Genomic DNA, 72,089 nt, shown 5'->3' on the forward strand with positions numbered 1-72,089 from the left:
TTAATCCTAACCCTAACCCCTAACCCTCACCCTCATCCAAACACTAGCCCCTAATCCTAACCCAAACCCTAAACCCAAACCTTAAACCGAATCTTAACCAAAACCCTCACCCTAATCCCTAACCTTCACACTAACACTTAACCCTAAACCTAACCCTGTCACTTACCCCTAACCCTAACACTAACCCCAAACCCTAACCCTAACCCCTAACCTTAAAACAAACCCTAAACCCTAACACCAAACCTCAAACCCTAACCCTAACAGTTAACCCTAAGAATAACTGTTAAACCTTGCCCTAACACTAACACTAAACCTAAACTCTCACTCTAACCCTAATTCTAACCCTAACACCAAACCTAAACCTAACCCTATCCCCTAACCCTACCACTTACCCCTAATCCTAACCCTAACCCTAACACTAGCCCTAACCATAAACCCTAACCCTAAACCCTAACCCTAACCCTAATGCTAACCCTTACCCCTATCCCTAATGCCTAACCCTAATTCTAACCACAGACCCTTAAGGTTACTCTAACCGTAACACCTAATCCTAACTCTAACCTTAACCCATAAACCTAACCCTAATCCTAGCCCTACCTGTAACCATAGCTCTAACCCTAGCCCTAGACCTAGACCTAACAATAGCCCTAGACCTAGCTCTAGACCTAACCATAGCCCTTGCCCTAGTTCTAGTCCTAGCCCTAACCCTAGCCCTTGCCCTAACACTAACATTAACAAAAAACCTAACCCCATCCCTAACAAACCTAATCCCTAATACCAACCTTAACATTAACCCTAACCATTACCCTAACCCTAAAAGCCCTAACCCCTAACAGTAACCCTAATGCTAACCCTAACCCTAACCCTAACACCTAAACCTAAACCTAATCCTAATACTAACCCTAACCCTATACAGAAAACTAGCCCTAATCCCTAACATTAATCCCTAATTCTAACCCTAACAGTAATCCTAGCTCTTACCCAAACCGTAAACCTAACCCTAAACTCTAACCCTAACCAGAAACCCTAACACTAACCCAAACCATAAACATAACCACTAACCCTAACCCTTACCTTAACTCTAACCCCTAAACCTAACCCTAACCCTAAACTCTATGCCTAACTCTAACACTAACCCTAATGCCTAACCCTAAACCTAACCCCAGCTCTAACCCTAACCCTAGCTCTAACCCTAACCCCTAACCCTAAACCCAACCGTAACCGTAAGCCTAATCCTAACGCCAAACCCTACCCATAACCCTAACCCAAACCCTAACAACTCTAAGCACTAACGTCTATCCCTAACCATAACCTGAACACTATCCCCTAACCCTAACCCTAGACCTAACACCTATCTCTAACCCTATTTCTAATACTAACACTAACCCTAAGCCTAATGCTTACGATTAACATTAACCCTAACTCATAACTCTAAACCTAACCCAAACACTAACCCCTAACCCTAAACCTAACCCTATCCCCTACCCCGAAACATAAAACTAAACAGCAAACCCTAATACTAAACCAAGCCCTATCCCTAACCCCAAATCCGAAACCACTGATCCTAAACCTAAAAGTTAACCCTAAGACTAGCTGTTAAACCTTACCCTAACCCTTAACTGTAAATGCTACCCTAACCATTAACCCTAAACCTAACACTTAACACTACCCCTAACTCTAACGATAACCCTAAACTTAACCCTAACACCTAACACTAAACCTAAACCTAACCCTATCCCTAACCACAAACCTAACCAGAACACTACCCCAAACCCAAACTTCTAACCCTAACACTAACCCTAAGCCCCTAACACTAACCCTAACCCTAATCCCTAACCTTAACCTTAGCCATAAAACTAACACAGCCCTAACACTAACCATAACCCTAACCCTAAACTAACCCTATCATAACTCTAAACCTTAACCCTAACCATACCCTAAGCCTAAGCCTAAGCCTAAGCCAAACCCTAACACTAACCCTAACCGTAACCTTAAACCTAAACCCTAACACTAACCCTAACCTTAACCCTAACCCTAACACTAAATCCTAACACTAAACCTAACACTACCCCTAACCCTAAACCCTAACTGTAACCCTGACCCTAAAAGTAACCCTTAACTCTAAACCTAACCATCTTACAATAACCCTAACAGTAAAGCCTAACCATAAACCTAACACTAACCCTAACCCTAACCTTAACCCTAACACTAACACTAGCCCCTAACACTAACCTGAACCCTAAACCTAACCTTTAAACATAATCTTTTTTTTTTTTTTTTTTTTTTTTTTTTGAGACAGAGTCTCACTTTGTTGCCCGGGCTAGAGTGAGTGCCGTGGCGTCAGCCTAGCTCACAGCAACCTCAAACTCCTGGGCTCAAGCGATCCTACTGCCTCAGCCTCCCGAGTAGCTGGGACTACAGGCATGAGCCACCATGCCCGGCTAATTTTTTTGTATATATATTTTTAGTTGGCCAGATAATTTCTTTCTATTTTTAGTAGAGACGGGGTCTCACTCTTGCTCAGGCTGGTCTCGAACTCCTGACCTCGAGCGATCCACCCGCCTCGGCCTCCCAGAGCTAGGATTACAGGCGTGAGCCACCGCGCCCGGCTAAACATAATCTTAACCATAAACCTAACCCCTAACCCTAACACTAACCCCTAACCCTAAACCTAACCCTATCCCTTACCCCTAAACCTAACACTAACCGCTAACCCTAAACCTAAACCTAACACCTATCCCTAACTCTACTTCTAACATTAACTCTAAACCTAAACCTAACCCTTACCCTTAAATTAACCCTAACCCATAACCCTAACCCTAACACTAACCCCTAACCTTAAACCTAATCCAATCCCTTACCACTAAACCTAAAACTAAACCCCTAACCCTAACGGTAACCCCAACCATAACCCCTAACCCCTAACCTTAACACTATCCCTAACCGAGAACCCCAATACACTAACCCTAACCTTAACAGTTAACCCGAAGACTAACCATTAAACATTACCTTATCGCTAAACCCTAAATACTACCATTACTATTACACCTAAACCTAACATTTAACACTAACCCTAAACCTGACACTAAACCGAACCCTACCACCTAACACTAACCTTAAACCTAACCCTATCTCTAACTATAACATTAACAAGAACACTAATCCTAAACCAAACTCCAACCTTAACCCACTAACACTAACCCTAACCCTAATCCCTGTCGCTAATCCTAAATCTAACACAACTCTAACACTAACACTAACCTAAAGCTATCATAACCGTAAATGCTAACCCTAACAGTAACCCTACCCCTAAACCCTAAAACCAACCATAATCCTAACCCTAACCTTAACCCAAAACGTCAGCCTAAGCCTAAACCTAACACTAACCCTAACCATAACACTAACCCTAAACCCTAACCATAATGCTAACCCTAACACAAAACCCTAAACCTGAACCTAACCTAACCCTAATGCTAAACACTAACCGTAAGCCTACTTTAAAAGTAACCCTTAACTTTAAACCTACCCCCTTAACACTAACCCTAACCCTCACCTCTAACCCTAACCCTAACACAACCCTAACCCTAAAAATCACCTTAGCAATAACCACTAACCCCAACCCTAAACCCTAACCGTAACCCTAATCCGTAACCCTAACCCTAAGCCTAAACCCTAACCCTAATTCTAAACCCAAACCCTAAACTTAAACCAAACCATAACCCTAACCCTAACCCCTAACGGCTAACCCTAACCCTAACACGAATCTCTAAAACCTAACCCTAAATCTAACACTAACTCCTAACCCTAAACCTTACCATAACCTCTAACCCTAACCCTAACACCTATAACTAATCCTTACTGTAACCCTAACCACTAACTCTAACCCTAACGCCTAACCTTAACCCTAGCCCTAATCCCTAACCCTAAACCTAAAACAAGACCTAACATTAACCCTCACACTAACCCTAGTCCTAGCCCAAACCCTAATTCTAACCCTAGCCCTAAACCTAGCCCTACCCCTAACGCTAACATTATCCCTAAACCTAACAATAAGCCTAGTAACCCTAACCCCTAATACTAACAATGACACTAACCGTAACCATTATTCTAACCCTAAAAGCCCTTACCTATAAAAGTAACTGTAACCCTAACCCTAACGCTAACCCTAACCTTAACCCTAACCCTAACCCCTAACCCTAATCCTAATTCTAACCTTAACCCTAAACATAAACCTAGCCCTTACCCTAACCATAACATTTTCCCTAACTCTAACCATAACCCCTAACCCTAACCCTTACCCTAAACCTTACCCCTAACCCTAACACTAACCCCTAACACTAACCATAAACCTAACCCTACCCATAACACTAAACCTAGCCCCAAACACTAACCCTAACCCAAACCCCTAAACCTAACCCTAACATTAACCACTCACCCTAACCCTCACCCTAGCCCATAACACTACCCCTAAACGTAACCCCTAACCCTAATTCTAACCCTAATCATAACCCTAAACCTAACCCCAAACGTTAAAGCTAACACTAACCATAACTTCAAACTCTTACTGGAACCCTAAAACTAACCCTTAAGCCTAATCTTAACCATAACCCTAACACTAACCAATTACCCTAACACTACCCATAACCCTAAAACTAACCCTATCCCTTACCCTTAAACCTAACAGTAAACCCATAACCCAGACAGTAACCCCAAACACTAACCCCAAATCCCTAACCTTAACACAAACCCTATCTACTAACCCCAAACTTCTAACCCTAACCCTAACAGTTAACCCAAAGACTAAACGTTAAACCTTACCCTAACCCATACTCTAAATCTAACCACTAACCCTACCCCTAATTCTAAACCTAACCCTAAACTTAAACCTAACCCTAACCCCTAACCCGCTAACCCTAACTCTAAACCCTAATTCTAACCCTAAACCTAATGCTAACCCTAACCATAAACCCTAACTCTAACCCTAACCCTTAAACCTAAACCTATCCCTTAACCTTAACCCTAACCCCAAACCCTAACACTTACGCTAACCGTGTCCCCTAAACCTAACTCTAACACTATCCCCTAACTGTAATCCTAACCCTAACACGTAACCCTAAACTTAAACCAAGTCCTAACTCTACCCCTATTTCTAACCCTAGCCCTAGCACTAGCCTTAACCCAAGATGTGACCCTAGCCCTAGCAGTAGCCCAGCCTTAATCATAGCCCTAGCCCTAGCCCTGACACTAACACTAACCCTAAACTTAACCCTAGCCCTAGCTCTAGCTCTAAACCTAGCCCTAGCCCAAACCTAGCACTATCCATAACCCTAAACCTAGCCTTAACAATGCTAACCTCTTACGCTAACCCTAACCTCAACCCTAACCAAAACCCTAACCCTAACAGCTCTAACCACTAACCCTAATGCTAAACCGTCACCCTCAACATAACCCTAACCCCAAACCTTAAAAATAACCCTAACCTAACCGCTAGCACTAACCCTAAAACTAACCTGAAAACTTACCCCTAACCCCAACCCCTAACACTCACCCTAATTCTAACCCTAAACCTAAATATTTACCTAATGCTAACCCCTAACCCTAATCCTAACCCTAAATCTAATGCTAACCCTAATCGTAACCCGAACTGTAACCCTAACCCTAATCCCTAACCCTAAACCTAAACCTAAGCCTAAACCACAGCCCTAACCCTAACCCTAACTCTAACCCCTAACCCTAACACTAAACCTAAATGTAACGCTAACCCTAAGCCTAACCCTAAGCCTAACCCTAACCCTAACCCCTAACCGCTAACCATTACCCCTAACCCTAACCCTAACTCTAACCCTAACCCCTAACCCTAACCATAACCCTAACACTAACACCTATCCTTAACACTTACCGTAAACCTAACGACTAACAATAACACTAAGCCCTAACCCAAACCCTAGCCCTAACCACTAACTGTAACCCTAGACCTAACTCTAACCCTCACACTAACCCTAGCCCTAGCCCCAACCCAAACCCTGACCCTAGCCCTAACCCTATCCCTAGCCCTAAACCTAACCCTAGCCCTTGCCCTAGCCATAGACCTAGCCCTAAGAGAGCACTAGCCCTAACCCTAACATTATGCCTAAACTTAACCTTAACCCTAATAACTCTAACCCCTAATACTAACCCTAACACTAACCCTAACAATTACCCTAACCATAAAAGCTCTAACCTGTAACCCTAATCCTGACCCTACCCTAATCATAAACCCTAACCCTAAACATAAACCTAAACGCTAACCCTAATCCTAATTCCTACCCTAACGCTAAACATAAACCTAGCCCTAATCCCTAACCCTAAACCTAACCGTAACATTAACTCTAGCCCTAACCCTAATCCTAACACTAACCTCTAACCGTAACCCTAACCCCTAACACTAATCCTAACCCTAAACATAACCCCTAAACCTAACACTTACCCTAAACCTAACCCCTAGTGATAACCCCAGCACTAGGCCCTAACACTTACCCGAACCCTAGACCTCACACTTAAACTTAATCTTCACCATAACCCTAACACTAACCCCTAAACCTAACAGTAACCCTTAACCCTAAACCTAACCCTATCCTTTACCACTAAACCTAACACTAAACCCCTAACTCTAACACTAACCTTAAACACTAACCACAAATCCCTAACATTAACACACCCTAACCCCTAACCCCAAACTTCTAACCCTAAAAAAATAGTTAACCCTAAGACTAACCATTAAACCTTACTCTAACCCTAAGTCTTAACCTAACCACTAATCCTAACCCTAATTCTAACCCTAACCCTAAACCTAAACCTAAGCCTAAACCCTAACCGTAACCATAAACCCTAATCCTACCCCCAACCCTAACGCTAACCCTAATCAGAAACCCTAACACTAACCATAACCGCTAACCCTAACCCTAACCTTAACACCTAAACCTAACAAATAACCCTAACCCTAAACTTAACCCTAACCTTAATCTTTACCCCAATACCTAACCCTTACCCTGTGTCCCCTAATACTAAACTTAACCCTATGCCCTAACCCTAACCCTAACGCTAACCACTAATCCTAACCTAACCCAATCCCTAACTAAAAATCTATCTCTAACGCTGGCCATAGCCTTATCCCTAGTCCTAGCCCTAGACCTCACACTAGGCCTAGCTCTAGACCTAGCCCTGACACTAACACTCACCCAAAACCTAACCCTAGCCCTAACCCTAACCTTAGCCCTAGCCCAGAAACTTGCCCTATCACTAACCCTAGCCTACCCTAACACTAACACTATCCCTATCCCTGACCCTAACACTAACAACACTAAGCCGTTACACTAACCTTAACCCTAACGATAAACACAACCCTAACCCTAACAGCTCTAACCCCTAACCCTAACCAAAAACACTAACACTAACGCTAAACCTAACCCTAACCGATAAGCCTAACCCTAACGCTAACACAAACCTAAACCTAATTCCTAACCCTAACAATAATCCTAACACTAACCCCTATCCCTAACCATAATTCTAAAACTAACCCTAAATATAAACCTAACCCTAAACTCTAACCCTAAACATAACTCCTAATCCTAACCCTAAACCAAATCCTAAGCCTAAACCTAAATCCTAACTATATCACTAACCTGAACCCTTATGCCTAACCCCAACCCTAACCCTAATTCTAATCCCTAACCATAACCCAAAAGCCCTAAATGTAACCCTAACGTCTAACCCTAAACCTAACACTAACCTTAACACCTAACCCTAACCCTAATCCTAACCTGTAACCCTAAACATAACACTAACCATGAACCTAAACCTAACCTCAAATCCTAACCCTAACCCTTACCCAAAACCTAACAACCCTAACCCCTAACCCCTAACTCTAATACTAACCCAAACACTAACCCCTAACCCTAACCCTAAACCTAACACCTACCCCTAACCCTACTTCTAACCCTAACCCTAAACTTAAAACTAACCCTTACCCTTAACCTTAACCCTAACCCATAACCGTAACCCTAACACTAACACCTAACCCTAAACCTAATCCATTCCCTTACCCATAAACCTAAAAATAAATCCCTAAGCCAAACACTAACCCCAAACCCTAACCCCTAACCCTTAATCCTAACACTATACCTAAGCCCAAACAACAAACCGCTAACCTTAACCCTAACAGTTAAACCTAAGACTAACCATTAAACATTACCCTAGCGCTAAACCCTAAACGCTACCCTGACCATTAACCCTAAACCTAACACTTAACACCAACACTAACCCTAACATTAAACTAAACCATAACACTTAACACTAACCCTAAACCTAACCCTATCCCTAACCATAACCCTAACAAGAACACTAACCCTAACCCTAACTCTAACCCTAACCCTAAGCTTAACCCACTAACCTAACCCTAACACTAACCATAACCCTAAACCTAACACTAACCCTAACTGTAACACTAACCCTAACCCTAAACGAATCCTATCATAACCCTAAACACTAACCCAAACCCTAACCCTAATCCCATACTGCAACCCTAACCCTAAACCTAACCCTAAGAAGAAGACTAAGCCTGTCCCTAACACTAACCCTAACTGTAACCCTAACCCTAAACCCTAAGACTAACCCTAAACTTAACCCTAACCCTAACACTAAACCCTAAACATAAAAATAACCTAACCCTAAAGCTAAACACTAACTGTAACCTTTATCTTAAAAGTAACCCTTAACTCTAAACCTAACCTCCAACACTAACCCTAACGCTCACCACTAACCCTAACACTAACCCTAACCCTAACACAACCTGAAACCTAATAATAACCCTAAACCTAATGCCTAACACTAACCCTAATCCTAAACCCTAACCCTAACCGTAACCCTAACCCTAAACCCTAACCATAAACCTAATCCCTAACACTAACACTAAACCCTAACCCTCAGCATAACCCTAACTCTAAACCCTAACCTTAAACCTAACCATAACACTAACTCTAACCCCTAAGCCTAACGCTAACCCGCACCCTAACCCTAACTCTAAACGCTAACCCTAATCCTAAAGCTAAACGTAACGCTAACCCTAACTCCTATCCCTAACCCTAATCACTAAACCTAACTCTAACCCAAACCCTTATCCCTAAACCTTACTGTAACCCTAACCACTAACACTAACCCTAACCCTAACACTTGACCTTACACTTACCCTCACACTAACCCTAGCCCTAGCCCAAACCCTAACCCTAACCCTAGCCCTAACCCTAACATTATCCCTAAACCTAACCCTAACAACCCTAACCCATAATACCAACAATGACACTAACCCTAAACATTACCCTAACCCTAAACATTACCCTAACCCCTACCCCTAAACCTAACCCTAACCCCTAACCCTAATCCTAACCCCTAACCTTAACCCTAACCCTAACCCGAAGCCCTAATCCTAATTCTAACCTTAACCCTAAACATAAAGCTAGACCTAAACCCTAACCCTAACACTAACCCTAACTCTAAACCTAACCAATAACACTACACCTAACCCTAACCATAATCACTAACCATAATCCTTACCCTAACCCTAACCCCTAACGCTAACACTAACCCCTAACACTAACACAAAACGTAACCCTAACCACTAACACTAACCCCCACCCTAACACTAACCCCTAAGCCTAACTCTAACACTAACCCCTATCCCTAACCCTAACGCTAAGCCTAACGCCAAACCCTAACCCAAACACCAGCCCTAACCCTAAAACTATCTCTAAACCTAACCCCTAACGCTAATGCTAACCCTAACCGTAACACTAAAACTAAACCCCAAATACTAACCTTAACGCAAGCCCTAACTGGAACCCTAAACCTAATGCTTAACTTTAATCTTATCCATAACACTAACACTAACCCATAACCCTAACACTAAACCCTAAACATAAACCTAATCCTAAACCCCTAACCCTAACACTATCCCCAAACACTAACCCCAAGCTGCTAAACTCAACACAAACCCTATCCCCTAACCGCAAACCTATAATTTAAACCCGCAGATAACCCTAAGACTAACCATTAAACCTTACCCTAACCCAAACCATAAACCTAACCACTAACCCTAATCCTAAATTTAATCCTAACCCTAAACCTATAACTAAACATTAACCCTAACCCTAACTTCTAATCCTAAACCTAACCATAACGGTAACGCAAAAATAAAACCTAACGCTAACCCTAACCGCTAAACCTAACCCTAACCCTAATCTCTAACCCCTAACCCTAAACCTAAGCCCTAACTCTAAACTTAACCCTAACCCTAACACCAAAAGCTAACCCTTACGCTAACAGTGTCTCCAACCCTACACTAACCCTATGTCTTAACACTAACCCTAACCCTAAACCTAACCCTAATGCTATCCCCTAAGCATAAACCTAACACTAACCATAAACCCAAATCGGATTCCAAACCCTAACCCTAACCCTAACCTGAACCCTAAAAACCCTAACGCCTAATCCCTAACCCTAACCCGAACACTAACCCCTAACCCTAAACCTAAAACAAACACCTATCCCTAACCCTACTTCTAACCCTAACCCTAAACATAAACCTAACACTTACACTTAAATTTAACCCTAACTCATAACCCTAACCATAACCCTAACACTAACACTTACCCCTAACCCTAATCCTAACCTTATCCCTTAACCCTAAACCTAAAACTAAATGCCTAACCCTAACAGTAACCCCAAACCCTAACCCATAACCCCTAACCTTAACACTATCCCTAACCCTGGACCCCAAATGGCTAACCTTGGCCCTAACAGTTAACCCTAAGACTAACCGTTAAACATTACCCTAACACTACACCCTAAACGTTACTCTGACCATTTACCCTAAACCTAACAATTAACATTAACTGTAACCCTAACAGTAAACAGAACCCTAACCCCTAACCCTAACCCTAACCCTAAAACATAACCATAACCCTAATCCCTAACCCTACCCTAACCTTAAACCTTAACCCTAAACCTAACTCTAAACCAAAACCCTAACCTTACTCCTAACCGTAATGCTAACCATAATCCCTAAGCCTAACGCTAACCCTAAGCCCTAATGGCTAACCCTAACCCTAAACATAACACTAAACCCTAACCCCTAACACTAACCCTAACAATACCAGAACACTAAACCCTAACCCTAAACCTAACCCTAACCTTAAACCGTAACCGTAACCTCTAACCCTAACCCTAACAGCTATCCCTAACCCTTACCGTAAGCCTAACCACTAACTCTAATGCTAACATATAACCCTAACCCTAGCCCTAAACCCTAACGCTAACCCTAACCCTAGACCTAACACTAACCCTCACACTAACCCAAGCCCTAACCCAAAACCTAACCCTAACCCTAGCCCTAGCCCTAACCCTAACCATAGCCCTTGCCCTAGCCCTAGCCCTAACCTTAGCCCTACCCCTACCGTAACATTATCCCTAAACCTAACCCTAACCTTAACATCCCTGAGCCTTAATACTAGCCATGACACTAACCCTAACCTTTACCTTATCCCTAAAAGCCCTAATCTATAACCCTAACCCTACCCTTAACCCAACACTAACCCTAACCCAACACTAACCCTAACCCTAACCCTACCGCCTAACACTAACTCTAACCCTAATCCCTAACCTTAATCCGAATTCTAACCCTCACCCTAAACATAAACCTAGCCCTAACCCCTAACCCTAATCCTGACCACTAACCCTAACCCTAACCCCAATCCTAACCCAACCCCTAACGCTAAACCTAACCATAAAACCTAACCCTAACCATAACCGCTAACCCAAACCCTAACCCTAACACCTAACCCTAACCCTAACCTTAACCCTAACCCTAACATTAACCCTTACCCCAAAATCTAACCCTTACCCTGTGTCCCCTAACATTAACGTTAACCCTATACCCTAAACCTAACCCTAACGCTAACCCCTAATCCTAACCCTAACTTAAGCCCTAACTCTAAATCTAGCTCTAATTCTAGCCATAGCAATAGCCCTAGCGCTAGCCCTACACCTCACCCTAGGCCTAGCCCTAGCCCTATCCCTAACCATAGCCCTAGCCCTAGCTCTGACACTAACTCTAAGCCTAAACCTAACGCTAGCCTATCTCTAACCCTAGCCCTAACTCAAAACCTAACACTATCCCTAACCTTATCCCCAACCCTAAAATCCCTAACCTCTTATACTAACGCTAGCCCTAACCATAACCATAACCCTAACGCTAACAGCCCTAACTGCCAACCCAAATGCTAACCCCTAACTCTAACCTTAAGCCCAAACTCTAAAATTAACGCTAACCTTAGCCACTAACCCTAACCCTAACGCTAACACTAAACCTTACCCCTAAACCTAACCCTAACCCTAACCCCTAACCCTAACCCTTATTCTAACACTAACCCTAAACTTAAAACTAATGCTAACCACTAACCCTAACCCTAACCCCTAATACTATCCCTAACCTTAATGTTAACACAAACCATAACCCTAACCCTAACAATAAACCCTAAACTTAACCCTAACCCAAACCCGAACCCTAAACCTAACCCTTAACCATAATCTTAACCATAAACCTAACCCTAACTCCTAACACTAACACTAACACCTAACCCTAAAACTAACACTATCCCTTAACGCTAAACCTAATACTAAACCCCTAACCCTAACACTAACCCCAAACACTAACCCCTAACCCCTAACATTAACAGTAACACTAACCCCTAACCCCAAACCTCAAATCCTAACCCTAAAGGTAAACCCTAAGACTAACTGATAAACCTAACCCTAACCCTAACCCTAGGCCTAACCCCTAACCCTAACCTTAATTCTAAACCAAAACCGATAACTAAACCTAACCCTATCCCCTAACACTAACCCTAACCCCTATCCCTAACACTATACCTAACGCTCACCCTACCCATAAAACTTAACCCTAACCCTCATCCCTAACCCTAACTCTAACCCTAAGCCCAAACCCTAACCCTAACTCTAACTCACCCTAATCCATACCCTAGCCCTAACTCTACGCCTAGCTCTAACCTAGCCCTGCCCCTAACCCTACCCTAGACCTCACCCTAGCCCTAGCCCTAGGCCTTGCCCTAACCATAGTCCTAGCCCTAGCACTGGCAATAACCCTAACCCTAAACTTAACCCTAACCCTAGCCCTAGCCCTAGCCCTTGCCCTATGACTGACCCTAGCCCTACCCTAACACTAACACTATCCCTAACTCTGACCCTAACACTAACAACACTAAGCCCTTACACTAACCTTAACCCTAACCATAAACATAACCCTAACCCTAACAGCCATAAACCCTAACCCTAACAAAAAACCCTAACACTAATGCTAAACCTAACCCTAACCGATAAGCCTAACTCTAACGCTAACACAAACCCTAAACCTAATTCCTAACCCTAACCATAACTTTAACCCTAACCCCTATCCCTAACCATAACTCTAACACTAACCCTAACCCTAAACCTAACCCTAACCCCTAACCCTAAACATAACTCCTAATCCTAACCCTAACGCTAAGCCCAAACATAAATGCTAACCATATCGCTAACCCGAACCCTAATGCCTAACCCTCACCCTAACACTAACTCTAACCCCTAACCCTAACCCTAACTCCCTAAGTGTAACCCTAACGCCTAACCCTAATGCTAACACTAACCTTAACACCTAACCCTATCCCTAACCCTAATCCTAACCTCTAACCCTAAACCTAACACTAACTGTAAACATAAACGTAACCCCAAACCCTAACCCGAAACCTAACAACCCTAACCGCTAACCCTAACCCTAAGCCTAACCCGAACACTAACCCCTAACCCTAACCCTAAACCTAACACCTATCCCTAACCCTACCTCTAACCTTAACCCTAAACCTAAACCTAACCCTTACCCTTAATCTTAACCCTAACCCATAACCCTATCCATAACGCTAACCCTAACCCTAATGCCTAATCCTAAACCTAAACTTATCCTTTACGCCTAAACCCAAAACTAAATCCCAAACCCTAACACTAACCCCAAACCCTAACCCCTAACCTTAACACTATCCGTAACCCTGAACAACAAAGCACTAACCCTAACCCTAACAGTTAACCCTAAGAGTAACATTAAACATTACCCTAACGCTAAACCCTAAAGGCTACCCTGACCATTAACCCTAAACCTAACCCTTAACACCAACCCTAACCCTAACACTAAACCGAACACTAACACCTGACACTAACCCTAAACCTAACCCGATCCCTAAACATAACCCTAACAAGAACACTAAAAATAACCCTAACTCCAACCCTAACCCTAACCTTAACCCACTAACACTAACCCTAAACCTAATCCCTAACCCTAACCCTTAACCTAATACAACACTAACACTAACCCTAACCCTAACCTTAACCTAACCCTAGCATAACCCTAAAACCTAACCCTAACCCTAATGCTAACCCCTAAACCCAACCCTAAGCCTAACCCTAACACTAAGCAGAAGCTTAAGCCTATCCTTAACACCAACCCTAACCGTAATCCTAACCCTAAACCCTAACACTAACCCTAAACTTAACCCTAAACCTAACACTAAAACTTAAACATAAAATTAACCTAACCCTAACTCTAAACACTAACCATAACCATAACCCTAAAAATAACCCTTAACTATGAACCTAACCCCCTAACACTAACCCTATTGCTCACCACTAACCCTAATACTAACCTGAACCCTAACACAACTTGAAACCTTACAATAACCCTAACCCTAACGCCTAACACTAACCATAATCCTAAACCCTAACCCTAATCCTAGCCCTAACCCTAACCATAACCCTAATCCCTAAACCTAACAGTAAACCCTAACCCTCACCATAACCCTAACTCTAAACCCTAACCCTAACCCTAAATTAACCATAATGCTAACCATAACCCCTACGTCTAACCTTAACCCGCACCCTAGCCCTAACTCTAAACCCTAATCCTAACCCTAAACCTAACCATAACGCTAACCCTAACCCCTATCCCTAACCCTACCCCTAATCCTAACCCTAACCCTAACCCCTATCCCTAAACCTTGCCATAACCCTAACCACTAACTCTAACCCTAACCCCTAACCCTAACTCTAGCCCTAACCCATAACTCTAACCCTAACTCTACCTCTAACCACTAACCCAAACCCTAACCAGACCCTAACCCTAAGTTAGCCCTAACCCTAGCCCTAACCCTTAACTCTAACCCTAGACCTAACCCTAACCCTCACACTAAACCCTAAACCTAAACCTAACGCTATCCCTTACCCCTAAACCTAACATGAAACCCCTACCCTAACACTAACCTTAACACTAACCCCAAACACCTAACCATAACAAAAACCCTATCCCCTAACCCAAAAACCTCTAACTCTAACCCTAACAGTTAACCCTGTCTAACCGTTAAATATTACACTAACCCTAACCCTAACTCTAACCACTAACCCTAATCCTAATTCTGACACTAACCTTAACCCTAAAACTAACCCCAACCCCTAACCCTAACACTAAATCCAAATTCTAACCCTAACCCTAGCCACTAACCCTAACCCTAACCATAACCATGAACCTAACCCCAAAAACCTAACCCTTACCCTAACCGTGGCCCCTAACCCTAACCCAAATCCTAACCCCTAAACCTAAACCCAAGCCTAACCACTAACCCTAACCATAACTGAAGCCCTAACACTAACCCTTGCTCTAACCCTATCCCTATCCCTAGTTCTAGCCCTAGACCTCATCCTGCCCTAGCCCTAGCCATAGCATTAACCATAGCCCTAGCCCTAGCCCTGACAGTAACCCTAACCCTAAACCTATCCCTAGAGCTAGCCCTAGCCATAGCCCTAGCCCAACCCTAGCCCTAGCCCAAACACTAACACTATCCCTATCCCTATCCCTAACCCTAACCCTAACATCCCTAACCTATAAACTAACTCAAATCCTAACCATAACCATAACCCTAACCCTAACAGCCCTAACTGCTAACCTAACCCTAACCCCTAACCCTAACCGTAACTCCAAAATCTAAAACTAACCCTAAACCTAACCGCTTACCCTAACTCTACTGCTAACCCTAACCCTTACCCCTAACATTAACCCTAACTGTAACACCGAACCCTAACACTAATTCTAACCCTAACACTAAACGAAACCTAACGCTAATGCCTAACCCGAATCCTAACCCCTAATCCTAACCCTAACATTAATGCTAACCCTAACCCTAAACCATAACCCTAACCTTAATCTTAAACCTAACCCCTAACACTAACCCAAATCATATCCCTAACCCCTAACCTTAAACCTAATGCTAACACCTAACCCCTAACCCTAACCCTAACCTCTAAACTTAACTATAACACTAACCCTGGCCCTTGCCCTAAACTTAACACTAACCCTAGCCCTAACCCTTGCCCTAACCCTACCTGTAGCTGTAGCCCTAGCCCGAGCCCTAACCTTAACCTTAAACCTAACCCTGGACCTAAAACTAAACCTAACCCTAAGCCTAGCCCTAAACTTGACTGCATTCCTAACCCTAAATCTAGGCCTAGCCGTAGCCCTAGCCCTAGCCATAACCCTAACCCTATCCCTAACCCTAAACCTAACCATAGCCATAGCCCTAGCAATAATCCTAGCCCTTGCGCTAGCTGTAAACCTAAACCCAACCCAAACACTAACCCTAGCCCTAAACCTAGCCCTAACCCTAGCCCTAGCTCTAGCCCTAGCCCTAACCCTAACCCTAGCCCAAACTCTAACACTATCCCTAACCCTAATCCTAACCCTAACCCTAACAACCCTAGCTGCTAACACTAAACCTAACGCTAATCCTAACCATAACCCTAACACTAACAGCCCTAAAAACTAAATCTAACCCTAACCCTATCCCATAACCCTAACCCTAACCTCAAACCTTAACACTAACACTAACAGTAACCCTAATCCCTAACTTTAACTCTAACACTAACCCTAACCCTAACCCTTAACCCTAACACTAATCCTAAACCTAACCCCTAAACCAAACTCTAAATCTAACCCTAAACCTAAATCTATACCCTACCCATAACCCTAACCCCTAATCCTAACCGTAACCCTAAAACCTAACCCTAACCCTAAACCTAACCTATAACCTTAATCCTAACCCTAACCCATAGACCCTAAATCTAACCCTAACCCCTAACCCTAACACTAACACTAAAGCTAAGAATAACCCTAACACTATTCTTAACCCCTAATCCGTAACACTAAATCTAACCCTAACCCTAGCCCTAAACCTAGCCCTAGATGTAGCACTAACGCTAACACTAACCCTAACCCTAACCCCTAACCCTAACACTAATCCTAAACCTAACCCCTAAACATAATTCTAATTCTAACCCTAAACCTAACCTCTAACCTTAATCCTAACCCTAACCTGTAGACCCTCACCCTAACCCTAACCCCTAAACTGTAACACTAACCATAACCCTAACACTAACCCTAACCCTAAAGCTGAGACTAACCCTAACATTATCCTTAACCCCTAATCCATAATCCTAACCCTAACCCTAACTCTAGACCTAGCCCTAGCCCTAGACCTTACCCTAACTCTAATTCTAGCCCTAGCCCTAGCCCTAACCCTAGCCTTAACCCTAGCCCTAGCCCTAGCCCTAGCCCTAACCCTAACCCAAGCCCTAGACCTAGCCCTAGCCCTAACCGTATCTCGAATCCTACCTCTAACCCAAACCCTAACATTGAAACCTAACCCTAACCCTAACCATTAACCCTAATCTTAACCTTTTACCCTAACCCTAACTTCTAACCGTAACACTAACCCCTAACTGTAAACCTAACCCTAACCCTAAACACTAAATCTAACAATTAACCCCTAACCCTAAAACTAACCCGAAACTCTAACCTCTAACCCCTACCGTTTACACTAACTCTATCCCCTATCTCCAAACCCCTAACTCTAACAATTAACCCTAAGCCTAACCGTTAAACCTCACCTTAACTCTTAAACCTGACACTTAATCCTAAACTTATCCCTAACCCTTAACCCAAACTGTAACCTTAACCCTAACCCTTAACCCTAAACCCTACCCTAACCGTTAAACCGAATCCTAACCCTTAACCTTAACCCTAACCCTAAACCTTAACCCTAATACCAACCCTTAACCCTAACTCTAAATCTAATCCTTAACCCTAATACTCACCCTTAACCCTAACCACAAACCCTAACCATAATGCTTAACCATAAACCTATCCTTAACCATTAAGCCTAACCCTAACAAAAACACTTTAACCGTATACTAACCCTCAACCCTAAACCTAACCTTACCCTTAACCCTAATCCTAAACCTTAACTTAACACCTAACCCTAACCGTAAACCTTACCCCTAACTCTAACCATCAACACTCACCCTGGCCCTTAACACTCACCCTACCCCTAACACTTAAACCTAACCTTAACAATTAACCATAACTGTAACTCTAACCCTTAACCTTAATCCTAACCTTTACCCCTAACCCTAACCTAACCCCTAGTCCTAAACCTAACACTAACCTCTAGACCTAAACCTAACCGCAAACCCCTGACCCTAACCCTAACACTTAACCCTAAGTCTAACCGTTAAACCTCATCCTAAAACTTAACCCTAATCCTAACCCTAACCCTAAACATTAAAGTTAACCTCGCCCCTTCACCCTAACCCTAACCGAAACCCCTAACCCTAACCCTAATCCTAACCATGAACCCTAAACCTAACTCTAACACCTAAACCTACGAATAACCCGTAACCCTAACCCTAACGCTAACCCAAAAAATTATCCCTTACACTAAACCCTAACCCTAACCCTTAACCCTAACCCTAACCCTTAATCCTAACCCTAGTCCTAACCCTAACACTTTACCCTACCCCTAAACCAAACTCCTAACCTTAACCGTAAACCTCGCCCTTAACCCTAAATTTAACTGTAAACTTTAACCCTAACACTAAACTTTAAGCCTAACGTTAACCCTAACCCTTAAATCTAATCTTAACCCTTAACCCTAACCCTAAACCTTAACACTAACACTAAACACTAAACCTAATCCTAACCCTAACCCTATGCCCTACACTAACACTTAAACCCTAACCCTCACACTAACCCCAAACCTTAACCACTAACCCCTAACCCTAACAATAACCCTAAACCCTATCCCAAACCCCTAACGCTAACCATAAATGTTAACACTCACCCTTACACTTAACACTAACCCTAGCCCTAACACTTAAACCTAAGACTAACAGTTAACCCTAACCCTAACCCTTAAGCCTAACTCTAACACTTAACCCTAAACTTAACCCTAACCGTTAACCCTAACACTAATCCTTAACCCTAAACCTACCCCTAACCGTTAACCTTAACCCTAAACCTTAACCCTAACACTAAACCCTAATACTATCCTTTAAACCTAACCCTACCCTTTATCCTAAACCTAAACCTTAACCCTAACCACTAACCCTAACCCTAACCCTTAACACTTACCCTAACCGTTAACACTCACCCTAAACCTTAATTCTAACCCTAACCCTATCACTTAACCCTAAGCCTTAACCCTAACCCTAACACCTACCGCCTAAACCTAACACTAACCCTAACCCTTAACCTCTATACCCTAATGCAAACACTAACCCTAATCCCTAACTGCAAACCCCTAACCCTAACCATAAACCACAACTCTCACACTTCTTCTATTCTCAGAGTTAAGCAAACACAATCATTCCATGCCATGTGTGAAAGGAGCCTCTGCCACTGTGTCCTGCATGAAACCCACAGGGCCATATCCAGCATACAATAGAGGGGGTTCCTGGCGACAATCCCAGTCCCGTAACCCAACACCTTATTGCAGCCAGGACCTGTGCCCTAAACATAAACACTACGCCTAACCCATAACCCTACTCCCAAACCTAACACTGTTGCTCACCATAACACCCGAACCTTAACTCCAATAACGTAGTTTTTTCTAAACTGTAGTTTGGAAGAAGTTTGAGAGTCATATATAGGAAGGATTTCATTCATTCAGAGAAAGCAATTACAGGGAGTTTATTTGTAGGCTTGCTAAGCTTTGCTTTGGAGGAAGTTGAGAGTCATATACAGGAATGCTTACATTCACAGAAAGCACCGATGGGGGATGATTTCGAAGCTTCCTAAACTCTAGTTTGGAAAAAGGTGAAAGTCATGTATAGGAACGCTTACATTCACTTAGAGGAAGGAACTATCTGCGGGGATTTGCAGTATTGCTAAAATCTTAGATTGGAAAACTAGCGGGAGTCATATATAGGAATGTTAACATTCGCTTAATGAAAGTAACTATCAGGGGGTGGTTTCCAGCTTTGCTATACTCTAGTTTGGAAGAAGTGCGACAGGCCTATATAGGAAGGCTTACATTCACTCAGAGAAAGCAATTATGGGTGGGTGCATTGTAGACATGCTAAACTCTAGTTTCGAAAAATTTTGAGAGCCACGTATTAGGAAAGCTTACAGTCACGTAGAGAAAGCAACTACCGGGGGTGGAGTGTATGCTTGTTAAACTCTAGTTGGGAAGAAGAGTCATAGTCATACAGAGAGGCTTAAATTTATTCAGAGAAAGAAGCTGTCGGGGATTGGTTTGTAGGCTTGCTCAACTCTAGTTTGGGAGAAGTGCGAGAGTCATATATAGGAAGGTTTACATTCACTCAGAGAAAGCTACTATGGCGGTGCTTTGTAAACATGGGAAACACTAGCTTGTAAAGCGTGAGACAGTCATATATATAGGAATGCTTAAATTCACTCAGAAAAAGCAAGTATGGGAAGGGTGTTTGTAGGCATGCTAATCTCTACTTTGGAAGAAGTCCGAGAGTCACATGCACGAAGGCTTATATTCACTCAGAGAAAGCAACTATGGGGGGGTGTTATTTTAGCATGCGAAAGTCTAGTTTGGAAGGAGAACGAGAGTCATATATAGGAACACTTACATTCACGCAGAGAAAGAAACTACGGGGTGATGTTAGGTAGGCATGATAAATTCCAGTTTGGGAGGAGTTCCAGAGTCCTATGTAGGAAAGTTAACAACCACTTAGAAAAAGCAACAGTCAGGGTGTGGAATGCAGGCCTGCTAAACTCTATTTTGGTTTCAGTGTAAGAGTCATATATGGGAACGCTTACATTCACTCACAGAAAGCAACGTTGGTGTCGTCGCTTGTAGGCAGACTAAATTGTATTTGGGAAGAAGTACGATAGTGATACATAGACACGCTTACATTCACGGAGAGAAAGCATCTATGGGGTGGTGTTTCTTTTTTGTAAGAATGCTAATCTCTAGTTTGGAAGATGTTCAAGAGTAATATATAGGAAAGCCTACAGTCACTTAGACAAAGCAACTCTCAGGGGCTGATTTGTAGGCAGGCTAAACTCTACTTTGGAATAAGTGCCAGAGTCATATATGGGAACGCTTACATTCACTCAGAGAAAACAATGATGGGGGGGAGGTTTGTAGGCACAATAAACTGTAGTTTGGAAGAAGTACGAGAGTCATATATTGGAACCCTTACATTCACGCAGAGAAAGCAACTGTGGGGTGGTGTTTTCTAGGCATTCTAAACTCTAGTTTGGATGAAGTGTGGGAGTCTTATATAAGAAAGCTTAGAGTTACTTAGAGAAAAGAACTGTCTGGGTGTGGAAAGCAGGCTTGCTAAACTCTTTTTGGTTTAAGTGTGAGTCGCTTTCATTCACTTAGAGAATGTATGAACGCTTACATTCAGTTAGAGAATGCAATGATGGGGTGGTGTTATTTAGGAAAGATAGACACTTAGAGAAAGGAAGTGTCGGTGGGTGGTTTGTAGGCCTGCAAAACTCTATTTTGGTTGAAGTGGGAGTCATATGAGGGAACGCTTACATTCACTCAGAGGAAGCAACGATGGAGTGGTCGTTTGTAGGCATAATAAACTCCAGTTTGGAAGACGTACTAGTCATCTATAGGAATGCTTACATTTCTGCAGAGTATTCAACTAGGGGGTGGTGTTTCTAGGTATGTTAAAGCGTAGTTTGGAAGAAGTTCGAGAGTCTCATATAAGATAGATTACAGCAACATAGAGAAAACAACTCTCGGGGTGGTTGGCAGGCCTGCTAAACTCTTCTTTGGAGGAAGTGCGAGAGTCATATAAGGGGACGCTTACATTCACTCAGAGAAAGCAAATTTCTAGTGGTGTTTTCTAAGCATTTTAAACTCTAGTTTGGATGAAGTGTGAGAGTCATATATAAGAAAGCTTAGAGTTACTTAGAGAAACCAACTCCCGGCTTCAGGAATGCAGGCCTGCTAAACTCTATTTTGGCTTAAGTGTGAGATTCATATATGGGAACGCTTACATTCAGGTAGAGAAAGCAATGAGGGGTGGTGGTTTGTAGGCATACTGTTCTGCAGCTTGGAAGAAGTACGAGAGTCATATATGGCAACACTCACATTCACGCAAAGCAGCTATATGGTAGTGTTTCTACGCATGTTAAACTATAGTTTTGAGATATTTCCGGAGTCATATTATGGATGCTTAAAGTGACTTAGAGAAAGAAACTTTCGGAGAGTGGTTTCTAGGGCTGGTAAACTATTTTCAAAGAAATGTAAGAGTCATACATGGGAACTCTTACATTCACTCAGATGAAGCAACGTTGCAGTGGTGGTTTTTAGGCATACTGAACTGTAGTTTGGTAAAAGTAGGAGAATCATATATAGGAACCATTATATTCATGGAGAGAATTCAACTATGGGGTGGTGTTTGGTAGGCATGCTAAACTGTAGTTTGGAAGAAGTTCGAGAGTCTTATTAGGAAAGATTACAGTCACCTAGAGAAAGCAACACTCTGGAGGTGGCTTGCAGGCCTGCTTAACTCTACTTTTGATGAAGTGTGAGAGTCATATATGGGAACAGTAACGTTCACTCAGAGAAAGCAACGATGCGGTGGTCGTTTGTAGGCATACTAAATTCTAGTTTGGAAGACGTACGAGTCATATATAGGAATGCTAACATTTACGCAGAGAATTCACATACGGGGTGGTGTTTTGCTAGCATCCTAATCTGTAGTTTGAAAGACGTTCAAGAGTAATATATAGGAAAGCTTACAGTCACTTAGAGAAAGCAACTCTTGGGGTGGTTTGTAGGCCTGCTAAACTCTTCTTTGGAAGCAGGGCGAGAGTCATATATGGGAACGCTTACATTCACTCAGAGAAAGCAACGATGGGGTGGTGGTTTGTAGGTTCACTAAACTGTAGTTCAGAAGACAAACAAGTCATGTATAGGAACGCTTACATTCACGCAGAGAAAGCAATTCTGAGTGGTGTTATCTAGGATTCTAAACTCTAGTTTGTATGAAGGGTTAGAATCATATATAAGAAAGCTTAGAGTTACAGAAAGCAACACCCGGGGTGTGGAATGCAAGCCTGCTAAACTCTATTTTGGTTTAAGTGTGAAACTCACATATGGTAACGTTTACATTCACTTAGAGAAAGCAATGATGAGGTGGTGGTTTGTAGACATAATGCACTGTAGTTCAGAAGAAGTACGAGAGTCATATACAGGAACGCTGATATTCACACATAGAAAGGAACTATGCGGTAGTGTTTGTATGCATGCTAAACTATAGTTTGGAGAAATTTCGAAAGGCTGCTTACAGTGACGTAGAGAAAGAAACTGTCGGAGAGTGGGTTCTAAGCCTGCTAATCGCTATTTTCAATGAAATGTAAGAGTCATACATAGGAACGTTTACTTTCCCTCAGATACAGCAACATTGGAGTGGTGGTTTTTAAGTATACTGAACTGTAGTTTGGAAAACGTAGGAGAATCATATATAGGAACGCTTACATTCACGCAGAGAATTCAGCTGTGGGGTGGTGTTTTGTAGGATTCTAAAGTGTAGTTTGGAAGAAGTTTGAGAGTCTTATATAGGAAAGATTATAGTCACTTAGAGAAAGCATCTTTCTGGAGGTGGCTTGTAGGCCTGCTAAACTCTAATTTGGATGAAGTGTGAGTCATATATGAGACCGCTTACCTTCAATCAGAGAAAGCAATGTCGGGGTGGTGTTTTGTAGGCATATTAACTCTAAATTGGAAGACCTACGAGTCGTATATAGGAACGCTTACATTCACGCAGAGAATTCAACTATTGGGTGGTGTTTTGCAAGCGTCCTAATCTCTAGTTTGGAAGAAGTTCAAGAGTAATATATAGGAAAGCTTAAAGTCACATAGAGAAAGCAACTCTCAGGGGGTGGTTTGCAGGCCTGCTATACTCTACTTTGGAAAAAGTGCGAGAATGGTATATGGGAACCCTTACAGTCACTCAGAGAAAGCAACGATGGGGTGGCGGTTTGTAGATATAATAAACTCTCGTTTTGAAGACGTAACAGTGATATATAAGAACGCATGTCATGCAGAGAAAGCAACTTAGGGGTGATATTTTTTAAGCATGCTAATCTCCAGTTTGGAAGAAGTTCAAGAGTAATGTATAGGAAAGCTTAGAGTCACTTAGAGAAAGCAACTGTCGGGGGGTGGTTTGTAGGTTTGCTAAACTCTACTTTGGAAAAAGTGTGAGAGTCATATAGGGGAATGCTTACATTCACTCAGAGAAAGCAACGATGGGGTGGTGGTTTGTAAGCACACTAAACTGTAGTTCGGAAGAAGTACGAGAGTCACACATAGGAACGCATACATTAAGGCAGAGAAAGCAACGGTGGGCATTCTAAAGTCTAGTTTGGATGAAGTGTGAGGGCCATATATAAGAAACCTTAGAGTTACTTTGAGAAAGCAACTGTGGGGGTGTGGAATGCAGGCCCACTGAACTCTATTTTGGTTTAAGTGTGCGACTCATATATGGGAACGCTTACATTCACTTAGAGAAAGCAAGATGGGGTGGTGGTATCCCGGAAAGATAGCCACTTTGAAAAAGGAAGTGTCGGCTGTTGGTTGGTAGGCCTTGCAACACTCTATTCTGGTAGAAGTGGGCGTCATATGTAGGAACCCTTACATTCACTTAGAGAAAGCAATGATGTGGTGGTGTTTTGTAGGCTTACTGAACTGTCGTTTGGAAGAAGTACGAACGTCATATGTAGGAACGCTTACATTCACACAGAGAAAGCAGCTTGTGGTGTGTTTGCACGCAAGCTAAACTGTAGTTTGGAGAAATTTCGACAGTCATATCTAGGGAAGGTTCCAGTGACATAGAGAAAAGACCTCTCGGAGAGTGGTTTCTAGGCCTGCTAAAACTGTATTTTCAATGAAATGTAAGATTCATCTATGGGAACGCTTACATTCACTCAGATAAAGCAACGTTGGAGTGGTGGTTTTTAGGCATGCTGAACTGTAGTTTGGCAACAGTAGGGTAATCATATATAGGAACGCTTACATTCACTCAGAGAATTCAACTATGGGGTCGTGTTTTGTAGGCATGCTAAAGTATAGTTAGGAAGAAGTTCGAATATTTTATATAGGAAAGATGACTGTCACCTAAAGAAAGCATCTCTCCGGAGGTGGTTTGTAGGCCTGCTAAACTCTAATTTGCATGAAGTGTGAGAGTCATACATGGGAACGCTTAAATTCACTCTGAGAAAGCAACTATGGAGTGGTGTTCGATAGGCAGGCAAATCGCTACTTTGGAAGAAGTTCAAGAGTAATAGGTATTAAAGCTTGAGTAACTTAGATTGAGGAACTCACAGGGGGCACTTGGTAGGTCTCAGTTTTATTTTGGAAGAAGTGTGAGTGTCCTACACGGTATCTCTTACATTCATGCAGAAAAACAACTGTGTGGTGGTGTTTTATAAGCGTCCTAATCTCTAGTTTGGAAGAAGATCAAGAGTAATATATAAGAACGCTTACAGTCACTTAGAGAAAGCAACTCTCGGGGAGTGATTTGTAGGCCTGTTAAACTCTATTTTGGAAGACGTGCGAGAGTCATATATGGAAACGCTTACATTCACCTCAGAGAAAGCAACGATGGGGTGGTGGTTGGTAGGCATCCTAAACTCTAGTTTGGAAGAAGTACGAGTCGTATATACGAAGGCCTACATTCATGCAAAAAAAGCAACTTTCTCTGAGTGAATATAAGCGTTGTCATATATAACTCCTACACTTCATTGAATATAGAGATTAGCGGGCCTACAAACCACCGCCCGAGTTGCTTTCTCTAAGTGACTGTAATCTTTCCTATATATTATTCTTGAAATTATTACAAACTAGAGATTAGCATGCCTACAATACAATACCCCATAACTGCTTTCTCTGAGTGAATGTAAGGGTTCCTATATATGACACTAGTACTTCCTCCAAACAACAATCCAGTATGCCTTCAAACCACCACCTGAACGTTGCTTTCTCTGAGTGAATGTAAGCATTCCCATATATGACTCTCTCACTTCCTCCAAAGTAGAGTTTAGCAGGCCTACAAACCACCCCCCCAAGAGTTGCTTTTTCTAAGTGACTGTAAGCTTTCCTGCATATGACTCGAACTTCTTGCAAACTAGAATTTAGAATACCTAGAAAACACCACCCCACAGTTGCTTTCTCTGCGTGAATGTAAGCGTTACCATACATGACTCTCATACTTCTTCCAAAGATAGAATTCAGAAGACCTGCCAAGCTACCCCGAGAGTTGCTTTCTGTAAGTGACTCAAGCTTTCCTATATATTACTCTTGAATTTCTTCCAAACCAGGGATTTTTATGCCTACCAAACCCCACCCCATAGTTGCTTTCTCTGACTGAATGTAAGCCTTCCCTTGTATGGCTGCCACAATTCATCCGAACTATACTTTAGTATGCCTACAAACCACCACCCCGGCTTTGCTTTCTCTGAGGAGTGAATATAAGCTGTCCCATATATGACTCTCACACTTCATCCAAATTAGAGTTTAACAGGCCTACAAACCACCTCCAGAGAGTTGCTTTCTCTAGGTGACCGTAATCGTTCCTATATAAGACTCTCGAACTTCTTCCAAACTACCCTTTAGCATGCCTACAAAACACCACGCCATAGTTGAATTCTCTGCGTGAAAGTAAGCGCTCCTATATATGATTCTCCTACATTTTCCAAACTACAGTTTAGAATGCCTACAAACTACCACCCCATCGTTGCTTTGTCTGAGCGAATGTAAGCATTCCCATATATAACTCTTACACTTCATTGAAAACAGAGTTTAGCAGGCCTACAAACCACCCCGAGAGTTGTTTTCTCTGTCACTGTAGGCTTCCCTAGACACGACTCCCGAAATTCCATCAAACTGTTGTTTAACATGCGTAAAAACACTACTCCATAGTTGCTTTCATTGCTTGAATGTAGGCGTTTCTATATACGACTCGTACTTTTTCCAAACTAGAGTTTAGTATGCCTACAAGCCACGACCCCAATGTTGCTTTCTCTGAGTGAATATAATCATTCCCGTATACGACACATACACTTCATCGAAAATAGAGCTTTTCAGGCCTACAAAGCACCCGCCGACTTTTGCTTTTCCTAAGTGGCTGTCACCTTTCCTAAATAGGATTCTGGACCTCCTCCCAAGAAAGAGTTTAGCATGCCTACCTAACACCACCCCATAGTTGCTTTCTCTGCGTGAATGTAAGCGTTCCTATATATGACTCTCGTTCTCCTTCCAAACTAGACTTTAACATGCAAAAATTACTCCCCCCATAGTACTGTCTCTGAGTGAATATAAGCCTTCTTATATGTGATTCGAATTTCTTCCAAAGTAGAGATTAGCCTGCCTACAAACCTCTTGCCCATAGTTGCTTTTTCTGAGTGAATTTAAGCATTCCTATGTATGACTGACGCACGCATTACAACCTTGAGTTTCACATGGTTACAAATCACCCCCATAGTTGCTTTGTCTGAGTGAATGTAAACCTTCCTATGTATGACTCTCGCACTTCTTCCACACTAGAGTTAAGTAAGCCGACAAAGCAATCCCCGACAGCTGCTTTCTCTGAATGAATTTAAGCATTTCTGTATGACTATGGCCTTTCTTCAATAAAGTTTAGCAAGCCTACACACCACTCCCGGTAGTTGCTTTCTCTACATGACTGTAAGCTTTACTATACATGGCTCTCAAAATTTTTCGAAAGTAGAGTTTAGCATGCCTACAATGCACCCACCCATAATTGTGTTCTCTCAGTGAATGTAAGCCTTCCTATATATGACTGTCGCACTTCTTCCAAACTAGAGTATAGCAAACCTGGAAACCACCTCCTGATAGTTGCTTTCATTAAGTGAATGTTAACATTTCTATATATCACCCCCACTATTTTTCCAATCTAAGATTTTAGTAATACTGCAAATCCCCACACATACTTCCTTCCTCTAAGTGAATATAAGCGTTCCTATACATGACTTTCCCCTTTTTCCAAACTAGGGTTTAGGAAGCCTAGAAACCACTCCCCATAGGTGCTTTCTCTGAATGTAAGCATTCCTATATATGACTCTCGACTTCCTCCAAAGTAGAGCTTAGCATCCCTACAAATAAACTCCCTATAATTGCTTTCTCTGAATGAATGAAATCGTTCCTATATATGACTCTCGAACTCTTCCAACTAGAGTTTAGCAAGCCTAAAAAGCAGCCCCCATAGATGCTCCCTCTAACTCAATGCTAATGTTCCTATATAGGACTCACCCACTTCATCCAAACTAGAATAAGGCAAGGCTACAAAGCACACCCCAATAGTTGCTTCCTATAAGTAAATGTAAGCAACCCTATATATGACTACTGCAATTCTTTCAAACTGTAGTGTAGCAAGCCTACATACCCACGGACCCCACTCCATCGTACTATGGGCATGCGCCAGTCACACAGAACTCAGACGGAGCCTCATCTCATACATGGCATTGCTCCAGTGTAGGCTTCCTTAACTCTGAGAATGGAAGAAGAGTGAGAATTAGGGATATGGTTAGGGGTCGGGGTTTGGTGTAGGGTTCAGTGTTAGTATGAGGGTTAGAGGTTAGGTGTTAGGGTTGGGTTTAGGGTTAGGGTTAGTGTGAGGGTTAGGGGTTGTTAGTATTTTGTTTAGGGTTAGTGTTAGTGTTAGGGTTAGGGTTAAAAGTTATGGTTAGGGTTAGGGTTAAGGGTTAGGGTTAGGGTTAGGGGTTAGGGTTAGGGTTAGGGTTAGGGGTTGGGGAAGAGGGGTTGGGTTATTGTTAAGGTTAGGGGTTAGGGGTTAAGGGATAGTGTTTGAGGTTGGTGTTAGGGTTATCAGTTAAGTGTTAGGTTTAGGACATAGAGTTAGGGTTAGGTTTAGGGTTCAGTGTTAGTGTTAGTGGTTAGGGTTAGGATTGAGGATTAAGATTAGATTTAGGGGGTAGGGTTAAAGTTAGGTTTAAAGGTTACTGTTAGGGTTACCATTTGCAGTTAGGTTTAGGGTTAAGGGTGAGGTTTAGGATTAATATTAGGGGTTTGGTTTAGGGGTAGGGTAAAGTGTTAGGGTTAGGACTAGGTTTAGGGTTAAGGGTTAGTGTGAGGGTTAATGGTTAGTCTTAGGGTTAAGTGTTAGGTTTAGGGTTGTGGTTCGCGGTTAGAGGTTAAGGCTAGTGTGAGGGTTAGGGGTTAGGTGTTAGGATTAGGGTTAGCATTTAGGGTTCGGTTTAGGGCTAGGGGTTAGTGTTAGGGTTAGGACTAGGAGTTAGTGTTAGGGTTAGGGGTAAGGGTTAGGATTAGGATTAAGGGTTAGTGTTAGGGTTACGGTTAAGTGTTAGGGGTAGGGTTAAGTGTTAGGGTTAGGGTGAGGGTTAATGGCTAGGGTGAATGTTGATGGATAGGGTCAGGGGTAAGGTTAACGGTTAGGTTTAGGGGTTAAATTAAGGTTTAGGATTAGGCTTAAGGGTAAGGTTAGGGTTAGGGTTAAGTGTTTGTTTTACCGTTAAGTGTTTGTGTTATGGGTAGGCTTAATGGTTAGGTATAGGTTTATGGTTAAGTGTCAGGGTTAGGGTTTGTGGGTAGGGTTAAGGGTTAGGGTTAGGGTTAAGGGTTAGGTTTAGGTTTAGGGTTAAGGGTTAGTATTAGGGTTAAGGTTTAGGGTTAGATTTAAGGTTAAGGGTTAGGGTTAGGTTTAACGGTTAGGGTGGGGTTTAGGGTTAAGGGTTAGGGTTAAGTTTACAGTTAGGGTTAATGGTTAGGTTTAAGGGTTAGGGTGAGGTTTAACAGTTAGTCTTAGTGTTAATTTTTAGGATTAGGGATAGGGGTTCATTGATAAGGCATAGGGTTAGTGTTAAGGGTAGGGGTTAGGGGTTAGAGTTTTGGGTTAGTTTTAGGGTTAGGGTTTAAGTGTTAAGTTTAGGGGTTAGAGTTAGGGTTAGGTTTAGGGTTAGGGGTTAGTGTTAGGGTTAGGGGTTAGGGTTAGGGTAAAGGGTTTAGATTAGGGTTAAGGATTAGGGTTAGGTTTAAATGTTAGGGTTAGGGTTACGTTTAGAGGTAGGGTTAGAGTTAGGGTTAGGTCTAGAGCTAGGGCTAGGGCTATGGCTAGGGTTAGGGCTAGGGTTATTGTCGGGCTAGGGTTAGGACTAGGGCTAGGGTTAGGGTTAGGGCTAGGGCTAGGGCTAAGGTTTGGGCTAGGGATAGGGTTAAGACTAGGTTTAGGGTTAGGGTTAGTATTAGGCCTAGTGTTAGAGTTAGGGTTAGGTTTAGGTTTAGTGTTAGGGCTAGGACTAGTGCTAGAGCTACGGGTAGGGTTAGAGTGACGTTTAGGGCTAAGGTTGGTTTAGGATTAGGGCTAGGGCCTGTCATAGGCTTAGGGTTAGGATTAGGATTACAGGTTGGGATTAGGGTTAGGGTTAGGGGTTAGGGTTAGGGTTAGGGTTAGGGGTTAGAGTTAGGTTTAGTGTTACGTTTAGTGCTAGGACAAGCAATAGGGCCAGAGCTAGTATTAGATTTAGGGTTAGTTTTAGTGTCGGGGCTAGACCTAGGGTTATGGTCAGGTCTAGGGCTATGGCTAGGGCTAGGGTTAGGGTTAGGTTTAGGGTTTAGGGTTATGATTAGGGTTAGGGTTAGGTGTTAAGCTTAAGGTTAGGAATAGGGTTAGGTTTTATGTTTAGGATTAGCGTTAGGATTAGGGTTAGGATTAGGGGTTAGGGTTAGTGGTTATGGTTAGGTTTAGGTTTAGGGTTAGTGTTAGAATTAGGGTTAGGGTTAGCGGTTAGAGTTAGGGTTATGGTTAGGGTTACGGTTTAGAGTTAGGGTTAGGGTTAAGGTTAGGGTTAGCGGTTAGGGTTAGGTTAATGATAAAGTTAGGGTTTGGGTTTATGGTTAGGAGTAGGGCTGTAAGGCTTAGGGTCAGGGTTAGGGATAGTGTTAGGGTTAGGTGTACGGCTAGAGCTAGGGCTAGGGTTAGTTTTAGGGTTAGGGTTAATGTGCAGGCTAGGGCTAGGACTAGGGCTTGGGTTAGTTCTAGGACTTAGGTCTAGGTCTAGCTTTAGAGCTAGGGTTGAATTTAGGGCTAGGTTTAGGGTTAGGGTTAGGTTTAGGGTTAGGGGTTAGGGTTAGGGTAAGGGTAAGGTTTAGGGTTTGGTGTCAGGGTTAATGTTAAGGATAGGGGTTAGGTTTAGTGTTAGGTGTTAGGGCTAGGATTAGGATAAAGGGTTAGGATTAGGGTTAGGGTTAGATTTGGGGGTAGGGTTACAGTTAGGGTAAGGTTTAACAGTTAGTCTTAAGGTTAGCTGTTAGGGGTAGGGTGTGCTGTTTGGGTTTAGGGGGTAGGGTTAATTTTAAGGTTAGGGGTTAACGTTTGGTGTTACTGTTATAGTTAAGGGTTTAATGTTAGGTTTAGGGGTAAGGGATAGGGTTACATTTAGATTTAGGTGTTAGTGTTAGGGTTAGGTTTATGGTTAAGATTAGGGTTAAAGGTTAGGGTTAGAGTTCGAGTTAGGGTTAGGGGCTAAAATTAGTGTTAGGGTTAGGGTTAGTGGTTAGGGATAGGGTTAGGGTTAGGAATAGATTTTAGGGTTAGGGTTAAGGTTCAGGGTTTGGTTTAGGTTTAGGCTTCAGGTTAGAATCAGAGTTATGGATAGGGGTTAGGGTTAAGGTTATGGTTAGGGGTTAGGGTTAGGGTTAGAGTTAGCATTAGGGTTACGGTTAGGGGTTAGGATTTAGAGTTAGTGTTAGGGTTATTCTTAGCGTTAGAGTTAGGGTTAGTTTTAGGGGTTAGTGTTAGGGTTAAGGTTAGGGGTTAGTGGTTAGTGTTAGAGTTAGGTTTAGGGGTTAGTGTTAGTGTTAAGGTTAGGGTTAGGGGTTAGGTGTTAGGGTTAGGGTTAGGGTTAGGAGTTAGTGTTAGGGTTAAGGTTAAGGATTAGAGTTAAGGTTAGGGTTTAGGATTAGGTTTAGCGTTAGGGTTAGGATTAGGATTAGGTTTTAGGGTTTGTTTTAGGGGTTAAGATTAAATTTACATTTAGGGTTAGGGTTAGAATTAGGGTTAGGATTAGGGGTTAGGGTTAGGGTTAGGGTTAGAAGGCAGGGTTAGAGTTAGGGTTAGGGTTAGCATTTAGGTTAGGGTTTGCGGTTAGCATTGGTGTTAGGGTTTGGGATTAGGTTTATTGTTAGGGTTAGTGGTTAGGGGTGTTAGGGTTAGGGTTAGGGTTAGGTTTAGTGTTAGGGGTTAGGCTTGTTAGAGTTATGGTTAGGTTTAGGGATAGTGTTAGGTTTAGTGTTAGGGCTAGGGTTATTGCTAGAGCTAGTCCTAAGGCTAGGCTGAGGTTTAGGGTTAGGGTTAAGGTTTGGGCTAGGGCTAGGGCTATGATTAGGGCTAGGGCTAGGGCTATGGCTAGGGATAGGGTTAGGTCTAGGTCTAGGTTTGGAGATATGGTTAGTGTTAGGGATAGGGTTAGGTTTAGAGGTTAGGGTTAGGGTTAGGAGTTAGTGTTAGCGTTAGGGCTATTGTTAGTGTTAGGTTTAGCATTAGGGTTTAGGATTGTGGCTTAGGGTTAGGTTTATGTTTAGGGTTAGTGTAAGTGTTAGGATTAGTGTTAAACGTTAGGGTTAGTGTTATGGTTTAGGATTTTGGTAGGGTTTTGTTAGGGTTAGGTTTAGGGTTAGTTTAAGGGTTGTGTTAGGTTTATGGTTAGGGTTACACTTAGGGATTAGGGGTAGGTTTACTATTAGGGCGTTAGGTTTTGGGTTAGGGTTCGGGCTTAGGGTTAGGATTAGAGTTAGTGATAGGATTAGGGTTAGCAGTTAGGGTTGGATTTAGTGATAGAGTTAGGGTTTGGGGTTATGGTTAGAGGTTAGAGCTCATAGGGCTAGGGTCAGGTTGAGAGATAGTGTTAGGTTTAGGGTTAAGTATAGGGCTAGGGCTAGGGCGAGGGCTAGGGTTAGGTTTAGTGTTAGGGTTAGTGTCAGGGCTAGGGCTAGGACTAGGGATAGGGTTAGGTCTTTGTCTAGGGATAGGGCTAGCTAAGAGCTAGGGTTGAACTTAGGTCTAGGTTTAGGTTTAGAGTTAGGAGTCAGGGTTGGGATTAGGGTTATGGGTTAGGGTTAGGTTAAGTGTTAATGTTAGTGTTTAGGGTTAGGGATAGGGATAAGGTTTAGGTTTAGGGTTAGGGATTAGGTTTAGGGTTAGGGTTAGGGTTTAGTGTTAGGGTTAGGGTTAATGGTTAGTGTCAGTGTTAGGGTTAGCTTAGGACTAAAGGTTACAGTTAAGTTCATGGGATAGTGTTAGGTTTAGGTTTAGGCTGAAGTTTAGAATCAAGGTTAGGTTTAGGTGTTAGGAATAGCGTTATGGTTAGGGTAAGGTTTAATGGTTAGTCTTAGGGTTAACTGTTAGGGTTAGGATGTGAGGTTTGGGTTTAGGGGGTAGGGTTAGTGTTAGGGTTAGGGGTTAGGGTTTGGTGTTACTGTTAGGGATAGGTATTTACTGTTACTGTTAGGGTTAGGTGTTTACTGTTAGGTTAGGGGTAAGGGATAGGGTTAGGTTTAGGTTTAGGGGTTAGTGTTAGGGTTAGTGGTTAGTGGTTAGGGTAGCGTTTAACGTTAAGGTGTAGAGTAGCGTTTAATGGTTGTCTTAGCGTTAACTGTTAGGTTTAGGGTTAGTGGTTTTGGGATCATGGTTTGGGATAGTGTTAAGGTTAGGGGTTATGGGTTAGGGTTTGGAGTTAGTGTTAGGGTTGGGGGTTTAGTTTTAGGTTTAGGTTTAAAGGATAGGGTTAGATTTAGGGTTAGGGGTTAATGCTAGGGTTGAGGTTTGGGTTAGGGTTATGGGATAGGGTTAAGGTTAAGGGTTAGGTTTATGGTTAGGGTTAGAAGTAGGGTTAGACATAGGTGTTAGGTTTAGGGTTAGGGTTAAGGGTTAGTGTTTGGGTTAGTGTTAAGGTTAGGGGTTAGGAGTTAGAGTTGTTAGGGTTCGTGTTAGGTTTAGGGTTAGGTATGGGTTTAGGTTTAGGGTTAGGGTTAGGGTTAGGAGTTAGGGTTGCAGTTAGGGTTTATGGTTAGTGTTAGGGTTTAGGGTTATCGTTAGGATTAAGGTTAGACGTTAGGGTTAGGGTTAGCCATAGGGTTAGGTTTAAGGTTAGCATTAGGGTTAGGGCTAGGATTTGGTGGTAAGGTTAGGGGTTAGTGTTAGGTTTAGGTTTAGGGTTAGTGTTAGAATTAGGGTTGGGCTAGCGGTTAGAGTTAGGGTTAGTGTTAGGTTTAGCATTTCGGTTATGGTTGTCGGTTAGGGTTAGGTTTAGTGATAGAGTTAGGGTTTGGGGTTATGGTTAGGGCTTAAGGCTGTTAGGCTTAGGGTCAGAGTTAGGGATAGGGCTAGGGCTAGGGTTAGGGATAGGGCTAGGGCAAAGGCTAGGGTTAAGTTTAGGGTTAGTGTTAAGGCTAGGACAAGTGCTAGGTCTACGGCTAGGGTTAGGGTGAGGGTTAGGGCTAGGGTTTGGGTTAGGGTTAGGGCTAGGACCAGCCCTCGGGTTAGGGTTAGGTGTTGGTGTTAGGGTTAGGGATAGGCTTAGGGTTATGGGTTAGGGTTAGTGTTAGTGTTAGTGTTAGTGTTAGGAGTTAGGGTTAGCTTTAGGGTTAGGGCTAGGGTTAGGGTTAGGGTTACTGATTAGGGGTTACGGTTAGTGTTAGGATTAGTCTTTGCGTTAGGATTAGGGTTAGGGTTAAGGTATAGGGTTAGCATTAGGGTTATGGTTAGCATTAGGTGTTAGAGGTTATGCTTAGGGTTAGTGTTAAGGGTTAGGGTTAGGGATACGAATAGGTGTTAGGTTTATGTTTAGGGTTAGGGTTTAGCGTTAGGGTTATCATTAGGGTTTGGGTTACGATTAGCGGTTAGGGTTAGGGTAAGGGGTTAGGGTTAGGTTTAGTTTCAGGGTTAGGATTAGAATTAGATTTACGGTTAGGGGTTAAGTTTAGGATTAGGTTTATGGTTAGGAGTTAGGGTTATGTTTAGGGTTAGTGTTTGAGTTAGGTTTAGCAGTTAGGGTTAGGGTTTTGGGTTAGGATTACAGTTAAGGTTTGGGGTAAGGGTTAGGGTTAGCATTAGGGTTTGGGTTAGGATTAGGGGTTAGGGTTAGGGTTAGGAATTAGGGTTAGGTTTAGGGTTAGCATTCGGGTTAGTGTTAGCGCTTAGGGTTAGGGTTTTGGGTTAGGGTTAGTGTTAGGATTTCGGGTTAGGGTTAGGTTTAAGGGTCAGGGTTCTTAGGGTTAGTATTATTATTGGTTTAGGTTTAAGTTTAGTGTTAGGGTTTAGGGTTGTTATGGTTAGGATTTGGGATAGTGTTAGGGTTAGAAAAAGGGCTAGGGTTAGTGCAAGGGCTAGGACTAGGGCTAGGACTAGGGTTAGGTTTAGGGTTATGTTTAGGGTTAGGGTTAGTGTCAGGGCTAGGGCTAGGGCTATGTTTGGGGCTGGTTCTAGGGCTAGGGCTAGGATTAGGTCTAGGACTAGGGCTAGGCCTAGGGCTAGGGTTAGACCTAAGTCTAGGTATGACTTAGGGTTAGGGTTAGGGCTAGGGTTAGGGTTAGGGTTAAGGCTAGGGCTAGGGCTAGGGTTAGGGCTATGTCTACTGGTAGAGTTAGGGCTGGGTCTAGGGTTAGGCTTAGGGCTAGGTTTAGGGTTAGGGTTAGGGTTAGTGCTAGGTTTAGGGCTAGGGTTAACGTTAGGCTTAGGGTAAGTGTTAAGGTTAGGTTTAAGGGTTAGGGTTAGGGTTAGGGTTTAGGGTTAGGGTTAGTGGAAGGGTTAGGTTTAGGTTTAGGTTTAGGGGTTAGGGTTAGGGATAGGGTTAGGGGTTATGGTTATGGTTAGGGGTTAGGGTTAGGGTTAGGGGTTAAGGTTAGGGCTAGGGTTAGGGTTAGGGTTAGGGCTAGGGCTAGGGCTAGGTCTAGAGGTAGGATTAGGGTTAGGTCTCGGGTTAGGGTTAGTGCTAGGTTTAGGGTTAGTGTTACTGTTACGGCTAGGTTTAATGTTAGGCTTAGGGTTAGGGTTAGGTTTAAGTGTTAGGGTTAGGGGTTAGGGTTAGTGTTTGGATTAGGATTAAGGTTTAGGGTTAGGGTTAGCATTAGGGGATATGATTAGGTTTAGGGTTAGGGTTAGGCGTTATGGTTACAGTTAGGGTTAGGTTAGGGTTAGGGTCACGTTAGGGTTAGGGTTAGGGTTATGTGTTAGGCCTATGGTTAGGTATTAGTGTTAGTGTTATGTGTTAAGTGTTAGGTTTAGGGGTTAGGATTAGGGTTATGTTTAGGGTTAGAGGTTAATGTTAGCATTAGGGTTTAGGGTTAGTGTTAAGGTTTAAGATTAGGGTTAAGAGTTATTGTTAGTGTTAGGTTTAAAGGTTAGTGTTAGGGTTAACCTTTACGGTTAGGTTTAGGGTTAAGGGTGAGGTTTAGGTTTAAGGTTAGGGTTTAGGGTTACAGTTAGGGTTAAGTGTTATGGTCAGGATTAGGGTTAGGGTTAAGTTTAGGTTGAGGGTTAACGGTTAGGGTTAGGGTTAAGGGTTAGGTTTAGGGTTTAGGTTTAGTGTTAAGGTTTCATGTTAGCATTTAGTTTAGATTTAATGTTTTTGTTTAGGGTTAGGGGTTAGGGTTAGATTTAAGGTTCAGGGTTAGCGTTAGTGTTAGGGGTTAGTGTTAGTGTTAGGGGTTAGGTTTAGGATTAGGTTTAGGTCTAGGCTTCAGGGGAAGGGTTAGGATTAAGCTTAGGTGTTGGTGTTGGGGTTTTGGTTGGGTTTGGGTTTAGGGTTGGGGTTGAGGTTACGGTTATGTTTAGGGTTAGAGGTTGGGGTTGAGGATGGGATTGGGTTAAGGGTTGGGGTTAACGTTAGGGTTAGGGGTTAGGGTTAGGGTTGGGTTTAGGGTTCGGGGTTAAGGTTACGGTTAGTGTTAGGGTATGGTTATGGTTAGGGTTAGGCGTTAGGGTTAGAAAGTAGGGTTAGGGTTTAGAGTTAGAGTTAGGATTAGTTTTAGGGTTAGGGTTAGGAGTTAGAGGTTAAGGTTAGGGTTAGGGTTAGGGGTTACGGGTTAGGTATAGGGTTAGGATTAGGGTTGGGTGTTAATTCTAGGGTTAGGGTTAGCGTTAGTGGTTAGGGTTAGTTTTAGGTTTAGATTTAGGGGTTAGGGTTACGATTAGGGTTTGGGTTTAGGTTTAGTGTTAGGGTTAGTTCTTAGTGTTAGAGTTAGGGTTAGGTGTTAGTGTTAGTGTTAGGGGTTAGGGGTTCTGGTTAGCATTAGGGTTAGAGGTAAGTTCAGGGTTATGTTTAGGGTTAGGGGCTAGGATTAGGGTTAGATTTAAGTGTTAGGGTTAACGTTAGGGATTGGGGTTTGGGTTAGGATTAGGGTTTGGGATTATCTTTAGTATTAAAGTTTAGGATTAAGGTTGGGTTTAGGGTTCTGGGTTATGTTTGGGGTTAAGTTTAGGGTACAGTTAGGGTTAGGGTTATGCATTAGTGTTAGACATTTGCAAGAGGGTTTAGAGTTAGGGGAAAGGTTAGTGTTAGGATTAGAGTTAAGTCTTAAGGGTTAGGGTTAGGGGTTAGGAGTTATGGTTATGGTTAGAGCTAGGGTTAGGTGTTATAATTAGAGTTAAGGTTGGGGTTATGTGTTAGTGATAGTTTTAGGGTTAGGGTTAGGTGTTAGGGTTAGGGTTAGAGTTAGTGGTTAAGTTTACCGATTGGGGTTAGCGTTAGGGTTAGGGTTAAGGTTTAGTCTTAGAGTTAGGGTTAGGTTGGGTGTTATGGGTTCTGGTTGGGGTTAGTGTTAGGGTTAGGTTAGGGTTAGGATGAGGGTTAGGGGTTAGTATTATGGTTCGGTTTAGGCTTTACAGTTAGGATTAGGGTTGGGGTTAGGGTTATAGTTAGGGTTAGGGGTTAGTGTTAGGGTTCAAGGTTAAGATAAGGGTTAAGATTAAGTGTTAGGGTGAGGTTTAATGGTTAATATTAGGGTTAAGGTTTAGGGTTAGTGGTTTTGGTTAGGGTTATGTTTTCAGGTTAGGGTTAGGTTTAGAGTTAAGTGTTATGGTTCTGGATAGGGCTTAAGGGTTAGGTTTAGGTTTCAGGGTTAGTGTTAGGTTTAGGGGTTAAGGTTAGGTTTAGCGTTATGGTTAGAGCTTAGTGTTAGTGTTAGGTGTTAGGGTTAGACTTAGGTTTAGGGCTAGGCATTAGCATAAGGGTTAGGGTTAGGGTTAAGTGTTAGGGTTAGGTTTAAGTGTTAGGGTTAGGATTAGGGTATAATGTTTGTGTTAGGGTAGGGTGTAGGGTGTAGTGTTAGCGTTAATGGTTAAGGGTTAGGGTTAGGTCTAAGCGTCATGGTTAGCGTTAGCTTTTACGGTTAACTTTAGTGTTTAGAGTTAGTGTTGGGGGTTAGCTTCAGGGGTTAGGTTTAGGATTTGGGTTTAAGGTTAGTGTTAGGGCTTAGATTTAGCAGTTAGTTTGAGGTCCCAGGACCAGTATAATCTATGTTGAGAGGGGTCCAGACAGGGTCACTGTGACACCACACCATCGTACACTGGGCCTTGGACCCTAACTGTCATGTAGCACTCAGGTGGAGCCTGATCTCACAGATGGCATGGATGGATTCTAGGCATGCTTAACTCTGAGAATGGAATAAATAAATAGGGTTAGAGTTAGGGTGAGGGGTTAGGGATTAGGCTTAGGGTTATGGTTAGGGTTTATGTTTAGCATTAGGGTTAGAGTTTAGGGTTGGGGTTAGGTTTAGGGATAGGGTTAGAGTTAGGGTTTAGGGTTAGGGTTAGGGTTTAGGCTTAGGGTTAGGGTAGGTGTTAGGGTTATCATTAGGGTTAGACTTAGGTGTTATACTTAAGGTTAGGGTGAGGAATTAGGGTTTCAGATTCAGGTTAAGACATGGGCCCTATATCAGTGGTGGGGAACTGGGAAGATCGCCTGGGCCCCACTCCATTGTACACAGGGCATGAGCCTCAGCCTTTCATGTAGGACACAGGGACAGAGCCTCATCTCATGTATGGCATGGGTGGATTGTAGGCTTCCTTAACTTTTGAAATTGAAGAAGTCTGAGAATTAGATTTAGGGTTAGGGTTAGGTGTTAGGGACTAGGATTAGGTATAGGGGTTACGGTTAGAGGTTAGAATTAGGGTTAGTGTTACTGTTAAGCTTAAGGATTAGGACTATGTTTAGTGGTTAGGTTTAGGTTCAGTGTGAGGGTTTATTGTTAGGGTTAGGGATTAGGGTTAATGTTAGCAGTTAGACTCATGGGTTATTTTTAGGGCTAGAGATTTGGGTTAGTGTTAGAGTTAGGGCTTATGTTTACTGATTAGTGTTAGGGCAAGGGCCCTGTCTAATCTATGGGGCACAGGAGGTGTGTAGCATGGCTGCATCCCCACTCCATTGTACCCTAGGCCTTAGGCTCTGACTGTCACCCCGGACTCAGGCAGAGCCTCATCTCACGCATGGCATGGCTACATTGTAGGTTTGCTTAACTCCTAGAATGGAAGAAGTGTGAGAAATAGATTTAGGGTTAGGATTAGGGTTACGGTTTATGATTAGGTTTAGTGTCAGGGTAAAGGGATAAAGTTAGGAATATGGTTAGACTTTGGGGCTAACGTAAGTGTTACAGCTAGGGTTATAGGTTAGGGGTTAGGGTTAGGGTCATTGTTGGTTAGGGTTAGGGCTAGGTTCATTGTAAGGGGTAGCTTTCAGGTTAGGGTTGTAGTTAGGGTTAAGGTGAGCATTAGCATTTTAGGTTTAGTGTTAGTTGTTCAGTATTACACTTTTGGTTATGGGTTTGTGGTTGGGATTAGTGTTAGAGTTGGGGATGAGGCTTAGTTTGAGAGGTTAGGGTTAAGCTTAGTGTTAGGTTTAGCCTTAGGGTTACAGTTAGGGGTTAGAGTTAGGCCTTAGGGTTAAGGCATGGGACCTATATGCTCTATGCAGAGTTGGGACAAGGAGCATGGCCTGTAACCCACTCCTTTGAACCCAGTTCATGGGACCCTGGCTCTCTTGTGGGATATGGGGATGGAGCATCATCTCACGCATGGCATGTGTTGGTTGTATTCTTGTTTATCTTTGCGAATGAAAGAAGTGTGAGAATTACATTTAGGGTTAGGGTAATGGGTTAAAATTATGGTTAGGGATAGGTTCTGTGGTTAGGGTTAAGGTTAGGGTTTAGAGTTAGTGTTAGGGGTTAAGGTCAGGGGTTAAGTTTAGGGTTAGGGTTTAGGGTTAGTGTTAGGGCTTAGATATAGTGGTTAGTTTAAGAGCAGAGGACCTGTATAATCTATGGTGACAGGGATGCGGACAGGATCACCGAGACACCACACCATCGTACACTGAGCCTTTGGCCCTGACGCTCATGCATGACTCAGGCAGAATCTAATCTCACGCATGGCATGGCTGGGTTGTAGGCTTGCTTAATTCTGAGAATGGAAGAAGTGTGAGAATTAGGGTTAGGGTTAGGGTTTTGGGGTTAGGGGTTAGGGTTAGTGTTAGAGTTAAGGGACAGGGGTTAGGGGTTGGGGTTAATGTTAGGCTTAGGGGTTAGGTGTTAGGTTTGGGGGTTACTGTTAGGTTTAGGGTTAGGGGGTTAGTGTTAGGGTTAGGGTTAGTGTTAAGGGTTAGGATTAAGGGTAAGGGTTAGGGGTAAGGTTAGGTTTAAAACTTAGGGTTAGAGTTAACAGTTATGGATAGTTTTAAGTTAAGTGTTAGGGATAGGGTTAGGGTTAAGGGTTAGGGTGAGTGTTAACGGTTAGGGTTAGGTTTAAAGGTTAAGGTCAGGGTTAGTTGTTAGGGTTAAGGATTAGGCTTAGGTTTAAGGGTTAGTGTTAGTGTTAGGGTTAGTTAAGCGTTAGTATTAGGGTTAAGGATTAGCGTTAGGGTTAGGATTAAGGGTTAGGGTTAGGGTTAACGGTTAGGGTTCAGTTTAGGGTTAAGGTTTTGGGTTAGGGTTAGGTTTAACAGTTAGTCTTAGGGTTAAGTGTTAGGTTTAGGTTTAGTGGGTTGGGGTTAGGGGTTATTATTGTTAAGGTTAGCAGTTAGAGGTTAGGGTTCGGGGTTAGTGTTTGGTTTAGGGGTTCTGTTAGGTTTATGGTTAGGGTTAGGGTTAGGTTTAGGTTTAGTGGTTAGTGTTAGTGTTAGGTGTTAGGGTTAGGGTTAAGGGTTAGTGTTCTGCTTAAGGGTTAGGGTTGGGGTTAGGTTTAAAGTTTAGGGTTAGGTTTAGGGTTAAGGGTGAGGTTTAACGTTAAGGTTAGAGGTAGGGTTAGGTTTTGGGTTGTTAGGGTTAGGATTAGGGTTTGGCCTAAGGCTTAGGGTGAGGCTTAACATTTAGGGTTAGGGTTAATGTTTCGTTTTATTGTTATTGTTGGTGTTAAGTGTTATTTTTAGGGTTAGATATTAGTGTTAGGTTTAGGGTTCGTGGTAGAGTTAGGGTTAGGGATTGGGATTAGGGTTAGGGTTAAGGGTCAGGGTTAGATATAATTGTTTGGGTTGGGGTTAGGGTTAAGATTTAGGGTGACATTTAATGGTTAGTCTTAGGGTTAAGTGTTAGGGTTAGGGTTAGCGGTTTGAGGTTAGGAGTTAGGATTAGTGTCAGGGTTAGGTGTTACGTATTAGGGTTACAGTTATTGGTTAGGGTTAGGTTTAGGGTTAGTGGTTATTGTTAGGGTTAGGACTAGGGGTTAATGTTAGGTTTAGGTGTAAGAGTTAGGATTAGGTTTAACAGTGTTAGAGTTATGGTTTAATGTTAGGGTTATGGTTAAGGTTTAGGGTTAGGGTCAGGTTTATGGTTTAAGGTGAGTGTTAGCGGTTAGGGTTAGAGCTAAGCGTTAGGGTTAGGGTTAGTGGTTAGGGTTAAGGGTTAGGATTAGAGTTAAGTGTTAAGGTTAGGTTTAGGGATAAGGGTTAGTAATAAGGTAAAGGTTTTGTGTTAGGGTTAGAGTTAAGGGTTAGTGTTAGGGTTAACAGTTATGGTTAGCTTTAGGGTTAAGGGTTAGGGTTAAGATTTGTGGTTTAGTTTTAGGGTTAGGTTTAAGCATTCAGTTTAGGCTTAGTGTTAAAGTTAAGTGTGATTGTTAGGCTTAGCTGTTAGGGTTAAGATCAGGATTCAGGGTTAATGTTAGGGTAAGAGGTTAGCTTTAGGGGTGGGGTTTATGGTTAAGGTTAGGGTTAGGTCTAGGCTTTAGGGCAAGGTTTAGGGTTAGGTTGTTACGGTTATATTAGGAGTTCGAGTCAGAATTATGCGCTAGGGGTTGTTGTCAGTGTAAGTGTTATGCATTAGAGTTAGGTTAAGCGGTTAAAGTTACGGGTACTGTTAGGTTTATTTGTTAAGGTGAGCAATAGGGTTAGGGTAAGGTGTTATGTTTAGGTTTAGGGTGATGGCTTAGGGGTAGTGATTATGCTTAGGGCCTGGGCTCTGTCTGCACTAGGGGTGGTTAGGGTGCTGAGATTATCACCAGGAACCCACTCTACCATACTCTGGGTATGAGCTCCTGGGTCTTATGCAGAACACAGTAGCAGAGCCTCCTTTCACGCATGGCATGCGAGCATTGTAGGCTTTCTTAACTCTGAGAATCAAGAAGTCTGAGAATTAGATTTAGGGTTAGGATTATGGTTAGGGTTAGGTATTAAGGTTAGTGTTAGGGTGAGGGCTTCGGGTTAGTGGTTAGGGTTAGGGTTAGGGTTCTTGTTTCTTTAGGGTTAGGGCCAGAGATGTTGTAAGTGGTAGTGTTCGGCTTAGGGTTATCATTAGGCTTAGAGTTAGTGTTTTACAATTGGTGTTATGGTTTAGGTACAGTTATGGTTATCGGTTAGGGTTAGGTTTAGGGGTTAGAGGTTGGGTTTAGCGTTAGGGTTAGGGTTAGCGTTAGGGTTAGCAATAGGGTTAGGTTTGGGTGTTATGAAAGAAGTGTGAGAATTACATTTAAGGTTAGGGTAGTGTGTTAGAATTATTGTTAGGGATAGAGTCTGTGGTTAGGGTTAAGGTTAGGGTTTAGAGTTAGTGTTGGGGGTTAGGGTCAGGGGTTAGGTTGAGGGGTTAGGTGTTAGAGTTAGTGTTAGCACTTAGATTTAGCAGTTAGTTTAAGGGCGGAGGACCTGTGCAATCTATGGTTAGAGGGGTGCGGAAAGGGTCACCATGACAGCACACCATCGTACACTGGGTCTTGGGCCCTGACCTTCATGCAGGACTCAGGCGGAGTCTAATCTCATGCATGGCATGGCTGGATTGTAAGCTTGCTTAACTCTGAGAATGGAAGAAGTGTGAGAATTAGGGTTAGGGTTAGGGTTAGGGGTTAAGAGTTGGGGTTATTGTTAGGGTTAAGGTTAGGTGTTAGGTTTAGGGGTTAGGTTAAAGTTTAGTGGTTAGTGTTAGGGTTAGGGTTGGGGTTAACATTAGAGTTAAGGGTTAGGATTAGGGTTAAAGGCTAGGATTAGGGTTAGGGTTAAGTGTTATGGTGAAGGTTAACCGTCAGGGTTAAGGATATCGCTTAGGGTTAGGTTTTATGGTTAGGGTTAAGGGTTCAGATTAGCATTAGGGTTAGAGTTAAAGGTTATAGTTAGGGTTAGGGGGTTAGAGTTAGGTTTAGGGTTGTTGTTAGGGTAAAGGTTATGCATTAACGTTAGGTTAAGGGGTTAGGGTTAGGTTTATGGTTCGGTTTATGTTTTAAGGTGAGCAAAAGGGTTACAGTTAGGTGGTACGTTTAGAGTTAGGGTTATGAGTTAGGGGTAGTGTTTATGCTTAGGGCACGGGCCCTGTCTACACTAGGTTGGTGGGGTACGGGGCTCTGATTGTCGCTGGGAACCCCTTCTATTGTATGCTGGGTATGGGACCGTAGGTTTCATGCAGTACACAGTGGCAGGGCCTCCTTTCATGCATGGCATGGGAGGATTGTAGTCTTGCTTAACTCTCAGAATGGAAGAACTGTGAGAATTATGGCTATGGTTTGGGTTAGGGGTTTGGGATTAGGGGTTAGGATTAGTGTTAGTGTTAGGGGTTAAGGGTTAAGGTTAGTGTTAGGGTTAGGGGGTTAGGTGTTAGGGTTAGGGTTAAGGGTTAGGGTTAGGGTTAATGGTTAGGGTTAGTTTTAGGTCTAAGGGATAGGGTTAGGGGTTAGGGTTAGGGTTAGTGTTAAGTGTTCAGGTTAGGGTTAGAGTTGAGGTTTATGGTTAGGGTTAGCGGTTAGGATTAGGATCGGGGTTCAGTGTTAGTGTTAGGGTAAGGGTTTAGGTTTAGGTTTAGGGGTTAGGGTTAGGTTTAGGGTTAGGTCTAGGCTTTAGAGTAAGGTTTAGGATTTACGTGTTATGGTTATGGCTAGGAGGTAGGGTTAGAATTATGGGATAGGGGTTCTTCTCAGGGTAAGTATTATGCATTAAGGTTAGTTTAAGGGGTTAAAGTTAGGGTTACAGTTAGGTTTACATGTTACAGTGAGCAACAGATTTATGGTTAGGTGTTATGTTTAGGGTTAGGGATACGGGTTAGGGGTAGTGTTTATGCTTAGGACATGGGCTTTGTCTGCACTAGGGGGGCGCGTTAGGAGGTGGGATTGTCACCGGGAAGCCCTTCTATCCTACGCTGGGTATGGGTCCCTGTGTTTCATGCACGGCACATTGGCAGAGCTTTCTTTCACGCATGGCATGGGAGGTTAAGGTTAGGCTTTCTTAATTCTGAGAAAGCAAGATGTCTGAGAATTAGATTTACGGTTAGGATTATGGTTGGGGTTAGGGATTAAGATTAGTGTTGGGGTGAATGCTTAGTGTTAGGGGTTACAGTTACAACTAGGGTTAAGTTTTGGGTTCATGTTTATGGTTAGGGATACGGGTTAGGGTTACGGTTAGTGGTTAGTGTTAGGGTCAGGGATAGGTCTAGGTATTGGGGTAATGGTGAGGGTTAAGGTTTATGGATAGGGTTAGGTATTAGGATTATTGTTTAGGGTTAGGGTTAGGCTTAGGTTTTAGGGTTATGGTTTAGGGTTAGGTTTACGGTTGTTTGCAGCGGTTTAGGGTTAGGTTTAGGGTTTAGGTGTTACGGTTATGGCTAGGAGGTAGGATTAGAGTTATGGAATAGTGGCTGTTTTTAGGGTAAGTGTTATGCATTAAGATTAGGTTAAGGGGTAGGGTTAGGGTTAGGTTTATGGTTAGGTATATGTGTTAAGGTGAGCAATAGGGTTAGGGTTAGATGTTATGTTTATGGTTATGGTTATGGGTTAAGTGTAGTGTCTATGCTTAGGGCACGGGCCCTGTCTGCACTAGGGGCCTGGGTTAGGGTGCTGGGATTGTCACCAGGAACCCACTCTATCGTATGCTGGATATCGGCCCTTAGTTTTCATGTAGCACACAGTGGCAGAGCATTCTTTCACGCATGGCATGGGAGGATTGTAGGCTTTCTTAACTCTAAGAATGGAAGAAGTCTGAGAATTAGATTAAGGGTTAGGATTATGGATAGGGTTAGGGATTAATGTTAGTGTTAGTGTGAGGGTGTAGGTTTAGGGGTTAGGGTTAGGGTTAGGGTGGTTGTTTGGTTAGGGTTAGGGCTAGAGATGTTATAAGTGGTAGGGTTAGGCTTAGGGTTATCATTAGGGTTACGATTAAGGTTAGTGTTTTACAGTTAGTGTTATGGTTTAGGTACTACCGTTATGGATACGGGTAAGGGTTGGAGTTAGGGTTTAGAGGTCAGGTTCAGTGGTAGGGTTAGGGTTAGTAACAGGGTTAGGGTTAGGTGTTATTCTTAGGGTTAGGGGTGTCGGTTAGGCTTAGGGATTAGGGTTAAAGCATGGGTGCTATCTGCTCTATGCGGGGTCAGGAACAGGGAGCATCACCGGGACTCCATTCCATTGTACCCAGGGCATGGAACCCTGCCTCTCACTTGGGATACTGGGACAGAGCCTCATCTCACGCATGGCTCAGGTTGGTTGTAGGCTTGCTTATCTCTGCAAATGGAAGAAGTGTGAGAATTACATTTAGGATAATGGTAAGGTGTTAGGATTATGGTTTGGGTTATGGATTAGGAGTACGTTTAGGGGTTAGTGTTAAGGTTGGGGTTTAGAGTTAGTGTTGGGGGTTAGGGTCCGGGGTTAGGTTTAGGGTTAGCTTTTAAAGTTAATGTTGACGCTTACATTTAGCAGTTAGTTTAAGGGCGCAGGACACAGTGGCAGAGCCTCCTTTCACGCATGGCATGGGAGGATTGTAGGCTTATTTAACTCTGAGAATGGAAGAAGTGTGAGAATTAGATTTCTTTAGGGTTAAGGGTAGGGTTAAGGTTAGGGTTTAAGGTTCGGGTTAGGGTTAGGGTCAGGGTTTAGGGTTAACATTATGTGTTAGGGTTAGCATTAGGGTTAGGGTTAAGTGTTATGTTTAGGGTTACAGATTTGGGTTAGGACATGGGCCCTATATGATCTATCAGTGGTGGGGAAAAGGGAAGATAGCCGGGGCCCCACTCTATTGTACTCAGGGCAGAAGGGGGCAGACAGGGTCACTGCGACGCCAATCCATCACACCCTGGATCTAAAGCCCTGACTGTCATGCAACCCTCAGGAGGAGCCTCATCACACGCATAGGACGGCTTGATTGTCGGTTTGTTTAACTCTGAGAATGGAAGAAGTGTGAGAATTAGACTTAAGATTAGGGTTAAGGTTAGTGTTAAGTGTAGGGTTAGGGTTAGGGTTTAGGGTTTGTGTTAGGGTTAGGGTCAGGGGTTAGGGTTTAGAGTTTGTGTTAGGGTTAGGGTCAGGGGTTAGGGTTAGCATGACGTGTTAGAGTTAGGGGATTCAGGTTAGGACATGGGCACTATCTGATCTATCAGGGGTGAGGAAATGGGAAGATGGCCAGGGCCCCACTCCACCATACCCAAGGCATGGGCCCCTGAGTTTCATGTAGGACACAGGGCAGAGGCTCATCTCACGCATGGCATGGGTGGATTGCAGGATTCCTTAACTTTTCAAACTGAAGAAGTCTGAGAATTACATTTGGAGTTAGGGTAAGGGGTTAGGATTAAGGTTAGCATTGGGTGTTAGGGACTAGGATTAGGTTTAGGGGTTACGGTTAGAGATTACAATTAGGGTTAGGGTTACTGTTAGGGTTAGGGATTAGGACTATGTTTAGTAGTTAGGTTTAGGTTTAGGGTGAGTGGTTATGTTTAGGTTTCAGGATTAGGGGTTACTGTTAGGAGTTAGGTTCCTGGGCTACGGTTTGGGCTAGGGGTTCAGGTTAGTGTTAGCTTAGGTTTAATGATTAGCTTAATGGTTAGGGTTAAGGGATAGGGTTAGGGTTAGGGTTTTTCATTGGGTTAACGTTCAGGTTACTGGTTTAGGGTTAAGGTTAAGCTTTAGGTGTTATGGTTATGGCTAGGAGGTAAGGTTAAAGATATGGGATAGGTATTTTTGTTAGGGTAAGGGTTATGGATGGAGGTTAATGGGTTAGGATTAGGGTGACTGTTAGGTTTACGTGTTAAGGTGAGCAGTAAGGTTAGGGTTAGGTTTTATATTTAGGGTTAGGGTTATGGGTTAGGGGTAGTGTTGATGCTTATGGCACGGGCCCAGTCTGCAGTAGAAGGGTGGGTTAGGGGGCTGGGATTGTCACCAGGAAGCCTCCTTATCATATGCTGAGTATGGGACCGTGGGTTTCATGCAGGACACAGTGGCAGAGCCTCCTTTCACGCATGGCATGGGAGGATTGTAGGCTTATTTAACTCTGAGAATGGAAGAAGTGTGAGAATTAGATTTATGGTTAGGGTTAAGGGTAGGGTTAAGGTTAGGGTTTAAGGTTCGGGTTAGGGTTAGGGTCAGGGTTTAGGGTTAGCATTATGTGTTAGGGTTAGCATTAGGGTTAGGGTTAAGTGTTATGTTTAGGGTTAGAGTCCGTGGTTAGGGTTACAGATTTGGGTTAGGACATGGGCCCTATATGATCTATCAGTGGTGGGGAAAAGGGAAGATAGCCGGGGCCCCACTCTATTGTACTCAGGGCATGGGCCCCTGCCTTTCATGTAGGACACAGGGCAGAGCCCCATCTCACGCATGGCATGGGTGGATTGTAGGCTTCCTTAACTTTGCAAACTGAAGAAGTCTGAGAATTACATTTGGCGTTAGGGTAAGGGGTTAGGATTAAGGTCAGCACTGGGTGTTAAGGACTAGGATTAGGCTTAGGGGTTACAGTTAGAGATTAGAATTAGGGATAGATTACTGTTATGGTTAGAGATTCGGATTATGTTTAGTAGTTAGGTTTATGTTTAGAGTAAGGGTTATGTTTAGGTTTCGGGATTAGTGTTACTGTTAGGAGTTAAGTTCCTGGGTTACTATTAGGGCTATGTGTTCGGATTAGTATTAGCTTAGGTTTAATTATTAGTGTCAGGACACAGGCCCTGTCTAATCTGTGGGGCACTGGGGGTGTGGAGTGTGGTTGCGTTCCCACTCCATCATACCCTGGGCCTTGGCTCTGACTGTCACGCAGGACTCATACAGAGCCTCATCTCACGCATGGCATGGCTAGATTGTAGGCTTGCTTAACTCCTAGAATGGAAGAAGTGTGAGAATTAAATTTAGGGTTAGGATTAGGGTTAGGGTTTAGGTTTAGGGTAAAAGGTTATGGTTAGGAATATCAGGGTTAGGGGCTAACGTTAGGGCTAGGGTTTAGGGCTAGGATCATTGTTTGATTAAATTTAGGGCTAGGTTCATTGTACGGGATTGGGTTAGGGTTAGGGTTGTGGTTATGGTAAGGGTTAGGGATAGCGTTGGGTTTAGTGTTAGTGGTTAGATATTATGGTTTTGGTTATGGGTTCATGTTAGAGTTAGGGGTTGTGGTTAGGGTTAGGGTTAGGGATGAGGGTTAGTTTGAGACGTTAGCGTTAAGCTTACGGTTAGGTTTAGGGGGTTGGTTTAGCATTAGGCTTGTGTTATGGGTTAGAGTTAGGGATTAGCGTTAAGGCATGGGCCCTATCTGCTCTATTCGGGGTCGAGACTGGGAGCATCGTGGAGTCCCCACTCCGTTGTACCCAGGTCATGGGACCCTGGCTCTTATGTGAGACAGAGGGGTGGAGCATCATTTGACACATGGCATGGGTTGGTTGTAGGCTTGCTTATTTCTGCGAATGGAAGAAGTTTGAGAATTACATTTAGCGTTAGGATAATGGGTTAGGATTACGGTTAGGGATAGGGTCTGTGGTTAGTGTTAATGTTAGGGTTCAGAATTAGTGTTGGGGTTTAGGGTCAGTGGTTAGGTTTAGGTTTAGGGGTTAGGGTTAGTTTTATGGCTTGGATTTAGTGGTTAGTTTAAGGGCACAGGACCAGTCTAATCTATGGTGAGAGGGGTGTGGAGAGGGTCGCCATGACACCACACGATTGTACCCTTGCCTTCGGCCGAGACCTACTATCAAGGCTCAGGTGGAGCCTCCTCTCACTCATGGCATGGCTGGATTTTAAGGTTGCTTAACTCTGAGAATGGAAGAAGTGTGAGAATTAGGGTTAGGGTTAAGGTTAGGGGTTGGGGTTGGGGTTGAGGTTAAGATTGTTGTTAGGGTTCGGGTTAGGGGTTAGGTTTAGTGTTAAGGTTAGGGTTAACTGTTAGGGGTAGAGTTTAGGGGTAGGGTTAGGGTAGGGTTAGGGTTATGGTTTAGTGTTACTGTTAGGGTCATTGTTAGGGTTAGGGTTGTTGTTAGGGTTAAGGATAAGGTTAGTGGTTTTGATAGTGTTAGTGTTAGGGTGAGAGTTTTTGAGTTAGTGTTAGACTTTAGGTGTTACGGTTATAAATAGGGGTTAGTGTTAGTGTTAAGGGGTAGGGTTTGGGCTTAGGGTTAGGGTTACTTTTAGGGTTAGGTTTAGGCTTTGGTGTTAGCATGAGGGTTAGGATTAGGTGGTATGGGTAGGATTAGAGTGATGGGTGAGAGCTAGGGTTTAGGGTTAGGGAATGGACCCTATCTACTCTATGGGTGGGGCATCAGGAACTGGGAGCATTTCTGGTACCCGACTCCATTATACGGAGGGCAAGGGTCCCTGCCTTTCATGTGGAACACAAGGGCGCAGCTTCATTTCACGCTTGGCATGAGGGTATTGTAGGCTTTCTTAACTCTGATAATGGAAGAAGTATGAGATTTAGATTTAGGGTTAGGGTTAGGGGTTAGGATTTGGGTTAAGAATAGAGTTAGGGATTAGGGTTAGGGTTAGGAATTAGGATTAGTTTTAGGAGTTAGGGTTAGGGTGAGCAATTACCGTTAAGATTAGTGCTTAGGTTTAGTGTTAGGGGTTAGAGTCAGTGGTTTGGTGAGGATTATGTTTAGGGTTAGTGCTTAGGTTTAAAGTTTATGTTTAGGCTTGAGCCCTGTCTACTCTATGAGGGCTCGGGGGCGGAGAACATCACAAGGATCCCACCCCAGCGTACCCTAGCTATGAGGCCCTGACTGTCACGCAGGACATGGGCAGAGCTTCATCTCACAAATAGCATGGCTGGATTGTAGTCTTGCTTAACTCTGAGAGTGGAAGAAGTGTGAGAGGTTCTGTCAAACACAATGAAGAAAGAGTCATTTCATAGGAAGAGGGTAACAGCCTGAGAGGAGTTATGAACAAGAACCCTTCCCTTCACGGAGAGGAAGTCACTATAAAGAGGTGGATTGTAGGATTGACCTAATGCCTAACACTAACCCTAACCCCTAATTTGAACCCTAACCCCAATCCCAACCTACACACGGACTCCAACCCCTAACCCTAACTCTAACCCCAACCCCAACGCTAACCCCCACCACAACTCTAATTTTAACCCTAAACCCTAACCCTAACCCCAAACCCCACCTTAATGCTAAACTTAACCCTAACCCCTGACACTAATCCTAACTGTAACCCTACCTCCTAGCCATAACCATAACACCTAAACCCTAACCCTAAACCATTAACCCTAACCACAACCCTACAAACAACTCTAACCCTAACCCTAACCCCTAGGCCTAACACTAACCCCTACCCCTAAACCTAAACCCAACCCTAACCCTCACCCTAACTCTAATCCTAACCCTAACATTAACCCTAACCATTAATCCCTAACCCCTAACCCTACCACTAACCCTAATCCCTAACACCAATCCCCTAAAGCTAACCCTAACCCTAATTCTCACACTTCTTCCATTCTAAGAATTAAGCAAGTCTAAAATCAAGCCATACTATGCATGAGATGAGGCTCCGCCTGAGTCTTGCATGTAGGCCTGGGCCAAATGCAGGAGTAAAATGGGGTGGTGTCGTGGCGATCCTCTCCGTACCCCTCTCACCATAGATTAGACAGGTCCTGTGCCCTTAAACTAACCACTAAATCTGAGCCCTAACACTAACCTTAACCCATAACCCTGAACTTAACCCCTGACCCTAACCCCCAACACTAACTCTAAAATCTAACCTTAACCCTAACCACAGACCCTATCCCTAACCATAATCCTAACCGGTTACCCTAACCCTAAATGTAATTCTCACACTTCTTCCATTCGCAGAAGTAAACAAGCCTACTACCAACACATGCAATATGTGAGATGATGCTCCATCCTTGTATCCCACATGAGAGCAAGGTCCCATGAACTGGGCACAACCAAGTGTGGTCCCGGCGATGCTCCCAGTCCCGACCCCATATAGAGCACATAGGGCCCATGCCTTCATCCTAATTCGTCACTCTAACCCCTAACCCTAAGCCTAAAGCTAAACCTACGAACTAAACCTAACTCTCAGCTTAACCCTAACCTCTCAAACTAACCCTCATCCCTAACCTTAACCCCAACCCCTAACTCCTAACACTGACACGAACCCATAACCAAAACCGTAATACATAAACAATAACACTAACCATAAAACGCTATCCCTAACTCTTACCCTAACCACATCCTTAACCCTAACCCTACCCCTTACAATGAACCTAGCCGTAACCCTAACCGAACAACGACCCTCACCCTAACCCCTAACCCTAAACCCTAGCACTAACACTAAAGTTAGCCTCTAACCCTAATGATATTCCTAACCCTAACCCTTTACCCTAAATCTAAACCCTAACCCTAATCCTAACCCAAAATATAATTCTCACACTTCTTCCATTCTAGGACTTAAGCAAGCCTACAATCTGGCCATTCCATATGTGAGATGAGGCTCTGCCTGAGTCCTGCATTACGATCAGAGCCCAAGACCCATGGTATGATGGAGCGGGGACGCACCTACACTCCACACCCCCTGTGCCACATAGAGTAGACAGGGCCTGTGCACTGACACTAATCATTAAACCTAAGCTAACACTAACAGTAACCCATGAACCTAAATCCTAACAGTAACCCAAATTCCTAATCCTAACCATAACCCCTCACGCTAAACCTAAACCTAACTATTAAACATAATTCTAATCCTTGACTGTAACTGTAACCTTAACCCTAATTCTAACCTCTAACCGTAATCCCTAAATATAATCTTAGTCCTGAAAACCTAACCCTAACCTTAATCCTTACCCCTTACCCTAACCCCAAATGTAACTCTCAAACTTCTTCAATTTGAAAAGTTAAGGAAGCCTACAATCCACCCATGCCATGCGTGAGATGAAGCTCTGACCCTGTAGCCTACATGAAAGGCAGGGGCCCATGCCCTGTGTACAATGGAGTGGGGCCCAGGCGATCTTCCCTGTTGCCCACCACTGATACATCAGATAGGGCCCATGTCCTAACCTGAATCCATAAACCTAAACCCTGACCCTAACCCTAAACATAACACCTAACCATAACCCTAATGCTAACACTAACACCTAATGCTACCCCTAACCCCTGACCCTAACTTAAACCCGAAGCCCTAACCCTAACCCTACCCCTAACCTTAACACTAACCCTACTCCTAAATCTAATTCTCACACTTCTTCCATTCTCAGAGTTAGACAAGCCTGCAATCTAGCCATGCCATGCATGAGACGATGATCCGCCTGAGTGCTGCATGACAGTCAGGGTCTTAGGTACAGTGTAGGATGGAGTGGTGTCACAGCGACCCTGCCCGCCCCCCTCTCACCATAGATAGACAGGTCCTGTGCCCTTAAACTAACCACTAAATCTAAGCCCTAACATAAACCCTAACACCTAACCCTAAACCTAACCCTTATGCCTAACGCCCAACACTAACTCTAAACCCTACCTTAACATGAACCCTTAATCCTAACCCTAACACCTAAACCTACTCCTATTCGCTAACCCTAACCATATTCTTAATCCCTTACACTTATCCTAAACGTAATTCTCACACTTCTTCCATTCGCAGAGATAAGCAAGCCTACAACCAACCCGAGCCATGCGTGAGATGAGCTCCACCCCAGCATCCCAAGTGAGAGGCAGGGTCCCACGCCCTGGGTACAATGGAGTGGGGTCCCGGTGATGCTTCCTGTTCCCAACTCAGCATAGAGCAGATAGGGCACAGGCGTTAACCCTAATCCCTAAGCTTAACCGCTACCACTAACCCTAACCATAATATCTAAACCTAACCCTACTGCTAACACTAACCCTAACCTTAACACTAAACCAAACCTCTAATCTCTTACTCTAACCCTAACCTGTACCCATAACCATAGTACCTAAACCATAACACTAACTGTAAAACACTAACCATAACCCTAACCCTAATGACAACCCTAAGCCTAACACTACCACTTACAACATCTCTAGCCCTAACCCTAATCAAACAATCGCCCTAACCCTAACACTAACCCCTAACACTAAGCCCTCACCCTAACACTGTTAATCCCTAATCCTAACCATAATACTAACCCTAAATCTAATTCTCAGACTTCTTCCATTCTCAGAGTTAAGCAAGCCTACAATCCTCCCATGTCATCCGTATATGGAGGCTCTGCCACTGTGTCCTGCATAAAACCCACGAGCCCATATCCAGTGTATGATAGAGTACGTTCCTGACGACAATCCCAGCCCCCCAACTCACCACGCTGGTTCAGCTAGGGCTCATGCCCTAAGTATAAACACTACCGCTAACCCATAACCCTACCCCTAAACATAAACCTAACCCTAACCCTTAACCATAAATCTAACCTCTTACACTAACCCTGAACCCTGATATTAACCCTAACTGCTAAGCCTAACCATAATGGTTAACTCTAACACTAATCCTAACCTGAACCCTTAAACCTAACCCTAAAACTAAAGGACAAACCCTAACCCTAACCCTTAACCCTAAACCTAACCCTAACCATTAACCCTAAACTTAACCCTCAAACCTAACCTTAACACAAAGTCTTAACACTAATACTAACCCTTAACCCTAACCCTAACCTTAACCATTAATCCTAATCCTAACCCTTAACCCTAACCCCTAATCCTAACGCTTATCCCAACCCTAACTGTTAACACTGACACTAACCGTTAACCCTGACTCTAACCCTAAACCTTAACGCTAACACTTAACTGTAACCCTAACTCTTAACCCTAATCCTAACCCTTACACCTGACCGTAACCCAAACCCCTAGTCCTAACCCAAACACTAACCGCTAACCCTAAACCTAACCCCTAACCCTCATAGTAACCCTAACCCTTAACTCCTAACCCTTAACCCTAACCGTAACACTGTTTCTCAAACTTCTTCCAATCTCAGAGTTAAGCAAGCCTACAATCCAGCCATGCCATGCATGAGATGAGGCTCCGCCTGAGTGCTGCATGACAGTCAGGGCCCTGGGCCCAGGGTACTATGCAGTGGTTTCGCAGCGACCCTGCCCGACCCCTCTCACTATAGTAGACAGGTCCTGTGCCCTTAAACTAACCTCTAAATCTAAGCCCTAACACTAACCCTAACACCTAACCCTAAACCTAACCCCGGACCATAAACCCCAACCCTAACTCTAAACCCTAACTTTAACACTAACCCCTAACTCTAACATTAACCCTTAAACCTAGTCCTAATCCCTAACCCTAATGGTAATCCTAACCCCTTATCCTTATCCTAAATGTAATTGTCACACTTCCATTCACAGAGATAAGGAATCCTACAACCAACCCAAGCCATGCGTGAGATGAGGCTCCGCCCCAGTATCCCAAGTGAGAGGCAGGGTCCCATGCCCTGGGTACAATGGAGTGGGGTCCCGGTGATGCTCCCTGTTCCCGACCCGGCATAGAGCAGATAGGGCCCATGCATTAACCCTAATCCCCAATATTAACCGCTACCCCTAACCCTAACCTTAACACCTCAGTCTAACCCTATTGCTAACCCTAACCCTAACCCTAACCCTAATGCTAAACCCAACCTCTAACCCCTAAATCTAACCCTAACTCATAAGCATAACAGTAGTACCTAAACCACAACACTAACTGTAAAACATTAACCCTAACCCTAATGACAGCCCTAAGCCTAACACTACCAGTAACAACATCTGAATCCCTAACCCTAACCAAACAAGCACCCTAACCATAACCCTAACCACTAACCTTAAGCCCTTACCCTAACACTAACGTTAATCCCTAATCCTAACCATAATCCTAACCCTACATCTAATTCTCAGACTTCTTGCTTTCTCAGAGTTAAGAATGCCTACAACCCTCACATGCCATGCATGAAAGGAGGCTCTGTCACTGTGTCCTGCAGGAAACCCAGGGACTCATACCCAGGGTATGATAGAGTGGGTTCCTGGTGACAATCCCAGCACCCTAACCACCCCCAGTGCAGACAGAGCCCATGCCCTAAGCATAATCACTACCCCTAACCCATACCCTAACCCTAAATATAACACCTAATCGAACCCTATTGGTCACCTTAACACGTAAACCTAACAATAACCCTAACTTTAACCCCTTAACCTAACCGTAATGCATGACAATTACATTGACAACAACGCCTATTCCATGATTCTAACCCTAACTCCAAGTTATAACCGTAACAACTAATCCCTAAACCTTACCCTAAAGCCTAGACCTAACCTTAACCCTAACCCTAAACCCTAACCCTAACCTTAACCTCCTACCCTAACACTAACAGTGAACCCTGATCCTAACCTTAACCACTAAGCCTAACCATAACACTTAACTCTAACACTAAGCATAACCTGAAACCTTAAAGCTAACCCTAAAACTAAACCACAAACCCTAACCCTAACCCTAACTCTTAAACCTAAAGCTAACCATAGCCAATAACCCTAACCCTTAACTCTTAACCCTAACCATAACACAAACCCTTAACCCTAATACTAACCGTTAACCCTAATCCTAACCTTAACCTTTAACCCTAATTCTAACCCTCAACCGTAACCACTAAAACTAACACTAACACTTACCCCCTGACACTAACCCTAAACCTTAACCCTAACCTGAACAATTAACTGTAACACTAACACTAACTCTTAACCCTAATCCTAACTCTAACACCTAACCCTAACATTAACCCCTAGTCCTAATCCTAACACTAACCGAGAACCCTAAACCTAACCCTAAGCCATAACCCTAACCTTAACACCTAAACCCTAATGCTCACACTAACCCTAACTCGTAACCCCAAACCCCTAACCCTAACCTTAACACTTAACCCTAAGATTAACCGGTAAACCTCACTCTAACCCTTAACCCTAACCATAACCCAAACCATTATTCATAACCCTTAACCCTAACCCCTAACCCTAAACCCAACCATGAACCCTAAACTTAATCCTAATATCTACCATAAAAGTAACTTTTAATACCAAACCTAACGCTAACCCAAAACCTTAACACTAACCCTAAACCCCAAACCTAACCCTTAACCCTAGTCCGAACCGTTAACCCTCACCAGAAGCCTTAATCCTAACCCTAATCCTAACCCTAACAATTAACCCTAAACCTAAACGTAACCTCTAACCTTAACACTAAAACTCACCCTTAACCCTAAGCCTAACCATAAACTTTAACCCTAACACTAAACTTTAAACCTAACACCAAACCTAACCCTTAACCGGAATATTAACCGTTAACCCTAACCCTAACACTTAACCCGAACACTAACCCCTAAACCTGAACCCTACCCTAACCCTAACCTGTAAACCTAACACATAACCCCTAAACCTAACACTAACCCCAAAGCTTAACCCCTAACACTTAACCCTAACAAAAACCCTAACCCATAACCTGAAACCCATAAATCTAAAACTTAACCCTAAGACTAACTGTTAATCCTAACACTTGACCCTAAACTTAACCCTAACTGTTAATGCTAACCCTAACTCTAATCAAAAACCTTAACCCTTAACCTAACCCTAACCTTTAACCCTAACCCTAACCCTTAACCCTAGCCCTAACATTGAGCTTTAACCCTAACACTAACGTTTAATCCTAACACTAACCTTAACCCTTAACCCTAATCCTAACCCTTAACCCTAAAAACTAACCCAGACCCAAACTCTTAACCCAAACCCTAACTGTTAACACCCTAACCCTTAACCCTAACCCTATGCATAACACTTAACCCTAAAACTAACCATAACCGTTAACTTTAATCCTAACCTTTAAACTTAACTTTAACCCTAACCATTACCCCGTATCCTAACCCTTAAATCTAACCCTAACCCTAACCCTAACACCAACCTCCTGATGCTAGACATAACCCTAACCCTAACCCTAACCCTATCCCCTAAACCTAGCCCCTAACCCCTAATCCTAACACTAACCCCAATGCCTAAGCCCACTCCCCTAACCCTAACACTAACCCTAACCCCTAACCCCAAAACCCTAACCATAACCCTAACCCTAATTCTCATACTTCTTCCATTCACAGAGTTAAGCAAGCCTACTACACAGCCATGCCATGCGTGAGATTAGATTCTGCCTGAGTCATGCATGAGGGTCAGGGCCAAAGGCTCAGTGTACGATGGTGTGGTGTTGCGGTGATCCTGTCTGCATCCCTGTCACCATAGACTAGACAGGTCCCCTGACCTTACAGAGGACCACTCTATCTAAGCCCTAACACTAACCCTAACCCCTAACCCTAAACTTAACCCCTGACCCTAACACCCAACACTAACTCTAAACCCTAACCTTAACCCAAACCACAGAACCTATCCCTAACCATAAATTTAACCCGTTACCCTAACCCTAAATGTAATTCTCACACTTCTTCCATTCAGATATAAGCAAGCCTACAACCAACACATGCGATGCGTGAGATGACGCTCCGTTCCTGTGTCACACATGAGAGCCAGGGTCCCATAACCTGGGAACAACGGAGTGGATTACTGGCCATGCTCCCAGTCCCGACCCTGCATAGAGCAGATAGGGCCCATGCCTTAACCCTAATCCCTAACTCTAACCCCTAACTCTAACCCTAAGGCTAAACCTAACCCCTAAACCTAACCCTAAGCTTAACCCTAACCTCTGAAACTAACCCTCATCCCTAACCCTAACCCTAATCCCAACCCCGAAGCCCTAACTCTAACACGAATCCATAACCAAAAGCATAATACCTAACCACTATCACGAATCCTAGAATGGTAACCCTCACCCTAACCGTACCCCTTACAATGAACCTAGCCCTAACCCTAAGCAAACAACGTCCCTAACCCTAAACCCTAACCCTAAACCCTAGCCCTAACACTAATGTTAGCCCCAAACCCTAACTATATTCCTAACCCTAACCCTTTACCCTAACACTAAACCTAATCCTAAACACTAACACTAATCCTAACCCTAAGTCTAATGTTCACACTTCTTCCATTCTAGGAGTTAAGCAAATCTACTATCTAGCCATGCCATGCATGAGATGAGGCTCTGCCTGAGTCCTGCGTGACAGAGCCTAAAGACCCAGGGTACAATGCAGTGGGGACGCAGCCATGCTCAATAGTGCCCCATAGACTAGACAGGGCCCTTGCCCTAACACTAATCAGTAAACGTAAGTCCTAACCCTAACACTAACCCTAACCCCTTGCTCTACTGTAACCCATGAGTCTAACTGCTAACATTAACGCTAATCCCTAACCCTAACCACAACCCCTCACCCTAAACCTAAACCTAACCACTAAACATAGTCCTAATCCCTAACCATAACAGTAACCCTAACACTAATTCTAACCTCAACCATAACCCATACACCTAATCCTAGTCCCTAACACCTAACCCTAACCTTAATCCTAACCCCTTACCCTAAACCCAAATCTAATTCTCAGACCTCTTCAATTTGAAAAGTTAAAGAAGCCTACAATCCACCCATGCCATGCATGAGATGAGGCTATGCCCCTGTGTCCTACTTGAAAGGCTGAGGACCATGCCCTGTGTACAATGGAGTGGGGCCCAGGCGATCTTCCCAGTTCCCCACCCCTGATAGATCATACACAGCTCATGTCTTAACCTGAATCTGAAACCCTAATCCCTCACCATAACCCTAAAAATAACACCTAACAATAACCTTAATGATAACTGTAAAACCTAATGCTAACCCTAACACCTTACCCTAACCCTAACCCATACCCTAAACCCTAACTCTAACCCTCCCCCTAAACCTAACGCTAACCCTAAACCCTAACCTTAATGCTAAATGTAAGCCCTAACCCTAACACTAACCCTGGTCCCTAACCCCTAAACATATTTCCCACACTTATTCCATTCTCAGAGTTCAGCATGCCTACAATCCAGCCACGCCATGCATGAGATGAGGCTCTGCCTGAGTGTTGCAAGACAGTCAGGGCCCAAGGCCCAGGGTACGATGGTGTGGTGTTGCAGTGACCCTGTCCGGACCCCTCTCACCATAGATTGTACTGGTCCTGTGCCCTTAAACTAACTGCTAAATCTAAGCTCTAACACTTACCTTAACCCCAAACCCTAAATCTAACCTCTGACACCAACCCCCAGCACTAACTCTAAACACTAAACTTAACCTTAAAAGCTAATGCCAACCCTAACGCGTAAACCTAACCCTAACTCTTAACCCTTCACCCTAACACTACACCCTAACCCTAACCAAAACACTTAACACTAATCCTAACCCTAACACTTAATACTAATTCTGACCCTTACCTAATGCCTAGCCCTAAACATAACCCTAAACCTAACCCCTTACACTATCACTAAGCCCTAACCGTAATGTTAACACTTAACCCTAACCCTAATCCTAACTTTAACCCCTAACCCTAACACTAACCCTGAACCCTAAACCAATCGTAACCCCCCTAACCAGAACCATAACACTTAACTCTAAACCTAACGCTAAGCCGAAAACTTAACCCTAAACATAACCCCTAACCCTAATCCTTAACCCAAAAAACCAATAAACCTCACCATAACAATTCATCCTAATCCTAATCCTAACCTTTACCCTTAACCATAACCCCTGACCCCATACACTAACCCTAACACTAACCTCTAAACCTGACCCTAATCCTAACCCCTAACCCTAATCCAAACCCTAAGTTTACCCCTAACCATAACTGCAAGCAGAATCCCTAATCCCTAACCTTAACCCTAACCTTAACCCTATCCAAAACCACTAACCCTAACACTAACCTCTAAACCTGACACTAATCTTAACCCCTAACCCTAAACCTAACCCTAAGTTTATCCCTAACCATAACCGCAAACAGAATCCCTTATCCCTAACACTAACCCTAACAGAAACACCTAACCCTAACTCTAACCACAAACCCTAATGAAAGCCCTAAATCTAACCAAAAACCTTAACCCTAACCCCTAACTGTAACCCTAAACCTAACCCCTAAACCTAACCCTAAGCCTAACACTAAAGCCTAAACCTAACTCTCACCTTAACCCTAACCCTAATCCCTAACACCAAACCCTAACCCCTAACACCTAACAATAACATTAACCCCAAACATAACCCTAACCGTAACCCTAAACCTAACCCTAACCATAACCCTAAACCTAACCCCAAACGCTAACCGTAACACTAACCATTATCCCAAACCCTATGCCGAATGCTAACCCTAACCCTGACCCCTAACCATAAACCTAACGGTAACTGTAACAATAACCAAAACCCCTAACCATAACCCTAACCATAACCCGAATCCCTAACCCTAATTCTAACCCAAAGCTTAAACCTAAACCTAACCCTAACCCTTAACTCTAACCCTAACCCTATGACTAATCTTAACCCTAACCCTAACCCTCACCCTCATCCAAACACTAGCCCCTACCCTAACCCTAACCCCAACCTTTAAACGTAATCTTAACCAAAACCCTAACCTTAACCCCTAACCTTCACACTAACCCCTAACCCTAAACCTTACCCTGTCACTTACCCCTAAACCTAACACTAAGCCACTAACCCTAACACTAACTCCAGACTCTAACCCTAACCCCTCACCTTAACACAAACCCTAAACCCTAACACCAAACCTCAAACCCTAACCCTAACAGTTAACCCTAAGAATAACTGTTAAACTTTACCCTAACACTAACACTAACCCTAACACCTCACCCTAACCCAAATTCTAACCCTAACCCCAAACCTAAACTTAACCCTATCCTCTAAACCTACCACTTACCCCTAATCCTAACCCTAACCCTAACGCTAGCCCAAAGCATAAACCCTAACCCTAAACCATAACCCTAACCCTAACGCTAACCCTTACCCCTATCCCTAATGCCTAACCCTAATTCTAACCAAAGACCTTAAAGGTTACCCTAACCATAACACCTAACCCTCACTCTAACCGTAACCCATAAACCTAACCCTTATCCTACCCTTACGTGTAACCATAGCTCTAACCCTAGCCCTAGACCTAGACCTAACAATAGCCCTAGACCTAGCTCTAGACCTAACCATAGCCCTTGGCCTAGTTCTAGCCCTAGCCCTAACCCTAGCCCTAGCCCTAACACTAACATTAACAAAAAACCTAACCCCAACCCTAACAACCCTAATCCCTAATACTAACCTTAACATTAACCCAAACCATTACCCTAACCCTAAAAGCCCTAACCCCTAACCGTAATCCTAATGCTAACCCTAATCCTAACCATAACACCTAACCCTAATCCTAATACTAACCCTAACCCTATACAGAAAACTAGCCCTAACCCCTAACCCTAATCCCTAATTCTAACCCTAAGAGTAACCCTAGCTCTTACCCAAACCATAAACATAACCCTAAACTCTAACCTTAATCTGAAACCACTAATGCCTATCGCTAACCCTAAACCGAACACTATCCCCAACCCTAACCCGAACACTATCCCCTAACCCTAACCCTAAATCTAACACCTATCTCTAACCCTATTTCTAATACTAACCCTAACGCTAAACCTAACGCTTACCCTTAACATTAACCCTAACTCATAACTCTAATCGTAACCCTAACATTAACCCCTAACCCTAAACCTAACCGTATCCCTTACCCCTAAACCTAAAACTAAATGCCTAACCCTAATACTAACGCCAAAGCCTAACCCCTAACCTTAACACTATCCCTAACCCCAAATCCCAAACCGCTAATCCTAAACCTAACAGTTAACCCTATGAATAACCGTTAAACCTTACCCTAACCCTTAACCCTAAATGCTACCCTAACCATTAACCCTAAAGCTAACACTTAACACTAACCCGAACCATAACGATAACCCTAAACTTAAGCCTAACACCTAACCCTAAACCTAAACATAACCTTATCCCTAACCACAAACCTAAAGAGAACACTAACCCAAACCCTAACTCCTAACCCTAACACTAACTCTAACCCCCTAACACTAACCTTAACCCTAATCACTAATCCTAACCTTAGCCCTAAAACTAACACAACCCTAACACTAACCCTAACCCTAACCCTAAACTAACCCTATCATAACTCCAATCCCTAACCCTAATCATAACCCTATGCCTAAGCCTAAGCCAAACCCTAACATTAACCCTAACCGTAACCCTAAACCTAAACCCTAACACTAACCCTAACCTTAACACTAACCCTAACACTAAGTCTTAACCCTAAACCTAACACTACCCGTAACCCTAAACCCTAACCGTAACCCTAACCCTAAAAGTAACCCTTAACTCTAAACCTAACCATCTTACACTAACTCTAACGCTAAACCCTAACCATAAACCTAAAACTAACCCTAACCATAACTTTAACCCTAACACTAACACTAGCCCCTAACAGTAACCTGAACCCTGAACCTAACCTTTAAACATAAACCTAACCATAAACCTAACCCCTAACCCTAACACTAATCCCTAACCCTAAACCTAACCCTATCCCTTACCCGTAAACCTAACACTAACCGCTAACCCTAACCTTAAACCTAACACCTATCCCTAAAACTACTTCTAACATTAACTCCAAACCTAAACCTAACCCTTACCCTTAAATTAACCCTAACCCATAACCCTAACCCTATCACTAACCCGTAACCCTAAACCTAATCCAATCCCTTACCACTAAACCTAAAACTAAACCCCTAACCCTAATGATAACCCCAACCATAACCCCTAATACCTAACCTTAACACTATCCCTAACCCAGAACCCCAAACTGCTAACCCTAACACTAACAGATAACCCTAAGACTAACCATTAAACATTACCCTATTGCTAAACCCTAAATGCTACCATGACCATTACACCTAAACCTAATACTTAACACTATCCCTAACCCTAACACTAAACCGAACCCTAACACCTAACACTAACCCTAAATCTAACCCTATCTCTAACTACAAGCATAACTAGAACACTAATCCTAATCCAAACTCCAACCCTAATCCCAACCTTAACCCACTAACACTAACCCTAACCCTAATCTTTACTGCTAATCCTAAACCTAACACAACTCTAACACTAACACTAACCCTAACCTCACCTTATCATAACCCTAAATGCTAACCTTAACAGTAACCCTAACCCTAAACCCTAACACAAACCATAATCTGAACCCTAACAATAACCCTAAACGTCAGCCTAAGCCTAAACCTAACACTAACCCTAACCATAACACTAACCCTAAACCCTAACGATAATGCTAACCCTGACACAAAACCCTAAACCTGAACCTAACCTAACCCTAGCCCTAAACACTAACTGCAAGCCTAACTTTAAAAGTAACCCTTAACTCTAAACCTACCCCCCTAACACTCTCTAACCCTCACCTCTAACCCTAACCCTAACACAACCCTAACCCTAACCATAACCTTAACACTAACCCCTAACCCTAAACCTAAACCCTAACCCTAACCCTAAACCCTAACCATAACCCTAATCCATAAACCTAACCCTAAGCCTAAACCCTAACCCTCACCCTAACCCTAATTCTAAACCCAGACCCTAACCCTAAACCAAACCATAACCCTAACCCTAACCTCTAATGACTAACTCTAACCGTATCCCTAACACTAACCTCTAAACCCTAACCCTAAATGTAACACGAACACTAACTCCTAACCCTTACCCTAACCCTAACCCCTAAGCCTAACCCCAACCCTAACCCCTATACCTAATCCTTACTGTAACCCTAACCACTAACCCTAACCCTAACCCTAGCCCTAACCCCTAACCCTAACCCTAACACTAGACCTAACATTAACCCTCACACTAACCCTAGTCCTAGCCCAAACCCTAACTCTAACCTTAGCCCTAAACCTAGCCCTAACTCTAACATTATAGATAAGCCTAATAACCCTAACCCCTAATACTAACAATGACACTAACCCTAACCACTATCCTAATCCTAAAAGCCCTTACCCCTAAACATAACTGTAACACTAACCCTAATGCTAAACCAAACCCTAACCATAACCCCTAACCCTAACCACTAACCCTAATCTTAATTCCAACCTTAACCCTAAACATAAACCTAGCCCTAACCCTAACCATAACATTTTCCCTAACTCTAACCATAACCCCTAACCCTAACCCTTACCCTAAACCTTACCCCTAACCCTAACACTAACCCCTAACACTAACCATAAACCTAACCCTAACCATAACACTAAACCTAACCCCAAACACTAACCCAAACCCAAGCCCGAACCCTAACAACCATACCCCTAACCCATACCCCTAAACCTAACCCTAACATTAACCACTCACCCTAACCCTCACCCTAGCCCCTAACACTACCCCTAACCTTAGCCCATAACCCTAATTCTAACCCTAACCATAACCCTAAACCTAACCCCAAACCCTAACGCTAACACTAACCGTAACTTCAAACACTTACTGGAACACTAAACCTAACCCTTAAGCTTAATCTTAACCATAACCCTAACACTAACCCATTACCCTAACACTACCCCTAACCCTAAAATTAATCCTATCCCATACCCCTAAACCTAACACTAAACCCATAACCTGGACACTAACCCCAAATCCCTAACCTTAACACAAACCCTATCCACTAACCCCAAACTTCTAACCTTAACCCTAACAGTTAACCCTAAGACTAAATGTTAAGCGTTACCCTACCCTAACTCTAAATCTAACCACTAACTCTAACAGTAATTCTAACCCTAACCCTAAACCTAAACCTAACCCTAGCCCCTAACCCTAACTCTAAACCCTAATCCTAACACTAAACCTAATGCCAGCCCTAACTATAAACCCTAACCTTAACACTAACCTCTAACCCTAACCATAACACTAACCGCTAAGCCTAAACCTATCCCTTACCTTAACCCTAACCCCAAAACCTAACATTTACGCTAACCGTGTCTCCTAACCCTAACCCTAACACCATCCCCTAACTGTAATCCTAACCCTAACCTGTAACCCTAAACTTAAACCAAGTCCTAACTCTACCCCTATATCTAAACCTAGCCCTAGCCCTAGCCTTAACCCAAGACGTGACGCTAGCCCTACCACTAGCCGTAGCTCTATTCATAGCCCTAGCCCTAGCCCTAGCCCTGACACTAACACTAACCCTAAACGTAACCCTAGCCCTAGCTCTAGCCCTAAACCTAGCCCTAGCCCAAACCTAGCACTATTCATATCCCTAAACCTAACCCTAACAACGCTAACCTCTTACACTAACCCTAACCCCAACCCTAAACAAAACCCTAACCCTAACAGCTCTAACCACTAACCCTAAAGTTATACCATCACCCTCAACTTAACACTAACCCCAAACCTTAAAACTAACCCTAAACCTAACCGCTAACACTAACCCGAAAACTTACCCCTAACCCTAACCCTAACCCCTAACACTCACCCTAATTCTAACCCTAAACCTAAACATTAACCTAATGGTAACCCATAACCCTAATCCTAATTCCTAATCCTAACCCTAAACCTAACGCTAATCCTAATCATAACCCTAACTCTGACCCTAACCCTAATCCCTAACCCTAAACCTAAACCTAAGCCTAAATCACAGCCTTAACCCTAACCCTAACTCTAACCCCTAACCCTAACACTAAACCTAAATGTAACGCTCACCCGAAACCCTAAGCCTAACACTAACCTTAACGTAACCCTAACCCCTAACCGCTAACCATCACACCTAACCCTAACCGTAACACTAACCCCTAACCCAAACCCTAACTCTAACTCTAACCCCTAACCCTAACCTGAACCCTAACACTAACACCTATCCCTAACACTTACCATAAACCTAACCACTAACAATAACCCTAAGCCCTAACACAAACACTAGCCCTAACCCCTAACTGTAACCCTAGACCTAACTCTAACCCTTCACACTAGGCCAAGCCCTAGCCCTAACCCTGACACTAACCCTAACCCTAAACCTAACCATAGCCCTAGCCCTAACCCTAGTCATAACCCAAAACCTAACACTATCCCTAACCTAACCCTAAAAACCCTAATCTCTTATACTAACCCTAGCCCTAACCATAACCATAACCCTAACGCTAATAGCCCTAACCACTAACCCTAACTCTAATGGCTAACCCTGACCCTAACCCTAACCCTGACCCCTAAAACTACCCCTAACCTTAACCGCTAACCCAAACCCTAATGTTAAATATAAACCTTACCCCTAACCCTAACCCTAACTGCTAAACCTAACCCTAATGCTAACCTTAAATCTTCCCCTAACCCTAAACCTAACCCCTAACCCTAACCCTAATTCTAACACTAACCCTAAACTTAAACATAACGCTAACCCCTAATCCTAAACTTAAGCCCTAATCCTAATGTTAACCCAAACTGTGACCCTAACCCTAAACCCTAACACTAACCCTAACCTTAACCCTAACCCTAACACTAACCTAAACCTAACCCTAATCCTAACACTAGCCCGTAACCCTAAGCTGAATCCTAAACCTAACCGTTAACCATAATCTTAACCATAAACCTAACCCTAACCCCTAACACTAACACTAACACCGAACCCTAAACCTAACTCTATCCCTTACTCCTAAACCTAACACTAACCCCAAACAATAACACCTAAGCCCTAACGTTAACAGTAACACTAACCCCTAACCACAAACTTCAAACCCTCACCTTAACATTTAAACCTAAGACTAACTGACAAACCTTATGTAACCCTGATTCTAGGCCTAACCCCTAACCCTAACCTTACTTCTAAACCTAACCTGAAATCTAAACCTAACCCTTGCCCCTCACCCTAACCCTAACTATAACCCCTATTCCTAACACTATCCCTAACGCTCACTCTACCCATAAACCCTAACTGTAACCCTAAACCCCAAACCTAACCCTAACCCTAAGCCCAAACATTAATCCTAACCCTAACTCACCCTAATCCGTACCCTAGCCATAACTCTAACCCTAGCTCTAAACTAGCCCTAGCCCTAAACCTAGCCCTAGACCTCAACCTAGCCCTAGCCCTAGGTCTAGCCCTAACCATAGTCCTAGCCCTAGCCCTGGCACTAACCCTAACCCTAAACCTAACCCTAGCCCTTGGCCTAGCCCAGGACCTTGCCCTATCACTAACCCTACCCCCCCAACACTAACACTATGCCTAACCCTGACCCTAACACTAAAAACACTAAGCCCTTACACTAACCTTAACCCTAACCATAAACATAACCCTAACCCTAACAGCTCTAACCCCTAACCCTAACTGAAAACCCTAACACTAACACTAAACCTAACCCTAACCAATAAGCCTAATCCTAACGTTAACACAAAACCTAAACCTAATTCCTAACCCTAACAGTAACAATAACACTAACCCCTATCCCTAACCATAATTCTAACACTAACCGTAAATCTAAACCTAACCCTAAACCCTAACCCTAAACATGACCCCTAATCCTAACCCTAAACCAAATCCTAAGCCTAAACCTAACTCCTAACTATATCACTAACCTGAACTCTTACTCCTGTCCCTAACCCTAATCCTAATTATAATCTCTAACCATAACCCAAGCCCCCTAACAGTAACCCTAACGCCTAACCCTAACCCTAACACTAACCCTAACACCTAACCCTAACCCTAATCCTAACCTGTAAACCTAAACCTAACACTAACCATGAACCTAAACCTAACCCCAAATCCTAACCCTAACCCTAACCCTTACCTGAAACCTAACAACCCTAACCCCTAACCCTAATACTAACCCAAACACTAACCCCTAACCCTAACCCTAAACATAACACCTACCCCTATCCCTACTTCTAACCCTAACCCTAAACCTAAACCTAACCCTTACCCTTAACCTTAACCCTAACCCATAACCCTAACCCTAACCCTAACACTAACACTAACACCTAACCCTAAACCTAATCTAATACCTTACCACTATACATAAAACTAAATTTCTAAGTCAAACACTAACCCTAAACCCTAACCCATAACCCTTAACTTTAACACTATCCCTAACGCTGAACAACAAACCGCTAACCCTAACAGTTAACCCTAAGACTAACCATTAAACATTACCCTAATGCTAAACCCTAAACGCTACCCTGACCATTAACCCAAAACCTAACACTTAACACCAACACTAACCCTAACACTAAACCGAACCCTAACACCTAACACTAACACTAAACCTAACCCTATCCCTAACCATAACCCTAACAAGAACACTAACCCTAACCCTAACTCCAACCCTAACCCTAAGCTTAACCCACTAACCCTAACTCTAACGCTAACCCTAAGCCTAACCATAACACTAACCCTAACGGTAACCCTAACCCTAACCCTAAACTAACCCTATCATAACCCTAAACCCTAATGCAAACCCTAACCCTAATCCCATAACACAACCCTAACACTACAACTAACCCTAAGCAGAAGACTAAGCCTATCCATAACACAAACCATAACCATAACCCTAACCCTAAACCCTAACACTAACCCTAATCTTAACCCTAACCCTAACAATAAACCCTAAACATAAAATTAACCTAACCCTAACCCTAAACACTAACTGTAACCCTTATCCTAAAAGTAACGGTTAACTTTAAACCTAACCCGCTAACGCTAAACCTAAAGCTCAACACTAATGCTAACACTAACCCTACCCCTAACACAACCTGAAACCTAATAATAACCCTAATTCTAACGGCTAACACTAACCCTAATCCTACACCCTAACCCTAACCCTAACCCTAAACCCTAACCATAAATCTAATCCCTAACCCTAACACTAAACCGTAACCCTCATCATAACCCTAACTCTAAACGCTAACCTTAAACCTAACCATAACGCTAACCCTAACCCCTAAGCCTAACACTAACCCTACTCTAACCCTAACTCTAAACGCTAATCTTAACCCTAAACCTAATCGTAACGCTAACCCTAACCCCTATCCCTAACCCTAACCAATAAACCTAACCCTAATCCTAACCCCTAACTCTAAACCTTACCGTAACCCACACCACTAATGCTAACCCTAACCCCTAACCCTAACACTAGACCTTACACTAACCCTCACACTAACCCTAGCCCTAGCCCAAACCCAAACCCTAAACCTAGCCCTAACCCTAACATTATCCCTAACCCTAACCCTAACACTAACAACCCTAACACATAATACCAACAATGACACTAACCCTAAACATTACCTTAACTGTAAAAGCCATAACTCCCACCCCTAAACCTAACACTAACCACTAACCCTAATCCTAACCCCTAACCTTAACCCTAACCCTAACACCAAACCCTAATCCTAATTCTAACCTTAACCCTAAACCTAAACCTAGACCTAACCCCTAACCCTAACACTAACCCTAACTCTAAACCTAACCCCTAACACTACACTTATCCCAAACCATAATCCCTCACTGTACCCTTACCCTAACCCTAACCCCTAACGCTAACACTAACCCCTAACACTAACACAAAACCGAACCCTAACCACTAACACTAACTCCTACCCTAACACTAACCCCTAAGCCTAACTCTAACCCTAACCCCTATCCCTAACCCTAACGCTAAACCTAATGCCAAACCCTAACACAAACACCAGCCCTACCTTAAAACTATCTCTAAACCTAACCCCTAAAGCTAATGCTAACCCTAACCGTAACACTAAAACTAAACCCCAAATACTAACCCTAATCCAAACCCTAACTGGAACCCTAAACCTAACCCTTAACTTTAATCTTATCCACAACACTAACACTAACCCATAACCCTAACACTGAACCCTAACTCTAAACATAATCCTAAACCCCGAACCCTAACACTATCCCCAAACACTAACCCCAAACAGCTAAACTCAACACAACCCCTATCCCCTAACTGCAAACCTATACCTTAAACCCAAATAGTTAACCCTAAGACTAACCATTAAACCTTACCCTAACCCTAACCCTAAACCTAACCACTAACACTAATCATAAGTCTAATCTTAACCCTAAACCTAAACCTATAACTAAACCTTAACCCTAACCCTAACTCCTAAACCTAAACCTAACCATAACGGTAACCCAAAAATAAAACCTAACGCTAACCCTAACCCCTAACCCTAAACCTAAGCCCTAACTCTAAACTTAACCCTAACCCTAACACCAAAAGCTAACCTTTACCCTAACAGTGTCTCCAACCCTACACAAACCCTATCTCCTAACACTAACCCTATCCCTATAACTAACCCTAACGTTATCCCCTAAGCATAAACCTAACACTAACAATAAACCCAAATCTGACTCCAAACCCTAACACTAACACTAAACTGAACCCTAAAAACCCTAACCCCTAATCCCTAACCCTAACCCTAACCCGAACACTAACCCCTAACCCTAAACCTAAAACTAACACCGATCCCTAACCCTACTTCTAACCCTAACCCTAAACATAAACCTTACACTTACACTTAAATTTAACCCTAACTCATAACCCTAACAATAACCCTAACACTAACACCCCTAACCCTAATCCTAACCTTATCCTTTAACCCTAAACCTAAAACTAAATGCCTACCCCTAACAGTAATCCCAATCCCTAACCTGTAACCCCTAACCTTAACACTATCCCTAACCCTGAACCCCAAATGGCTAACCTTGACCCTAACAGTTAACCCTAAGATTAACCATGAAACATTACCCTAACACTACACCCTAAATGCTACCCCGTCCATTTACCCTAAACCTAACAATTAAAACTAACTGCAAACCTAAAAGTAAACCGAACCCAACCCCTAACCCTAAGCCTAATCCTAAACAATAACCCTAACCCTAACCCTACCCTAAACCCTAACCATAACCCTACTCCCTAACCCTACCCTAATCCTAAACCTTAACCCTAACCCTAACCCTAACTCTAAACCATAACCCTAAACTTAAACCTAA

This window comes from Lemur catta, chromosome 19, assembly GCF_020740605.2.
Source record: "Lemur catta isolate mLemCat1 chromosome 19, mLemCat1.pri, whole genome shotgun sequence".
NCBI lineage: Eukaryota > Metazoa > Chordata > Mammalia > Primates > Lemuridae > Lemur > Lemur catta.